Source organism: Pituophis catenifer, unplaced genomic scaffold, assembly GCF_029215685.1.
Source record: "Pituophis catenifer annectens isolate HBS135680 unplaced genomic scaffold, rPitCat1.0.hap2 SCAF_3, whole genome shotgun sequence".
NCBI lineage: Eukaryota > Metazoa > Chordata > Lepidosauria > Squamata > Colubridae > Pituophis > Pituophis catenifer.
Window position 1 is genome coordinate 202,830,522 of NW_027256883.1, and position 72,089 is coordinate 202,902,610.

At 40.4% G+C, this 72,089-nt stretch overlaps 1 protein-coding gene across 1 annotated transcript; it reads left to right on the plus strand.

The window, feature by feature from the left end:
- Nucleotides 1-3,605: 3,605 nt before the first annotated feature.
- Nucleotides 3,606-45,451, plus strand: CDH26 (cadherin 26). Its single transcript, XM_070940106.1, has 17 exons — nt 3,606-3,662; nt 16,395-16,475; nt 18,365-18,481; nt 18,918-19,079; nt 23,546-23,693; nt 25,361-25,527; nt 26,640-26,768; nt 28,023-28,208; nt 28,669-28,940; nt 30,634-30,776; nt 33,003-33,236; nt 36,007-36,237; nt 39,235-39,359; nt 39,982-40,065; nt 41,841-41,939; nt 43,501-43,590; nt 45,251-45,451. The coding sequence occupies exons 1-17, from the start codon at nt 3,606-3,608 to the stop codon at nt 45,449-45,451; spliced, it is 2,526 nt and encodes an 841-aa protein (XP_070796207.1).
- The last annotated feature ends 26,638 nt before the right edge of the window (nt 45,452-72,089 follow it).

Genomic DNA, 72,089 nt, shown 5'->3' on the forward strand with positions numbered 1-72,089 from the left:
TTAAAAAACCAACAGGCCATTTTATTTTCAACTTCAAAAGTTGGGGACATCTAATCAAACAATTTACCCTGAGTGAAAAAAAAAATACTTTCTAAATTGCTATCTTCAGCCATTGCTTTGAGAAGGCTGTGTTAGAATGACAAGTTTGAGAAGGGTGTTTATGATAAATCATGGGTGGACTATTGTTGGTGTGTGAAATAAGACCCAGAACTTGTATTGCCACATGTTGGCACCATTCTCCTTGGCAAGGCACTTAGTACTACAAAGTGGTGTGATATACCTTGCTTAGCAAATCAACACAAAATGCTTTAGGAGGAGCCACTAGGAAACAATGAGGTGAGGCAATTGTTCAAATAAAGGGTTTTTTCCCCATCTCTCAACTCCACCCTAGATACTGTGATTGGAGTGACAGTCTTTAAAATTTAAATGAGTAATTCATCTGTAATGATAAAATGTTCAACATAAACATCAAGAATGACCTATGTTATACACTGAAAACAACAGATATAAATTCCAGTAAAGAATACACAAACTATCTTTCCAACATATGGTGTTCAAAAGAGCCTTGGTGCTTAGTGTCTCTCTGATTTGGGAGCAAATATTCCCACTTTCTTTCTACTTAATGTCCTATCTGAAATTTCGACAAGGGTGCTAGCACACTGGAGAAAGAGGAAGAGATTGGGACCAGTCCAAGGGTGGGTTCTAAATTTTTTTTACTACTGGTTCTGTGGGCGTGGCTTATTTTGTGGGTGTGGCTTGGAGGTCATGTGACTAGGTGGGCGTGGCTAGCGGGTCAGAGTCATTTCTGGAAGGTCCTCGCACTTACGACTAGTCCTCGCACTTACGACCTGACTCATTTGTTTGCTTTTAACACTGATCAGTTGTAGGACGGCCCTTTGAAGCCCCGCGGCAAGAGTTTAAACAGTTTTTTTTCCCTCTAGTCATCAGCTGGGACTCAGGAGGTAGCAATAGATTGGGGGTGGGACCAAATAAAAGGTAAGAATAACGTGGGGGGGGCGGGAGGGCGCGGGGGGGAGAACCGGTTCGGTGACGTCATATCGTCACCGCTACCGGCTCGACCGAACCAGACCAAACGGGGAGGAACCCACCACTGGACCAGTCAGAATAATTTGAAGATACAGATTAGTAATGGATGAGTTCAGATGTGACTGTTTCACTTGCTGTTCCCAAACTTTCAATAATCTGTTCTGCTTTACCTACATTGGATAAAAATACTAAGATCTATGACTGAATCTGGTTTTCTCTTATGGCTGTTTAGAATCCACAATTGATCTTGCCTTTGATATATTTAGTGTGTGTGTGTGTGTGTGTGTGTGTGTGTGGTTTACTTCTATCAGCCTAACTGTGAAGGTTTTAGTTGGATTACATTTATTGCTTATTGCGGTCAAATAGCTGTATCCTCCTTATTTTGAGTAATCCAGATTTTATCCAAGCAATTGAATGAATTGATTGCATCTGTCTTACCTTAAATCTTCTGAATAGATTTATTCTTTTTTATAGAAGCAGTGAAGGCCATTTCCAAAAGAGAGGGGACCCTGTGTTATCTCCCTCATGGACAAAATCATTTTACTTAGTTCAATATATAAAATCATTCCCAGTTTTATCTAAAGAATGACACAAGGTATTTTAAAGAACATTCAAAACAAAGTGTTTTTCAATAGAATTATTTATTATGTGACATTACAGTAATGTGCATTGTAACTGTAATGAAATGTTATTGTTTATAATTAAGATCAACCACCAACAGTGAAGGAACAAGCAGTCAAGAAATACATTGCAGACTAGCACCTAATACAACAGCCATGAAGGCCTTGGAAAAGATATTCAAATGCCGTGACATATTTATGCTTACAAAGATCAGCAAACCATTTCTGTAACACTGTATGGAACCAAAAGTTAGACTATAGTACTGACACTTTGAACTTGGCATTGGAGAAGACCAGTGGTGAAATCCAAATTTTTTTTACTACCGGTTCTGTGGCATGGTGTGGCTTGGTGGGCGTGGCAGGGGAAGAATACTGCAAAATCTCCATTCCCACCCCACCCTGGGGCCAGCCAGAGGTGGTATTTGCCAGTTTTAAAATAAATTTCAAAAACAAACAGACAAACAAGCAAATAAATAAGTATTTTTTTCCCCCTGGCTATCTAACTTAATCTGAATTTGGTTGTCCAGGACACTGTGTCTAGGACACTGTCATGAAGATCTACCTAGCATACTTTATGCGGCATAATTCCCTTGAAATCTGTCAGGATTTTCTCAAAAATGGAACTGGAGTTCATAACCATCAACCATGTTCAATTGCCGGACAAAGCCAGACAAACAGGGTTTTAAACAAGGTTTAAAAACAATTTCTACCTATGGGCTGTCAGACTCCTAAACACAATCACAATCACTCCATGTACATATGGAAAAGTATGACTAGTTTTTTTCCCCTGCAATTACTTGTATAAGGATTATTCTATATACTATTCATGTTGTCTTGTGTTTTCTGTTATGGATTGCATCAGTAGAGGCTAAACCAATTTCGTTGTATACATGATGTACAATGACAATAAAGCAGTGGTGAAATCCAATTTTTTTTACTACCGGTTATGTGGGCGTGGTGGGCGTGGTGTGGTTTGGTGGGTGTGGCAGGGGAAGGATACTGCAAAATCCCCATTCTCTCCCCACTCCTGGGGGAAGGATATTGCAAAATCTCCATTCCCACCCCACTCTGGGGCCAGCCAGAGGTGGTATTTGCCAGTTCTCCGAATTGCTCAAAAGTTCCGCTACTGGTTCTCCAGAACCTGTCAGAACTTGCTGGATTTCACCCCTGGAGAAGACCCAACTTTCTGGAAAAGGCTGTAATGATGCCAAAGATGAAAGAAAGAGAAGATGATTGAAGTAATATGGATAAACTGTTAAGAGTGTCGATGAACACACCACTGGAAGACATGAGAAACCAGATTAGGAATAGAGCATATTGGGAGAAAATCGATTTAGCAAATAGCAAAATATAACTCGAAGCACATCATCAATCAACCAAAAAAAAAAAGTTTAGTCTTGCGTGGATAAGCACCAAAGAACTAAATTACTTCTGTTTAGTAATATGGAAGGACTGTCTGCACATTATGCTTTTTTTTTTCTGTAAAAAACACCAAAAAGCTGTTTCCAATGATTTGCTAATTTCTAAACAGGTTTTCCTTTTTGATTTGTTTTTTCCTTACTTTCAAATTGTTACTTTTATTCTTGCTTTAAACCAAAGCAAACAACAAGAAGAATCTGCCAAGTGGCTGTAGTGGATTCCTCAGTGGGAAGGCGGAGTAAAAAGAAGACGAGTAACTTAATATTTCCTTAAACCGTAGCTGATGTCAAGGCAATCCGACAAAAGGGACGGGGTGGGGTGGGGTTACGCACGATCCTTCAGCCCTGCGAGCAGCGTTTGCTCTCTCTCCCCTCTTTAGCAGGTGGCCAGTTGATAATCTCAGCGCACTTTCGTTGACTCTCCAGTCGAGCGCGCAACCCCGGAGTATCCGCCAGTCCTCCTCTGCCTCCCAGGACCGGCTGGAGCCTCAGCAGTTAGCCAAAGCCGAGCGGTACCACGATGCTGGCTTCACCCCGGCGCAAGTGGGGCTCTACCGCTGCGCGTTTCCTCCTGGCGGTATGGAAGGGGAAGGGGAGGGAGGGAATCGGGGACCAGATCCTGATGCTGGAGCCCCATGATTGACAGTTTGCCCGTCGCAGCCGGTTGTGTTCTGGGCAGCACCAGCGAGGGTGTCCCTTGTGGGACACGCGAGACTCTGGACCTCCTTTTCCAGGCAAAGTCTCATCTAGCTGCAGGTGGCTTCTCTTCTTTCACTCTGTGCGTCGTTGACCTTGGCAACCTGGGATGAGAGTCTGTAGAGATTCTCAGTCATCCAGGTCATGGTTGTCCCAAAGGTGCTTTTTTAGGAGGCAACTGGTCTTTCTTTTTCTTTCTTTCTTTTTTTTAAATTTGATTTATATGCCGCCCTTCTCCGAAGACTCAGGGCGGCTTACAATGCCTTAAGCACTTGTCAAAAGAAAATTTCTTTTCTTTTTTCTTTTGAAGACTTTTTAGCTATACAGTTTGGGATGAACAGCCTTTGAATGGTTGTGGGAGTAGGAATGGATTTCCAGAGAAAAAAAATTGCAGATTACAGGAATCAGGAGCATTACTCACGTAACCCCGAGGACACAAATAAACCTCCAAGTGCTTCAACGACCCTCTAAAAGGATGCAGATTACCAGCTGTCTGCAAGGAATCTAAATCTTTCCATTCCTCACTATCCTGTCAGAGCTGAAGAAGCTTCTTAGATGAGAAGCAAAACGTCTTAAAAAAAAAAAAACGAAGTCCAGTTGCCTCCTGAAAAAGCGCCTTTGGGACTGGGATGCTGTTTCAAGCTACATTTTTTTTTTCCTGGTTATCAAACTTAGTTTGCACTTTTTTTCACAGAGGCCAAAGCTGGCAAATTGGGGCGATGTGGTGATGCTCAAAATAGGATTTGGAGTCTTCTTAATACAGCAGAATCTTCTTGAAATATTAGGGCAATTCATGATGGTCAATCTTGCAAGATCAGCCAGATTAATAATTGTAAACTGATACTAGAGGTGGAAAAATGGATAAGAACGACTAGGTTCTTATGATATCAGAGTTCATAAATATTGAGCCCAATTTATACCGCTAGAGCTTTTGAAGTGGAACCAGAGTAGGAGTCTACCAATCTTTGTGTAGCCTGCTAAGTGATGCAAATCTTTTTTTTTCATGTTTATTGCATTTCCAGCAATTAGGTTTTAGGTTGGGGTACATTTTTGCGAGTCTTTTTGGGGCTAAATGCCACCGATAGAACATTTTATACTGGTTATATACGGCAGATTTTGTTAATGTATAGTTTTTCTCCCAATTTTTTCCCAAATCTTCTAACTCAATGTTGTGCCCAATATTTTTAGCCCATGCTATCATTGATTTCTTTACAATTTCTTCTTCTAAATCAAAATTTAATAAATAATTATATATTTTAGATAGTAATTTCTCTTCTAGGCCTGTTAATAATTTATCTAATTGTGTAAATTTCAGTTCAAATCCAAATTCCTCTAAATCTTTTTTGTATCTAGATTGCAATTGAAGATACAGCCACCAATCTATGATTATTCCCTGTTCCTTTAATTCTTGGTTAGATTTTAATCTTCTTCCATTGTCTAAAATTTCATTGTATTTTATCATTTTACCAATATCTAATGTGTTGGAGTAGATAAGAACCCTGGTGGCACAGCAGACTAAGGCACTGTTATTAACATCAGCTGCCTGCAATTACTGCAAGTTCAAATCTCACCAGACTCAAGGTTGACTCAGCCTTCCATCCTTTCTAAGGTAGGTAAAATGAGGACCCAGACTGTGGGGGCAATAAGCTGACTTTGTATAAATATACAAAAGTATGAAGGCTATTGCTTAACGCATTGTAAGCCGCCCTGAGTCTCCGGAGAAGGGTGGCATATAAATCAAACAAACAAACAAACAAACAAAAAAAAAAAAGAAAAGAAAAGAAAAGAAAAGAAAAGAAAAGAAAAGAAAAGAAAAGAAAAGAAAAGATCATTGCCTCCATAATGGATAACCAGCCTGGTATTTTGAGATAATGTTTCTTCCTAATTCCCTCCCAAGTCTGTATCAGTGAATCTCGCAGTGTATGTCTATAAAAATATGATTGTGAATGTTTCTTATTTCTGGTGTTCCATATGAAGGCATGCCACCCCATCTGAAGATCATGTCCTTCCAGTACTAAAATTCTCCTATTCTTTAAATTAATCCATCCCCTAACCCAAACCAAACTCGCTGCTTTGTAATAAGTTTCCCACGCAGGGAGTCCAAAACCACCTCTGCTTCTTCTATCTTGAAGTGAGATTAATTTTATCCTCACCTTTTTTCCTGCCCATATGAACTTCATAATCATTTTGTTTAACTCTTTAAAGAAATTCTTATCTAAAATTACTCTATTTATTTCAAACAATTCCTATAAAATTAGTAGGAATCGTTTGAAATAAATAGAGTAATTTTGGCAAAATATTCATTTTAATTGTTGCGATTTTCCCTAATAGTGACAACTGTAATTTCCCCCATCTTTCTAAATTTTTCCCTATTTGTTGTATTAATTTTGTATAATTATCCTTTTTTAATGTTCTTACTCCCTCTTCTCCTCGATGAGCTTTCTCCTCTTTGCTTTTATCCTCTTGGTCTTTCTCTTCTGTCGTTGTTCATCTTGGCTGACCGATTCCAATTCCTCCCTACTACTATATTCTTCCTCTGAACCAGCGAGCTGGTCATATAGTTCTTGAGCTTTCTCCATACTATCCACTTTACTTTTTTTATCGTTCCAGGAGACTAACATTCCCTCTGGAATAATCTATCAGAAGCATATATTCCTTTTATTTAATTGGGTTGCTAAAAAGCGGTAGTCTTTCCATTGTTTGTGGACCTTCCTAGGGATTTGTTTCAGAGTAATAATTTCCTTTGTACGTCATCGGTCCTCTCTTGTGATCTTGTATATCATATCTCTCACTTTCTTGTGAGTGAATCTTATGTGGACTTCCCTGGGGAGTTTGTGGCGTCTAGCATAACTCATATAGACCTTGAACACACTGTCCAATTCGTTTATAATCTCTCTCTTGTCCCTTTGCAGTGCATCTGCGATTAAGCCTGCCATCAGTATCCCTAGATCCTCTTCTTTTGTGTCCATGACGTTTTGACGTTTTTAACCTCAGAAAGAAGGAAGCCTGATCCATCTCCAAATGTACCAAAGATTCTCCTAATTCCTTATTCATCCCAGACATTTTCCAATTTACCGTTTCTAGATTTTTCTCAGTTTGCTCTGTTCTATTTTCAATAGTTTTTATTCTCTTTTCATTCTTCTTGGACACACAAGGAATTTGTCTTGGTGCATATGCTCTCAAGCGTACATAAAAAAAAAAGATACAGTCGTTAATAATCATAAAGTACAATACTTAATGATAGTCATAGGGAACAAATAAGCAATTAAATCATATTAGGAAACAATCAATATAAATCGTAAGGATACCAGCAACAAGATTACAGTCATACAGTCATAATTGGGAGGAGATGGGTGATGGAAATGATGAGAAGATTAATAGTGGTGCAGACTTAGTAAATAGTTTGACAGTGTTAAGGGAATTATTTATTTAGCAGAGTGATGGCGTTCAGGAAAAAACTGTTCTTGTGTTCTGTTCTAGTTGTTCTGGTGTGCAGTGCTCTATAGCGTCATTTTGAGGGTAGGAGTTGAAACAGTTTATGTCCAGAATGCGAGGGGTCTGTAAATATTTTCACAGCCCTCTTTTTGACTCATGCAATATACAGATCCTCAATGGAAGCAGGTTGGTAGTAATTGTTTTTTCTCCAGTTCTAATTATCCTCTGAAGTCTGTGTCTGTCTTGTTGGGTTGCAGAACCAAACCAGACAGTTATAAAGGTGCAGATGACAGACTCAATAATTCCTCTGTAGAACTGTATCAGCAGCTCCTTGGGCAGTTTGAGCTTCTTAAAGCACTCGGAGGCTCCAACTGGCGCAGAGTGCGGCCGCGCGGGTGGTTATGGGAGCAATGTGGAGCTCCCATGTAACACCTCTCCTGCGCGAGCTGCACTGGCTCCCGGTGGTCTTCCGAGTGCGCTTCAAGGTTCTCGTTACCACCTTTAAAGCGCTCCATGCCTTAGGACCTGGTTATCTACGGGACCGCCTGATACCACCAATAGCCTCCCACCGGCCAGTACGTTCCCATAAAGAGGGGCTCCTCAGGGTGCCGTCAGCCAAACAATGTCCACTGGCAGTCCCTAGGGGGAGAGCCTTTTCTGTGGGGGCACCTATGATCTGGAACGAGCTCCCGCCGGAGATACGGAGGATCCCGGATCTTCGCACCTTCTATCACGCACTTAAAACGTTTTTATTTCATCAAGCTGGCCTGGCCTAAATCTTCTCCTTTTTTAAATTTAAATTTTAAATACAAATTTTAATCTGTTTAATTATGGGGTATTTTAAAATTCAGCCAAATTATTTAATTCGTTTTAATCTATTTTAAATTTTGTATCTCTGTGTTTTATCTTCTGGCTGTTCACCGCCCTGAGTCCTTCAGGAGAAGGGCTGTATAGAAATTTAATAAAATAAAATAAACAGTGGCAAGAAAAGGCATAAAATAAGGCAAAACTCAATTAACAAATGTTTCACTTAGCAACATAAATTTTGGGCTCAATTATAGACATAAGTCGAGGATTATCTGTAAAGATGAATACAATGCTGAACTTCTCACTTTCTGTTTGATAGCAAGGCATATATTTAAGGTAGCACAGTGATTAGAATGCAGTATTGTAGGCTAATTCTGCTGACTGGTGATTGCCAGCAGTTTGACAGTTCAATTCCCACTGGCTCAAAGTTGACTCAGCCCTCCATCCTTCTGAGGTCCATAAAACGAGGACCCAGATTGCTGGGGGCAATAGGCTGACTCTGTAAACTGCTTAGAGAGAGCTGTAAAACACTATGAAGCGGTATATAAGTCAAAGAGCTATTGCTATTGCTATATATTTGATTTTCATAGTGGGGCCTATGACCTATGTATCAATAATTTGACTTACAGAATAACAGAGTTGGAAGGAATCTTGGAGGTGTTCTAATCCAACATCCTGCTCAAGCAGGAAACCCTATATCATTTCAGACAAATGGTTGTCTAATCTTTTCTTAAAAACCTCTAGTTTTAGAACATCCACAACTTCTGGAGGCAAGTCATTCCGTTGGTTGATTATTCTGACTGTTAGGAAATTTCTCCTAGGTTGCTTCTCTCCTTGATTAGCTTCCATCCACTGTTTCTTGTCTTGCCTTCTGGTGTTTTGGAAAATAGGTTGACTCCCTTCTTCTTTGTGGCAGCCCCTCAAACATTGGAACACTGTTATCAGGTCATCCTGAGTCCTTCTTATCATTAAACTAGAGTCTAATCATACTTCTTTAGAGCAGTATACATTTCTAAGTAGTTTTCCTCAGAAGGCCCCATTATGAATTCCTGAAATAAACAATGTCTTGACATGTCCTTGTATTCATAATCAGATAAAGTTTCACCTACATTTCCCACTTTTGAGTCACCAAGAATAGGTTAAGTATTCATTATATGCATGAGCAAATAACATTAGAAATGGTTTTGTTTCCTCCCTTTGAGTGATAAATAGCTGGATGAAATGGCTTATCTGGATCCGTTCCAGTCAGGCTTCAGGCCTGGGTACAGCACGGAAACGGCATTGGTCACGTTGGTTGATGATCTCTGGAGGGCTCGGGACAGGGGTTTCTCCTCTGTCCTGGTCCTGTTAGACCTCTCAGCGGCTTTTGATACCATCGACCATGGTATCATGCTGCACCGGTTGGAAGAGTTGGGGGTGGGGGGCACTGTGTTGCAGTGGTTCTCCTCCTTTCTCTCTGACCGGTCGCAGTCTGTGTTGGCAGGGGGGCAGAGGTCGACCCCGAGGTGCCTTATATGTGGGGTGCCACAGGGGTCGGTCCTCTCGCCCCTTCTGTTCAAAATTTATGTGAAGCCACTGGGTGAGATCATCCGTGGTTTCGGGGTGAAGTATCATCAGTACGCTGATGACACTCAGCTGTACATCTCCACCCTGGACCACCCCAATGATGCCCTTGAAGTGATGTCCCGGTGCCTGGAGGCCATGCGGATCTGGATGGGGAGAAACAGACTCAGGCTCAACCCATCCAAGACCGAGTGGCTGTGGTTTCCGGCGTCCCGATACAGTCAGTTGGTGCCATCATTGACTATTGGGGGCGATACATTAGCCCCCACAGAGAGGGCTCACAACTTGGGTGTCCTCCTGGATTCACGGCTGTCTTTAGAAGAGCACTTGACCGCTGTGACCAGGAGGACTTTTCATCAGGTTTGCCTGATCCACCAGTTGCGTCCCTTTCTAGATCGGGACTCCTTACGCACAGTCACTCATGCCCTCGTCACTTCCCACCTGGACTACTGCAATGCTCTCTACATGGGGCTCCCCTTGAGGAGCACCCGGAGGCTCCAACTGGTGCAGAGTGCGGCCGCGCGGGTGGTTATGGGAGCGACGTGGCGTTCCCATGTGACACCTCTCCTGCGCGAGCTGCACTGGCTCCCAGTGGTCTTCCGGGTGCACTTTAAGGTTTTGGTTACCATCTTTAGAGCGCTTCATGGCTTAGGACCTGGATATTTACGGGACCGCCTACTGCCACCAGTAGCCTCTCACCGGCCAGTACGCTCTCATAGAGAGGGGCTCCTCTGGGTGCCGTCGGCCAAACTGTCGACTGGCGGCCTCCAGGGGGAGAGCCCTCTCTGGGGGGGCACCTGCTATCTGGAATGAGCTCCCCCCGGAGATACGGAGGATCCCGGATCTACGAACCTTCCGCCGCGCCCTCAAGACTTTTTTATTTCAAGAGGCCGGCCTGGCCTAACTTTTCCCTTTTAACTTTTTAAATTGTAAACTTTAAATTTGTCTTAAGTATTGGGGGTGTTTTAATTTGTCCCGGGCCAAATTATCTAATGTGGTTTTATACTTTCTTTTAAATTTTGTAATCTATGTGTTTTATTTTTTGGCTGTTCACTGCCCTAAGTCCTTCGGGAGTAGGGCGGTATATAAATTTAATTAAAAAAAAAATAGCTCTCACGATCAATCTGTTATTTTTGCTTACATTTTTTTAATTAAAGTTTTTTTTTTTATTTTTTTACAAACATATGAAATCAATGTGTGAACAGAGTGGCATCTTGGTGTCATACATTCTAATACAAATAAAACTAGTAGAGGCTAAACCAATTTCGTTGTATACATGATGTACAATGACAATAAAGGCTATTATTATATGGAAAGCTGGAATGGAGATTTCCTTACAACTTAATAAAGCTAAGCATGGGTCTTCCTGAACTAGAAATTCCTTTTCAGCTTGAACTATTTTTTCTGTTGATAGAAGTAGGCATAATACTATGGTCAAAATATTATGGTATGCGTGTAAGGACATCCCCTTTGAGCCATTATATATTTAAAGCAATGAATGATAGTAAATCTTGCAAGTTTTCAGTCTCAGGATACTGATGTAAGGAAATATTTTCAATGGATTTTTTTCAACAGATTCAATGGGGTTTAGGTGTGGCTACCTAATATAGTGTTATACAACTTCTGCAATTTTTGCAGCTATAGTCAACTTACAACCACCAAGCCCCAAATATATGTTGTTGAGAAATATGTTAAGTGAATTTTGCCCCATTTTACGACTTCTCATGCCACATTTGTTAAGTGAATCACTGCACTGTTGTTAAATGAATAGTACCGTCGTTAAGTGAATCTGGTTTTCCCCATGGACTTTGCTTGTCATAAGGTTGCAAAAGGGGATCGCATGACCCAGGGACACTGTATCTGTCATAAATGTGAGTCCGTGATCAAGCATCCGAATGTAAATCGTGTGATCATAAGGATGCTGCATCGGTCGTAAGTCTGAAAATGGTCATAAATCACTTTTTTCAGTGCCGTTGTAACTTTGAACGGTCACTCAGCAAACTGTTGTAAGTCGAGGGCTACCTGTATGTACTTTGCATTTAGTAAAGTCTATATTTCCCCCATTAAATTATTTCAGAGTTTTTTGTCAGGAGTAAGATTTCTGTCATGCTCTTCTTATTTTTGGATTTATTATACAGCATAAAGGTAGTGTCTGAACTGAGCGATGATACAATTAGATATGACCATTATTGTATTATGTATCAGTCAGCTCAGTTTTTGCAAACTATATCAGGAAGTTGCCATTAAGTGATTTTACATTCTTTCTTGGGATAGGAGAGATGCTTGGATTAAGTTGCAGGAACTTTGTCATGCAGTTTTCTGTTCTGTTTCTGTTTGGCATGATGAAATCTTGCATTCCTAAGGTTTGAAATGCGCCATAGCAGTTCATTTCATCATTTGGTATCAGCCTAGGATTTCTCTCATATAAACAACCATTCCTTTCCAAAACCCAGAAAAAAAGAACATAGCAGAGTGTGTCTAAAGTAAATGGAACACTCCATGGCCTTAATGGATAGAGCTGTTTTTCCTTGACTGAGTTTGAAAATGCTGAGTAGGTCAGTACATGGATGAAAAATACCAGGAAAATAAAAAATAAAAATAAAAATGGGAGCCAGTTTAGTGCTGTGATTAAGGAAGCCTAGCCTAGAAACCAGAAGTATTCTAGTCCTGCCTTAGGCATGAAAGCCAGCTGGGTGATCGTGGGCCAGTCATTGTTTCTCAGCCAAGCCCACCTCACAGGATTGTTAGAGGGAAAATAGGAGGAATTAATATTAGGTGTGTTCACTAACTTGAGTTATTTATACAAATAATAAATCTAAAAAAATCTAAGGTTATACTAGGCCTAGTAGGAAGTTGACATATTGGAAGAAGGCTGTGGCAAACCACTTGCATACCATAGCCAAATGAATGAAGGAATGAATGGATGAATGAATGAATGAAATAGCATAGCATAACAGCAATAGCACTTAGACTTATATACTGAGCTGTGGTGGCGCAGTGGTTAGAATGCATTACTGCAGGCTACTTCTGCTGCCTGTCGACTGCCTGCAATTTGGCAGATCGAATCGCACCAGGCTCAAGGTTGACTCAGCATTCCATTTTACCGAGGTCGGTAAAATGTGGGCCCAGATTGTTGGGGGCAATATGCTGACTCTGTAAACCGCTGTAAAAACACTGTGAAGTGGTGTACAAGTCTAAGTGCTATTGCTATATTGCTTCATAGTGCTTTTACAGCTTCTCTTTAAGCAGTCTACAGAGTCAGCATTTTAGCCCCCAAAAATCTGGCTCCTCATTTTACTGACCTCGGAAGGATGGAAGGCTGAGTCAACCTTGAGCCTGGTGAGATTCGAACTGCCAAACTGCTGGTAATCGGCAGTCAGCAGAAGTAGCTAGCAATACTGCATTCTAACTACTGCCCCACCACAGCTCTTATACTTTATTTATTTATTTATTTATTTATTTATTTATTTATTTATTTATTTATTTATTTATTTATTTTGTCAAACATGTACAAGATAACAGGTATGAGTATAAACATGAATATGACACAGGAAATGGATACGAATAAATGGGGACAGTAGGACAGGGAGGGTAGGCACGTTGGTGCGCTTATGCACGCCCCTTACAGACCTCTTAGGAATGGGGTGAAGTCAACAGTAGACAGTCTAAGGTTAAAGTTTTGGGGGTTTGGGGAAGAAACTACAGAGTCAGGTAGTGCATTCCAGGCATTGACCACTCTGTTGCTGAAGTCGTATTGTCTGCAATCGAGTTTGGAGTGGTTTATCTTGAGTTGTATCTATTGTATGCTCATGTATTATTGTGGTTGAGGTGTATAATATATACTGTGTAACATGGACCAGAGGGGAACACTAAACCAAGAAAAATTTTACTTTTTCTGTTTCACAAAAAAGATCAGTGGTGAGAACTGAAATTTATTGCCATTAATTTTATGTTAAATGGCTAAGAATTGTTTATCCATGTCAGTGGTGGATTTCAAAATTTTTTACTATCAGTTCTGTGGATGTGGCTTGGTGGGCATAGCATGGCTTGGTGGGTGTGGCAGGGGAAGGATACTGTAAAATTTCCATTCCCACCCCACTCCAGGGGAAGGTTACTGAAAACCCCCCATTTCCTCCTGATCAGCTGGGACTTGGGAGGCAGAAAATAGATGGGGGCGGGGCCAGTCAGAATTTTTACTACTGGTTCTCCGAACTACTCAAAATTTCTACTACTGGTTCTCCAGAACTGGTCAGAACCTGCTGAAACCTACCTCTGATCCATGTTCTTTTTCAAAACTTTATTTTCCATCCAAGGAAATCTGAGCTGTATGCTTCAGCCTTCAGAAGAAAGTTAAGATAGACAATTAACCTTAGTGAGAAAGATGGGGCTGGTTTGGTACAAGACAGGGGGCATGTTCAAGGTCACACTGATGAACACAAGTCCTTTGTTAAATATGTAACCCCCAATTCATATCAGTTTTTAGCCATAAGCATAGAAACGTGGAGTGGTGTTTAGAAAGTCTGAGAGGGTACATAGAATCTCAGTTAAGTGCATTTCTGGAAATATTTCACCTAGGGGAAAATACTTTTGTTGAGAGATAAATGTAATTTCATAGAGTAAGTTATCACCACTGTTTTAGTTGGGGAACGGTCCCCTATTTTGTTTCTTGGACTTTCAGAAAACATAATGCATGGAATTGTGGCAGAACTCTTGTCTCCTTAAATTGTTAGATCTGGCAGGTGGTAGAGTACTTAAACGACTAAGCCACAATGACCACGTCTATTTATAAAAATGATTAAAATAATTTCCTTACTAGTGGCTTACAGCATATTTTAGAGTCCTCAGTAATGGTGATGGGCTTTATAAAATGTCAACAATGATTGGATATTATGTGAAGTTTCTATAAGTCACTAGTGGGAAAGTGACTGAAGGAGACTATACCCCAATTGGCAATTGGGAAAAACATTATATGGGAAGTAGAAATGTACCATACATTTTTCATAAAAAATATAACATAATATGTCTACCAAAATACATTAAATAACTATTCTTAGTCTTTTTTTCCATTGGAATGGGTGCCGCATAACCTCTTTCCTAAATTATGTATTAGTGTCTTTCTTTCTTTCTTAGTAATATTTTCGAAACAGGTAGATAAGTGGTTCAAGACCTGATTTAGAAGTACAAGGTCAACAGTGTAGTAATACAACAAGTTAAACAAGCTTATTGTGCTCAGTTAGACAGAGTTCGTTGCTAATTGACAATTACATTGTAGTTTATATAATCCTTTTAAGAAATGTACAGTCCTAACTAAGCCTTTCTTGCCAAGGGAGATTGTTGGGGGACTGACGCAGAACAGGAAAAGCTGGTAATGTGAACAGACCTGACGCTACTTGCTAAGATCATAGAAACACAATAAATGTCACAAATATTGAGAAGGAAGTAAATAAATGACTTTTGTTCTTATTCACGGTTGAGAAAACCAGGAGCCCAGTCCTTTAAACATCATTTCTACTTTGAGTTTTCAAACCAACAACTAAATAATAATTCAGGTTTGTTTTCTTTTTCTCAACAAGCAAGATACTATCTCTGTTGTGTCATGTTTTAAATCCTATTGGGTAATACAATAGTTAATTATAGGTTATTTCTAAAACAATTTCTTTTCCTGTGAAGTGCTGAAGGCATTACATTTACAAGGAAGTTGAATATCAATTTATACTGCATTTGAATTGAGGAAAATAGAATGAACCACTTTGTTTCTTCTATATTCTACCTCTTTTCCCTTCTCATCTCCTCCTATGCATTCATTTGCTGGTAGCATAACATTGAATCTTCAATAGTACAAATTAAAATCAATCCTATCCTTGTAATGAGGATTTTAAGCCAAAGCTTAAAAACATTCAAGCATGCATCATGGTTAGTAGACATGATGAAGGTCATTAAAGGTTAAAGATTTCCCCTCAAGTCAACCTTGAGTCCAACTCAAGGTTGACGCAGTCTTCCATCCTTCTGAGGTTGGTAAAATGAGGATCCAGAATGTTGGGGGTAATATGCTGATTCTATAAACTGCTTAGGGAGAGCTGTAAAGCACTATGAAGCAGTATATAAGTCTAAGAGCTATCGCTACTGCTATGTACCATATTTTCCAGAGTATAAGATGCTCTGGACTATAAGACTGTAAAGCACTGTGAAGTGGTATGTAAGTCTAAGTGCTATTGCTATTAGAGCTATAGGTTGGGCTGGGAATTCTGAAAGACATCCTGGCAATCAAACAAGCAATAATACAGCCAAGCATACTATATGGTCATATAATCTCTAGGAGTCCAATTTAACTCAAGACTGGTCTTTATATCTTTATTAAATGAATATTTAATCAAACATTTACAAGGAAGTTGGATATCAATTTATACTGCATTTGAGTTTAGGCAACTGTGGGTTACAGTTCAATTCAGAATTCAATTGTGGTTGAATTCTCATGTAATATTTTGCCAGGAGTTTTAGTCTTCGTTTAAACAGCATGGTGCTAAATGGTACTATAATTTGCACCTTTTTGTTTTACTATGCGTGAAAGCTGTATTATGTTAACTTTATATGGTGATGATGAGTTACTAGAACTTTTCCAACAAATTACAGTTAAAATATCCTGTGTTGGTTCAGTAAGGAGACTCAATTGAAGAGAGAAACAGACACACTTGTGGTGTGGTGTTATGTATGGACTTGGCTTGTTTATTTTCTTATAATAGGTCTTGATGTTAGACCCACTTTTGCAATAGTAGCATTTTAACCTTAGTTCTTTTTCCTGTCCATTAAGGTTCTTGCCATCCAGAACTTCCATTATACCCTGGGCAATGACATCATTGTGCATAAGGATCAACCCAAGAGAAGCAAACAGGTGGGTACACTATTAAATTCTTCAGTGAAGCACACTCATTTGAAAGGTAAAATGAAATTCATAGTAAAATTATGTTTCATTCTTGTTTCTTTGAATTGAAATACTCATTGTACTCTGAAGTGAAATATGGATTAGATTCACTCAAAGATGAACTTAATCTGAAACCTGGATCAATAAAGTTCTATTTTCTGAAACAGACATGATGGTTGGTTCACTAATCATAGTTGGTTTCTCATGACTCATGCACTACCAGTTTTAGCATGACAGTGACTACAGCCAGCAAATCTCTGGGAGTATGTTGATAAATTTAAGAAGATTTCAGTTCTGTGATCTATGATTTGCACCCAACCCTCTAATTTTTATTTCCAAAATTCAGGGTCAAAACCCACTGACTTGGAGAAGCTTGATTTTTTTTTTTGGTCCTCATTTCATCCCATCTGCTCCCTGACAAAAGATTAAAAAATTGGAGGCTTAGCTTATTTTGCATTTTTAAACTTCGCAGGTTTATTTTTGAAAATATAATGTTGCTAGCTCCATCCCTTAGTTATGTCATCTTGCTGAAGGACATGTTCTCTTACTCAGGGGTGGGCTTCAAAATTTTTAGCAAGGGGTTCTCTGCCCAGTTGATGGGTGGGCATGGCCATGGTGGGCGTGGCCTAGTTGGCCTACTGCACCATGGTGGGGGCGGGAGTTGCCTTCCCCGGTTCCGGAGGCTTTCCTCAAGTGTCTAGGAGGGCGAAAATGGCTTACCCAGGCTCCGGAGGCCCTCTGGAGGCGAGAAATGGGTCTGAACTTCTGGTAGGCCCATTTTGCACCATCCCCTAGCCTCCCTGCATGCCCTGTACTTACCTGCATCCAAAATGGGCTGCGTGGGGACTCCTGGGAGGGGCAGGGCCGGGTGGGTGGAGCCAGCCAGGAGTGGGATTTGGGAGTTCTCCGAACTGCACAGAATCTTAGCAGGTTTGAAGGCAGAATCTCTCCCATCCTTACCTGATGATGTTGAGGACATATCCTGCAACCTTCCTTCTGAGCAGCAGATAATAGAATAGAATAGAATAGAACAGAACAGAACAGAACAGAACAGAACAGAACAGAACAGAACAGAACAGAACAGAATATAATTCTTTATTGGCCAAGTGTGATTGGACACACAAGGAATTTGTCTCTGGTGCATAAGCTCTTCTAAGTGTACGTATAAGCAACAAGTGATAAATCACAATCACAATCATAATCATAAAATACAATAATCGTAAATCATAAGATACAACAGTCAGTGACAGTCATAGGATACTAAATAAAAGCAATCAACATAAATCATAAAATACAAACAAGAAAGTTATAGTCATAAGATGCTGAAGGAATAGGTAATAGGAAAGATGAGAAGGATAATTGTAATACATGGTTTAACATTTCAGAGTATAAGACAGTATTGTGGGAATTAGTTGTTTAGCAGAGTGGTGGCATGAGGAAAAAAACTGTCCTTGTGTATACTTGTTTTGGCATGCAATGCCCTATATAGTATCGTCTTGAGGGAAGAAGTTGAAACAGTTTATGTCCAGGATGTGAGCGGTCTGTAGATATTTTCACAGCCCTTTTTCTGGCTCGTGCAGTATGCAAATCCTTAATGGAAGTTAGGTTGGTTGCAATTGTTTTTCATCTGTAGTCCTAACTATCCATTGAAGTCTGTGTCTGTCTTGTTTGGTTGCTGTGCCAAACCAGACAGTTATAGAAGTACAAATGACAGACTCAATAATTCCTCTGTAGAACTGGATCACAGATGGCTTTCAGATGCTTCAGAACGTGATGTGAAGATCTCCTGCTCAGTATTTGTTTGTAGAGGACATGTCACAAGAGATGGGTATCATATAATTGAATCCTTTCATTCATAGGATTGGGATCCTTCCAGTAGTTTGCGTCCATTGCGTCGCACAAAACGGAGATGGGTGATTACTACTCTTGAACTTGAAGAAGAAGACAAAGGCCCCTTCCCCAAATTGATTGGAGAGGTAAAAACGAAAATGCTGACTTTTTAGCATTACCAACGTTTTTCTTCTCTACTATTGAACATTGAGGCCAAAGTAAATAAACAGCAAGTAAAGGCACATAGGAATGTCTGACTTGGTCCCACATGTGGGATCTATTATCTCCAGCATATTTGTGGACATTTTCTTCATGACCACTAGGCTCATCTGATTTATTCACTTATTTTACATGTTTTCAATTAAAAAATAAATAAACAAAAAGGTAACAAGCTGCAAAGCAAAAAGCCAGCTTGAAGTATAATCTCTATTGCCAAAAATATTTCTGTGTCCTATATGTGCCCGGAGGTGGTAGTAATAGTAGTAGTAGGTCATATTAATAATAACAATAATGATTTTTAACTAAAAGAGTTAAGAATACTTAGAAATCTTACCTAATATTTCCAATCTGTTTTGTTTGTAGCTCTTCAACAAAGCATCCCAAAATACATCCATAAAATATTCAATTAGTGGACCTGGTGTGGATGAATTTCCAGAATATGGATTGTTTTCTATCGAGGATGATGCCAACGGCCATGTATATGTGCATCATTCTATAGATCGAGAGAGGACGCCATCTTTTCCAGTACTTACGTATTTTATAGCGTTTTTCATCTGCTTCAATCTTGAAGAACTCTGTCTTCGGTTAATTGGGGAAAAAAACCATTCCAAAGAAAACCAATCCCAATTAGTGCAACGTTCTCTTCAACCCATCCCAACATACCCAATAAAGTTTGATGAAAGGTGTAATAGAGGATCTGCTTCTGAAAAGCAAGGAGGGGAAAGGAGTCACACATACCTCTGGTTTAATGATGAGTCTATAGAATGGGAATTATTATTGGGAAGTCTTGCTAGCTTGCTCATAGCTTTCTATATGTTGTTCCATATATGTGGCATAGAGGGGGTATTCTCAGGAAGCCTTCGTATGATGACTGTTCAGGGTAGGCAGATTCTGTTTTGTCAGTATGTTGCCTGATGTAACCCAGCATTGCATTATCTGTGGTTTTAAAGGTAGGGATCAACATGATTTCAGCCTAAAAATCTGTGCAGCAACTTTAAGAGTTAATCTTCTGCATTGAAATGGATGGCCAGCACTTTAGCCACTGTGTAGCAGCGCTTGTACCAATTGTGTTAGAATAGTCCAATTCAGTAATAACTATGGCATGAGTTAGTGTTGCCAGATCAATTTGGATTAAGTAGGGCCATAATGAAGTATAGGTAGTCCTTGAGTTATGACAGTTCATTTAGTTGTTTTGCCGGTTTCGGATATGGGATATTGGGTGTTTCCTGATGTAATTTCCATGACCCTGAAGGCCTGCTGAGGGAATAGAATAGAATAGAATAGAATAGAATAGAATAGAATAGAATAGAATAGAATAGAATAGAATAGAATAGAATAGAATAGAATAGAATGGAATAGAATAGAATCCTTTATTGGCCAAATGTGATTGGACACACAAGGAATTTGTCTTTGGTGCGTATGCTCTCAGTGTACATAAAAAGACAAGATACCTTCATCAAGAATCATAAGGTACAACACTTAATGATAGTCATAGGCAGTGGTGAAAGCTGAACCAGTTTGCTACCGGTTCGCTGGCCACGCATGCAGAAGATCCTGCTTTTTAGCAAAGCTAAATTGCACGGCACAGGTGATCGTCGGATCATAGCTTTTTTTTACTACCTGTTCGAACAAACCAATAGTTTTTATCACTACAGGTTCTACTGAACAGGAGTGAACTAGTAGCATTTCACCCCTGGTCATAGGGTACAAATAAGCAATCAGGAAACAATATCAATATAAATCGTAAGGATAAAAGCAACAAAGTTACAGTCATGCCATCATAAGTGGGAGGAGTTGGGTGATAGGAACGGTGAGAAGACTAATAGTAATAGTAATGCAGCCTTAGTGAATAATTTGACAGTTTGAGGGAATTATTTGTTTAGCAGAGTGATGGTGTTCAGGAAAAAACTAGTTGTGTCTAGTTGTCTTGGTGTGCAGTGCTCTATAGCATCGTTTTTAGGGTAGGAGTTGAAACAATTTATGTCCAGGATGCGAGGGGTCTGTAATGGTGCCACCTGCACATAGGTTCCCTCAAGGCTGTCATTAGAAAGACTGTTTTTCACAGTTATGATCTCTCCAGCATCCCCATGATCATGTGATCAAAATTCAGATGCTTGGCAGCTGGTTCATACTTATGACTATTGCTGTGTCCCAAGGTCATGTGATCCCCCTTTGCGACCCTCTGACGAACAAAGTCAATGGGGAAGCCAGATTCACTTAACAACTGGGTTTTTAACTTATCAACTGCAGTGATTCAGTTAACAACTGAGGCAAGAAAGGTTATAAAATGAAGCAAAATTCGATTAACAAATGTCTCACGTAGCAAGAGAAATTTGGGGCTCAATTGTGGTCGAGGACTACCTGTAACAGCCAAAGCTGAGGGAAGCCCTCCCTACCCTTGGGATTCATTTGCTGCCTAGGCATGAACTGAAAATCCTAGGGATTTGATTCTTTAGAAGGAGTGTGACTTCCATTCAGAACAACTAAAAGTGTTGCTGGGTACTGTGTTTGTTCTGGGGAACAGCAGTTTTATCTTGCAGAGATTTTATCTGAATTTGTTTTACCCTATCCAAATCCTCAAAATTTCCAACCATCAGTTTAGGACTTTCCTGACATCTACGGATTGGCCTGGGTGGAGATATAAAGGTGGATATCATCAGCATAATGAGGATCCCTCACCCTGAACTGAGAAATGGTTGAACAGTTTCCGAACTTCTCTCCTAATGGAAATATTTTCTATTATTTCATCTTGGGTTGGTTGATAATTCCTAGGAATTAATTTTCAAAAGCTCTTTTAGTGGTGATTTTGTAGTAGTTATGCAGTAGGGTATGCCTGTTGACCAGTGTCAAAAATTTGCCTTCTGGCAAACCTTTAAATCTTAACAAATGTTGGTTTTGACCTTTTGCTCAGCAAACATGTGACAAATAGAAAAAAAATTCAAAAATGGGTTTGCTTAATTATCCTTAAACGTCAAATACGGTTGTTTCTAACCTCAAAAATAAACAGGAGCAACAATACATTTCCCTGTTCCTGTTTCAAACAAACAAAAATTCTCTTATTTCCATTCAAATCACTGTAGTGCTAAGTGTTCAATTATGGTGACAACATTACCTCATTCTGGTTTCTAGCACACTTATTATTGATTGTAAGTGAGATTAAAATTTTAAAAGAGAAATGTTTGTGAACTTCTAGAGAATCATTTTCTATCTAAATTACTAATTGATCATGGGAAAAAAGGAAATAGTTTTCCATAGTTCATTTCATAATTATATAACAAGACTATATCTTAGTACATAATCAATTTTAGTACATAATAATCAATGTTTGCACATCCTACAGTCCAGCTGCTAAGTCACGAATGAAATATTCCTGGTCTGTACTTTTCTTCATTTCATTTGTACCCATTATTTTGTGGGTAACCTCTTAAACTAGATTTTTAAGGATAGCATAGTTCATAAGGATAGTTGAAAAAACAGCCAATGCTTTGCTATTTGTACAGACCAGACAACCCTCCTCAGTGGTGGGTTTCAAAATTTTTTACTACCGGTTCTGTGGGTGTGGCTTGGTGGATGTGGCATTGCTTGGTGGGCATGGCTTGGTGGGCGTGGCAGGGGAAGGATACTGTAAAATCCCCATTTCCTCCCGATTAGCTGGGATTTGGGAGGCAGAGAATAGATGGAGGCGGGCCAGTCAGAATTTTTATTACCAGTTCTCCGAACTACTCAAAATTTCCGCTACCGGTTCTCCAGAACTGGTCAGAATCTGCTGAAACCCACCTCTAATCCTCCTTTCAGAAATATTTCCTTACCAGATTCCTCAGTGCCTTCTACAGTGGCAGAGATTTTAAAGTATTTGAAAGCTTCTTAAAAATTCAGGGAGACATTTAGACATATATCTGCCGTGAAAGTAGTCCATGGTTAATTGGATAGCACAATCGAACATCAGGAGTTGACCACAGGAAATGTTTGATTACGGTTTGTATTATGTCATAAAATGCATTATAGTCAGGGTGGATTTGATTTAAACCGAGTTGATTTAAATCACAATTTAAATCATGATTTAAATCACTAGTAAAAAGGCTTGATTTAAATCAACTCGATTTAAATCATAATTTTTAAAGAGCAACTGTCATCTCTGCTACTCCTTTGACCCACTGTTGACTCACCGATAGTCCCAGTGTTGCAGAATATACAGCCTCATGCGACATAACTAAGCTCCATTTCATGCTGAATAAACTAAATTATTTATGTATCTTAAATAGAAAACTATCTTACGATAGATTTTTACCCCAAAAGTTTTTTATTAAAATAAATTTGATAAAAATAAAAAAAATCATTGATTTTTATCCACCCTGATTATAGTAATGTGTATGTCATAAAATGTTTTATTAAATTTGCCAAATTTCAATTCCACTCGAGTTGTGGTTCAAAAAGATTTGCTCTGTGATGCATTGTTTCACCCAGTTGAAAGTTACAGACATGAGTTTACATAGTATGAAGATTATGGTGAGCCTTGGGAGGCTAAAGTGAAGAGGCTAGATTTTATATATAACAAAAAGGATGATAATTCTCATCTGATTTCATCTAAACCTAAGCCCTTGTTTGCTGAACTTTTAAACTCATTATAGTTTTCCCCAAGCTAATGGCTTTAAGGTATTTGAGATTGGAAACCTAATCATGAGGCCAAAGACTCGTTAGTTCAATTAATTTATTGATTATATTTTAAAGTACAATTCCCTGATATACTTGGAGGCTTAACACAGATTTTTAAAAGCCTCAAGGGGAAAAACACCCCATAAAATCTCTCCTCTGGATTCAACAACATCTGACAAATCGAGGCCATACCCACATATATGGCTCCCCTTCATTTGAACTATTTAGTATGGCTCCCAGTGATCAAAAGCTTGTCTGTCTTTATTATCAAGAAAAATATCTTTTGCTTTGTCTTATCCCTTTTAACCTTGTTTTTTAATTGACTATCTACTATTTAGATACGTTTTGATGTTCACGATAGAATGACTGGAGCAATTCTAGACAATTCCTTGTTCTTCAACATTCAGATTAAGGATATAAATGACAATGCTCCTGAATTTCTCCAAAAGGAATTTAACATTAATATAAAAGAAAATCACAACAAAAGTGAGTATCCTTGAAAATCTGGGCAGTATCAGGCAAAACTGGATCCATTGTTTTTCACTTTTATATAGATTTTACACATTTTTCTTTTCTTGGCTATGTTGGGATCTAAATACACAAAATCTGAGGAGATGTCTCACAATATACATAAATAAATACATTCACCCTCACATACATTACATATACTTTCCTGTTTCACTATTTTTTTTTTTAGACTAAACCCAGCCCTGTATTATGCCATGAAAGAAGGTTGAACAAAGTTTTTCCATTTAGAACCAAAATATGTTATTTTTTTTCACCTTAGTTCATCTCACCTCACTTCATCTCACCTGACCTTATCTCAATTTGAACCTCTCCTCTCCTCTCCTCTCCTCTCCTCTCCTCTCCTCTCCTCTCCTCTCCTCTCCTCTCTTGCACTCCCATCACTTCCCCTCTCCTCCTCACTCCACTCTACTCCACTTTGGAAGGAGACCTTGGAAGAGGAATTCTACTGTCCTGTATTATCCATTGCACAAACCATATGCTTTCTTGAACCTTTCTTGCTGTTTCAATCATTATTCTTTTTTTAATTTTCAAGGATTGTTTTACTGTCATGATGAAATCTATATTTCTCCTTTTTCATTTCCACTTACAAATGCAACAACAATATATGATCAGTAGTGACAGTCCCACAGGGAATATGCAGTTGAATGCATCATTTAGGTACATGCTTCAAGATAATATCTAATTTATTTCCTGGTTTAACAAGGGGACATAACCAAGTTCCTTTCCACAATCAACTACATATCTGTTTTAGTACTAAATCGGAGATAGTTACTCATATATGTCCAGCTTGTCCAATCTATCATCCATGGAGAGCAGAATTGAATAACCTCTTTGATAGCAAAATATTTATATTGCCACCAACAAACAACAATGTACTTTTTAGTAAGTGTTCAGTACACTTAATGTTTCCAGGAAAATAGCTGAAATGGCTAACCCTGTTTCTGTTGGTATCAATTCAGGGGTGAAATGCTATCGGTCCGGGCCAGTTTGCCGAACTGATAGTAAAAAAAAAAGTTCCGAAGATCAGCCGAGTGACGCATGATCGTCGGAACTTTTTTTTTTACTTTTTAAGCATTTTTTACTACCAGTTCTCTGCATTTGGTGCGCACTGTGCATGCACGGCCAGCAAACCAGTAGCAAACTGGTTCAGATTTCACCATTGTTTCAAATGTCACTAGAATTAGTTGGAATTTTCATACGCTAAATTTACCATCTTCAATTATTGTACCTTACTCCCATCCTTTTTTTCCTTTAAGATATTAATTAAATAAATAGATTATAATTAATTTTATTGTACATTGTATATGGACCCTTCGTCCATATATTTTAAGCTGTTGGGCTTTTGCTATAATAAAGTCCACCTATTTGTCCTTGCAGCCGTCTCTGAAGGTGGGAAAAAGGAGATTAATGTTTTATTTTCCTCACATCATATCCTTGTCTAGTAAGATCTAAGACTAGATGATTGTATAGTTGGCATATATGGGTAGAGAAGGACCTTTTCTGGACAGAAACACTAGGTAGGGGTAATGTCCTTGTGATGTACACTTGAAAATACATATTCTGTCCATAGATCTCAGTGAAATACACAACATTGTTGTAATGTGCTTCAATTTTCCCTGTTGTAGAGGAACCTGTTTTCAAAGTCACAGCAATGGATAAGGACCAAGAAGGTCTTGAAAATTCTCAAGTGGTATTTTGCCTGGTCTCCCAAACCCCTGACCTAAAGCCTTCTCTCTTCACCATTGATTCCACTAGTGGCTTAATACACATTACACAATGCTTGGATTATGAGGTACAACTTACAAACAAACCTACAATGATGCTTACTTGAGATCTATATCTTGGCATGCATACTTTCCGGTAAAGCCATCCAATAAAATTTGTATGTCGCCAGTGCTTGTTGATTCTGTCTTCTAGTCTTGTAGGTGAATTGCTAACCTTAATCCATCACCTTAAACTAAATGCTCATCTTAGCTTTTCGGAGTATGAACAGTTTAGTGAAATTGAAGGAATGTGGATAGAGCTGGTATGTGGAGCCTTGGAATTGACTAAATTTAACTGCACGTTAGCAGATCACAGAGCTATATTGATCTATTTTCTTCTAGCTGGCCCAACTTGTGAGTTGGTAGATGATAAAATAAGAAGTAAACACCCATGTCTGGCACACAAATCTCCTTGCAAGATAAGAGACTAAAATGCATATTATTTGTACAGATGTTACAAGATAACATTTCAATTTGCCTAACACAGGGGTCTGCAACCTTAAACACTCAAAGAGCCATTTGGACCCGTTTCCCACAGAAAAGAAAACACCGGGAGCCACAAAACCCTTCCCGTGCCTGACTATTTTTTGAGTGGCCACAAAACTAGCATATGTTGTTGAATTAAATGTTCTGTTTTCTTTTGAAACTTTTCTTTTCTTGGATTTATCCATGTTTGGCCTAACAGGGGTTGAAAAGCTCAATAAATCATGTGCCGGCTGTGTCGCACATTTTGAGTGACAGGGAGCCACAGCAGAGGGGTGAAAGAGTCACATGTGGCTCCAGAGCTGCAGATTGCTGACCCCTGGCTTAACACAACGGTTCTTTACCAGAGTTTTAACTTATGGCTATAGAATATCATGCAAATACAAAATATGTTTCAGAGTGAATGCGTGAAATGGATATTTTGATAGATGAATCAAAGTGATTCTTATCTATTTGACAGAACTTTGTGTATTAAACTCCTGCATCTCATATAGTCTACTTAATCACAATCTTATATTTTGCCACTCGTTATTATTTGGAGGACTGCATTTTTAGGGAGGAATTACGCAAACCACCCTTACTTTACAATTTTTCCAAAGGATAACGTCAAATTTCTTTTGATAAAAAGATCCTTTTCTTAAATTTTACTATCATTTAGGCCAACAGGAATTTCAAACTTGTGATCAGGGCTTCAGACCGTGGATCTCCATCCTTGTCGTCAACTGCAACAATCAATATTGCCGTGGAAGATTCTAACAACAATTTGCCTGTGTTCACTCAAGAAAATGTAAGATGCTTAAGATTACTACTGACAATGTGAAAAACTACTTGGCCCAGCCATAGAAAATAAAAACATCTTCCTTTAACTCATATTTGCAGCCCAGAAAACAAGATTTTTTAAAAAAGTAATAAAGCATACTTTCTTTTTGAAGTCCTTCTTTTTGTGATGGTTAGGGGCACTTGCATTCTTTGAAATGTTGCTGAAGTGCAATTTCCATCAATTCAGCCAATATAGCGTATGGGGAAAGATCTCGGGATCTATAATTCAGCAACATTTTTAGGCTATATATTGCCCACGTTGGTAAACTACTGTATTTTTCGGAGTATAAGACGCACTGGAGTATAAGGCGTACCTTAGTTTTTGGGGAGGAAAATAAGAAAAGAGCTGATTGGCAGGTGGATCGGCCTCCCGGAATACCCCCAATCAGCTGTTCCCAGAGGTGAATTTTAGCAACAGGTTCCGTGGTTGTGTGCTCTGTGCCTTCCTTTTTTTTTTTTTTTGGCTTTTTTTTTCTGCCTCTGAAACTTCTGAAACTCCATTTTAGAAAAAACTTTTTCCTGCCTCTGAAAGCCTCCAAAACAGAGCTTCAGAAAAAAAAGCCTCTGAAGCTCTGTTTGGGGGCTTTTTTTTCTGAAGCTTCGTGTCTGATGCTTTTTTCAGCCTCTGAAACCTCTGTTTGAGAAGCTGGGTGGGGCTACATTCGGAGTATAAGATGCACCCAAATTTTCACCCTCTTTTTTAGGGGAAAAAGGTGCGTCTTATACTCCAAAAAATATGGTATGTAAGTAGCGAGCATAGAATCAGGTTTGATTGGGAAGTACAAATTAAGAATGGTAACCCTATTGTTGCTTCCTTAAGCAGAATAAGAATTCTGCCGTGACAACTTTATGGGACATCATTATTTATTAACGTATTGGTCCAAATATTAAGGTTTATAGCAAGGAGGTCCTTTGGATTTCTCTCCCTAGGGACAGGCCAATGGTAAAATTATTTTCTTCTATGTGGTTTTCCTGAGTTGGAAGAATACATTGTAACCGTTTCATTCAGAAAGGAAAGCTGCCATTTGTCCATGCCAGAAAAGAAAAGTGGTAAATGTTATTGGAATAGAGGGGATCTTACTTTTGGCTTCTTACCATTTTAGAGAAGCTCCATGTATCTTCTGCCTGCATAACCCAACTTAGGCTTTTGTCTCTTGGTCATGCAAGACAATGTCAGAAATTATATTTTAGATGTCAGATAATTCTTTCTTTGTTTTCCAAGTATCGTGCAGACGTCCCAGAAGGTAAAACCAAAGATAATATCCTTCGCCTCAAGGTGGAAGACAAAGATAGTCCTAATACACCTGCTTGGAGAGCCAAGTATACCATAAAGAAAGGAAATGAAAGAGGAAACTTTGCCATTGTGACAGATCCTAAAACTAATGAAGGTGTTTTAAGTGTTATCAAGGTAAGGCAGGCTGACAAACATAGAGATAAGATTTCTCGAGTCACTTCACTGGCTATATTGACTGTGGGACATGCAGTGCCACTTCTTTGGATCAGAGGTGGGTTTCAGCAGGTTCTGACAGTTCTGGAGGACCGGTAGCAAAAATTTTGAGTAGTTTGAAGAACCTCTGACTGGCCCCAACCCCATCTATTCTCTGCCACCCGAGTCCCAGCTAATTGGGAGGAAATGGGGATTTTACAGTAACCTTCCCCTGGAGTGGGGTGGGAATGGAGATTTTACAGTATCCTTCCCCTGCCACTCCCACCAAGCCACCCCCACCAAGCCATGCCACTCCCACCAAGCCACACCCACAGAACCGGTAGTAAAATTTTTTGAAACCCACCACTGCTTTGGATAGTATCTGCAAAGATGCAAGAGAAGTCAGAATGTATTAATGGAACCTTCTGTGTGTGTTTTTCAGCCTTTGGTTTATAGTACACCTTCTGAGAGAAGACTTCTCATTGTTGTGAAGAATGAAGAGTCCTTCTTTATATGCCAGAGAGGCTTTGTGAGCACAATTGCTTCTCCACAATTGTCTGAAGTGTCAGTGAGCATTAATGTCACTGATGAAAACGATGCCCCTCAGTTCAATCCTCCAATTCTTAAGCTTTTTGAAGAAGAAGGGGTGATGCCAGGAACCAGACTTGTACAATACGAAGCTCAGGATCCAGACATAGGACAACACAAGATGAAGTAAGCTTGTGTCATGGCTGGTGTTCCCCTGTGAACGTTGCTGGAGATCTCTTGAAGTAGCTTTCTTACATTTACTCCTTAGCACAAACACCTTCTAGATCAGGGGTGTCAAACTCGATTTCATTGAGGGCCACATCAGAATTGTGTTTGACTTCTGGGGGCTGGGATGCGCATGGCCAGGGTGCACATGGCCAGCTCGACGTCACTTGTGTCGAGGGCACCTGTGGTGGTCCAAGTGCTCTGCCAGTGAAAATGGGCTTCTGGGCTCTGTTTTTGGCTGCCACGGCCTCCTGCAACCTTCTGCCAGTGAAAATGGAGCTTGAGAGGGCTACACACGGCCCACCCAAGCTCCATTTTTGATAGCAGAAGCACCATGGGCCAGTCCTTTGCTGTTTCCAGGGTGGCCCCACTGGCCAGATCTAAGTACCTCGCAGGCCAGATCCGGCCCCCAGGCCTTGAGTTTGACACCCCTGTTCCAGGGGTGGGTTCTACTTACCTTTACTACCAGTTCGTAGTGGGGCCACGCGCGCGCTTGCTTCACTCATGCACACTCTTCTGCGCATGTGCAGAAGCTTCTGCGCATGCACAGAAGTGTTTTGGTGACATTGGGGTCGGTGGGCGGAGCCTCCCGCTGGTTTTACTACCGGTTCTATAGAACTGGTGTGAGCCGGGGGCAACCCACCACTGGCCTGTTCTAGATCATAGCTTTTTCAATGGACGTATCCAAGCACAGAATACATTTTTCACATAGTTTTGCCAAACTTATTTTTGTTACTTTTTGACAGAAGGAACATCCATCATTACCACCACCATCACTTTTTAAATAAAACATCAAAACAACATGCATTTTTTTGGGGGGGGTCGGAATACTCAAGTTTTCAAAGCAATAAGAGCCTGGTTTAGCTCAACAGACAGAAGCACTGTAATTTAACACCATCTGTCTGCAATTAAAGTAAGATCGAATCTCGCCAGGCTCAAGGTTGACTCAGCCTTTCATCCTTTCTAAGGTAGGTAAATTGAGGACCCAGTTTGTGGGGGCAATAAGCTGACTTTGTATAAATATACAAAACTATGAAGGCTATTGCTTAACGCATTGTAAGCCGCCCTGAGTCTCTGGAGAAGGGCGGCATATAAATCAAATTAAAAAAAATAATAATCATGTAGACCTAATGATTTAAAAGTGGGATGAATTTGGCCAATTCCACCTTGTTAGGCTTATCAGTTTTATATTTGGGTAAAATGTAACGATATAATCTCACTAAAAACTTCAGATTTGACTAGGTCGGGAAACATTATAATCTAGTCTAGAAATGCTCATGCTATTGCTATTGCTAGAATCCACTCCCCTATGTCTCATCTACAGAGATTCTCAGTCGCTAAAAGAATGCAAACGATCAGCTGTCTGCAAAGAGTATAAGTCCTTCCATTCCCCACCATCCAGTCAGAGCCGAAGAAGCTTCTTGGATGAGAAGCGAAACGTCTTTAAAGAAAAACCAAAAAGTCCAGACACCTCTTAAAAAAAAGCACCTTGGGGCTCCCCTAATTCTTGTCTGGGAAATTAACTCTCATAATTACACAGTAGACTTGGTCAGAGGAACTTTCATCTGTTCTTTTTTAAGATTAAAAGTTTATTGATCTGTTCTTTATATTCTTTGTTTGTCACTCATGTTTAAAACATTTGTTTTTTTTAAAGATATAAAGTAGTGTCAGATCCAGCTGGTTGGGTGACGATCGATGAAAATTCTGGAATTGTGACAGCTGCAAAAACTCTTGACAGAGAATCCCCATTTGTGAACAACAACATGTACACCATTGTGATTCATGCCACTGATGATGGTAAGTTTATTCTCTTTGTTTATTTGTGAGTTCTTGAGTTTAGGCGAGGTAAAGGCTCAGCAGGAATTCAAAGTCATCTCGAAGTCATCCTAATACAGTTTCGGAACTGGTTTTCTCTATGTGTGTTGTAAAAGTTGTAATGCTAGTATCTTTCTCAAAGGTAGCCTTTTCTAGGTATTGTACAAGTGTTGACACAATTCCCTAGCCCATAGGAAACATCACTATATTTGTGATGTTTGTGTTCCCATTTGTAGGATTTTATTTATTTATTTATTGGTTCGATTTATATGCCGCCCTTCTCCGGAGACTCAGGGTGGCTTACAATGCGTTAAGCAATAGCCTTCATACTTTTGTATATACCTGCTTAGTAGGGCTTTCGGCCCCCCCTAATCGGTGTTCTTTTTTATACAAAGTCAGCTAATTGCTCCCACAATCCGGGTCCTCATTTTACCTACCTCGAAAGGATGGAAGGCTGAGTCAACCTTGAGCCTGGTGAGATTTGAACTTGCAGTAATTGCAGGCAGCTGGTGCTATTTAACAGCACTTTAGTCTGCTGTGCCACCAAGGCCCAAGGATGTATGTTTCACTATGTCATGCATGTAAATAGATCAAGAAATTTAAAATTTAGCCTGTTATTTGGATCTGAATCATTTAATCAAATTCGACTTTTTTATGATTGATGGAGGATTTTTATTGCTGTTGTTAAAAATAATAGGATGCTTTAAATGCCTACAAAGGAAAATATGAACAAAATGATAAGGGTTTCTTCCATTTATTTTTAAGATGAGAATCTTAAAATGCTTTTCTGTCATAAACCATCTCTTGAAACTAGTTCAACTCTGGCCCACTGATCTGTCCATTTATTTTGAAAGATGCCCAGTTGGAATGATGGATGAGGACTTTAAGTTTAGAACATATAGGATTTCTATATTGATAATAGAGGTGGCCTCTCAAAGACAGTGATGTGGAAAGTTTGCTGAGGAGGTCAGATGTCTACCGTAAAAGTTAAAATCCATCATCACATTCAGTGGTGCATTACATTTTTTTCAGAACTATTCTTACCATTCAGGTTTTGTGGTGGGTTGTGCCTTAAAAGACAGATAAGACCAAAAGACTGGGGGGAAAGTGAGGGTGGGGGGAGAGGAAAAAAATCTGTATTTGACATAGTTGGATTTGCACTAATAAAATTAATAAAAATGTAAATAATATCTCCATTAAGAAGAACTGATGATATTATCATATGTGGTGGACATATGTAGAAGCAAAAAAAATATTGGGCAAGAATTCGTATGTGATTGGAGAAGATGACGCAGCAGCATATTGATCTAAAACCTGAGATATTCCTGTTGGGGATTTTACCAGAAAATTATAGTAAAGAAAATGTATATTTAATTATTCATGTAATAACTGCAGCTAGAATTGTAGTTACACGAAATTGGAAGGGTGAAGAGATCCCTACAGATGAAAATGGGATTAAGAAAATATTAGAATGTGCAGAAATGAATAGATTAACACTTGCAATTAAAGGAAAGGAAGAATCTGATTACTGTAATATATGGGATTTATTTTATCAATGGTTAGAGAATAAATATGAAAGCAATGTATTATAAAGTTAAATGAGTTAAGAAGAGAAATGTTACAATAATAGATATGTTAAATATTAAGTATTAGTATTAAAATGAGAGTAGATATAAATAATGAATATGGTGGTAGGCTTTAACTGTTACGACAATAAAAAATTGTACCCAGACGACACACTGTTTAATGAATGATGAAATGTTTGTATTAAAAGAAAATAAAACTTTACATTTAAAAAAAGAACTGATGACAGGTGGACCAAGGCAGTCATACAATGGATCCCACTTGATAAAAAGCATCCATGAAAGAGACCTCGATGACAACAGCAAATATTGTGGATCCAATTGGCAAAAGAAAACTCAGGGCCATATTGGTTGGTAACCTGCGGAAGAGGCCTTCATCCTGCAGCAGATAGACAATGGCTAGAATGATGATGATGATGAATGTCTCCATATATTTGATTTTTTTCTTCTTTTACTATATTGTAACAAGGGGGAAGCTTACAGCTTCTTCTAGAATTTTTGAGAACTGCATGCAAACCAAATTATGTAGTCTCAATTAAGTAGTTCTGTCTCAATTTGAAGATTCTGTCCTGCTTCTGTATTTATTTATTTTTTTTTAAAATCTAAATATTGTTTTCTCTCCCAGGCGTTCCACCATTAACTGGTACGGGTACCATCCAACTTTTCCTTTCTGACCTGAATGACAATGCTCCAATGCTAGTTACAACATCCTTGACCATCTGTGAGGGAAATGGAATGGGTCCTTTTCATATAGAAGCTGAGGACAAAGACTCCTCTCCGTATGCAGAACCTTTTACGTTCCAATTGGAAGATGCCTCAGAGGGTACCGAAAAGCTCTGGAGACTGGGAGAGAGCTCTGGTAAATGACTGCTAATTGGGGATTGTCATATCCTTTGATTTCACTTCTTGGCAAGGCTTCTTCTGGGAATGGAGAAGAAGCATTGACGTCTCGAGGATCGTCACTCCTTCAAGGAAGGCCAGGTTAAAAAACTCAAGTCACATTCCATAATTGATACTTTATTGTTTAAGGCAGTGCCCCCTAAATTTTTGGGTGCCAGGGATTGGTTCTGTTGAGGGTGGTTTTTCCACGGACCTGGGGGGGTGGGGGGGAGTGTGGTTTCGCATGCTGCCTGGATCCCGTGTGTACATGGATGAGGCTTTGCTTGCTTGCATGGCCCAGTTCCTGGCAGGCCACAGACTGGTGCTGGTTCTTGGCCTGTGGATTGTGGACCCCTGGTTTAAGCTATAATAACAGAACCTTGAAAGCCTGTTTTGAGTTTCTCTGTCTGCCATTTTAGAATAAAACCAAGGTGGGATTATTTTGAGTTTCTTTCTTCTGTTTAGTTCAATTTCTGGACTGTGTAATCATTTCTCCACAACTCCTCTAACAGAACTTGCATATTTCTCCAAGGTGATCTTTAAATTGCTTTAATTAACTAATTGATTGATTATGTGCCTTCAATCATTTGCAGCTCCTAATGACCATATAGATAGATTTTCACTAAGGCGATCTCTTCCTTACCTGTTCTTTGAAGTCTCCCAAAAGTACACTCATCACCACTATTACTGAGTCCCTTCCCCTTTCTGATGGCCATGCTCTTCTACTTTTTGTCTCCATCTTTTCCAGGATTAGAACCTTCTCAGGGGTGTGCTTCAAAAATTTTAGCAAGGGGTTCTCTGCCCGGTTGTTGGGTGGGCATGGCCATGGTGGGTGTGGCCAAGTTGGACTCCTGCAGCATGGGGGGAGAGGCGTTTTTGCCCTCCACGGGCTCCGAAGGCTTTTGTTGAGCCTCCAGGAGGGCAAAAACGGCCTCCCCAGGCTCCAGAGGCTCTCTGGAGGCCGGAAACAGGCCCGTTTCCAGCTTTCCTGAACTTCCGGTAGGCCTGTTTTTCACCCTCCCCGAGCCTTGCACTTACCTGCATCCAAAATGGGCTGTGTGGGGACTCCTGGGAGGGGTGGGGCAGGGTGGGTGGGGCCAGCTAGGAGTGGGATTTGGGGGTTCTCCAAACTGCACAGAATCTTAGCTAGAGGTTCTCCCAAAGCCCTGCGAAACCCCAGCAGCCCACCGCTGAACCAGTGGTGGGTTGCCCCCGGTTCGGAACGGTTCTATAGAACTAGTAGTAAAACTGGAGGGAGGCTCTGCCCACCGACCCCAATGTCATCAGAATGCTTGGCCCCATTGTGAACCGGTAGTAAAGGTAAGTAGAACCCACCCATGTGCTGAACCTTCTCCAGAGAGCTCGCTCTTCACATCATATGTTTATAGTTAGTTTATTTGAGCCTGATCATTTGGGCCTTGAGTGAGAACTCTGGGTTGATTTTTTTTGGTAAACCATTTGTTTATTTTCAAGGTCATCCATGGCATTCTCAGGATTTTCTAAGACATGACTGCATTTTTAACTCCTTTCACATAACATGTTAAATAATGAATTTATCTTCTTGGTTCGTAGACTACATTGAACAGTAAATAAATCCAACGTTGGGACTACCCAACATATTTCATTTAAAAAAAAAATCCAGAACAGGAGCCTTGGTGCTGAAGCACTTCAAAAATAAGTAATTAATGCTGAGTATACTTTTTAATAACGTTCCTTCTTTTTCTTGCTATTGTCAGCAGTTCTTTTGAAAGCTTCTAAGCAGTGAGTGTTAAATTTCATTTCTTCAGAAGTATTCAAGGCAGGTGGGCAGCTAGCCCAAGTTGTAGGATTCTTTCCTGGAGCTTTTATTAAAAACCTAGCCAGCTGCAAACCTTTAAAGGGCTCTTACTCCAGTGGGTAGCATTAGCATAAACCCGCTAGTCTTTACTGAAGTTAGTTCTTGGCTTACAACCATTCATTTAATGACTATTCAAAGTAACGATGACACAGAAAAAAGTGACTTACGACCACTTACAACCATTGTGGCATCTCCATGGTCATATGATCAAAATTCGGCAACTAGTTCATATTTATGAGAGTGTCCTGTAGTGTATATTGGAGGTGGTCACCCTTTGAGAGCTGTATGCAATGAAATTTCATGTTAATGAATGCCGATTAGTGTTCATTCAAAGTGACAATAGTTATTATTGTATTGTATTGTATTGTATTGTATTGTATTGTATTGTATTGTATTGCATTGCATTGCATTGCATTGCATTGCATTGCATTGCATTGTATTCTACTCTACTCTACTATTCTATTCTATTCTATTCTATTCTATTCTATTCTATTCTATTCTATTCTATTCTATTCTATTCTATTCTATTCTATTCTATCCCTATCCCTATCCCTATCCCTATCCCTATCCCTATCCCTATCCCTATCCCTATCCCTATCCCTATCCCTATCCCTATCCGTATCCCATGGTCATGTGATCACCTTTTGCAACCTTCTGACAAGCAAAGTAAACGAGGAAGCCAGGTTCATTTAACTGTGTTGCTTACTTAATAGCTGCAATGATTTACTTAACAACTGAAGCAAGAAATGTCGCAAAATGGGACAAAACTCCTTAACTATTTCACTTAGCAACAGAAATTTTGGGTCAATTGAGGTTGTAAGTCAAGGACTACCTACAGTAGCGCAATGATCTTAGCAAGGATGTAATAGTTGAAGTTTGGTGCCCATTTCTCTTCCTTCTCTCTGTTTTGCAGATAATTCTGTTGAACTTTTTCTCCTGAAAAGTCTCCCTCCTGGTGAATACTTTGTGCCTCTCCTTATACGAGATTTACAAGGGTTTTCCCGGCAACAGACTCTGGATCTCCAGGTCTGCTCTTGTCCTGATGGGATCACTTGTGAGCAACGCACTTCATTGAAAACTGCATCACTGGGTCTCAGCGGTGGAGCAATTGGCATAATTGTGGTTACATTTCTATTACTGTTATGTGAGTAATGTACTTATCTTGTTATTTTGACTTGTGGAAGAGCAATAAGCCAAGGATTGCAGTTTGTGTGAAGTCTAGATAAGTATTCCCTACTTTATTTAGCCATTCCCAATGTTAAGAGTTACCAGTTGGGAATGATCAGTCATCATCTGCCATTAAATTTAATCTTATTAAGCCAGGTTTCAGAAGAATTGTAATTGGTTACAATGTGTAAAGTAGACCACATCTTTTATTTAATTATAATTTAGTTTCACACTCTAATTGTATATACCAACTTTTGTATTCTATATTGTTCTTAAAATCACTTTATAGTCTGCTTTTGGGTTGTTGAAGAGCTTTATAAAGGTGGTATGAATGTTGTGGTATATAAAATAAATCTTGGCTAAGTTCACATTATGGTAAACTGGGAATTTAAAACCCGGGCTTTTGAGCAAACAGTAATGACATTGATTAAAGTTTACACAATTCTAGTATAATGGATAAACAGAGTGGTTTGATACCCATGCAAACCAACCTATTATGACTTCACTCAGGCCTGTATATGGATTGTCATGTGACATAGGGATGAAATTGTGAAGTAAGCCAGTATGAGAAAATGAGTTGCTTCCAGAAGTTGACTTATTGATTCTAAGATCAAGATCATTTAGAACCTTGGTGGCGCAGTGGTTAGAATGCAGTACTGCAGGCTACTTCTGCTGATCACTGGCTGCCAGCAGTTTGGCAGTTCAAATCTCACCAGCTCAAGGTTGACTCAGCCTTCTCTCCTTCTGGGGTGGGTAAAATGAGGACCCAGATTGTGGGGGCAATATGCTGACTCTGTAAACCGCTTAAAGAAGGCTGTAAAGCACTGGGAAGCGGTATATAAGTCTAAATGCTATTGCTATTTACTATATAACTAGGCAAGATTGTTATATACCCCCTCTTTATTATTCTCCTTAACCTATGTTTCTTAAGGATTCTTTTTTAGTTGTGAGTATATATAGAATTTTGTAGAATATTCTTCTTTCTAGACTGGGTATAAATTCCACAATTGAGTAAAGACAGATGACCTTTCCACTTGATTCTCACAATTTTAATGAGACCATCAGTTCATAGGAAATACTAGCAAGTCATGGTTAATACAGTCACTGTAGTTCCAATATTTTTTCCCACAATACAGCAGGTATTTTTTTCTTGCTGAAGTGTTTGGCCTTCACTTAATTGAGTGTCTGGGTTTAACTGGATACATGAAACACATTAAATCAATTTGTTTAATTGGTTTACTGGATAAACCATATGTGGCTGGATCCAACCCTTCCACTGGGCCTTAACCTATGGTTTAGAAATCATCATGTTTTGGATCCACCATACCTGTTAATCCAAAATCAAATAAACCATATGATAGGGAAGCAAGTTGTATATTTTTAGTCCAAATAGATGAAGAATACAGTCAAATGGCTCTTCAACCCTCTTTTTTGTTGCAATTTTACCTTTCAGTGGGCCAGACTGTTGCTTTACGTACTTGGACTGAAATTTTTGAATTTAGATGTCTGTTATTGTTGTTAGTTGCGAAGCCATGTCCGACCCATTGCAATCCCATGGACAGCGTTCCTCCAGGCCTTCCTGTCCTCTACCATCCTCTGGAGTCCATTGAAGCTCACACCTACTGCTTCAGTGACTCTATCCAGCCACCACGTTCTCTGTCGTCCCCTTCTTCTTTTGCCCTCAATTGTTCCCAGCATTAGGTTCTTCTCCAGTGAGTCCTTCCTTCTCATTAGGTGGCCAAAGTATTTGAGTTTCATCTTCAGGATCTGGCCTTCTAAAGAGCAGTCAGGGTTGATCTCCTCTAGGACTGACCGGTTTGATCACCTTGCAGTCCAAGGGACTCGCAGGAGTCTTCTCCAGCACCATAGTTCAAAGGCCTCAAGTCTTTGGTGCTCAGCCTTTCATATGGTCCAACATTCACAGCCATACATTGCAACTGGGAAAACCATAGCCTTGACTATACACACTTTTGTTGGCAGTATATGTCTGAGAATCATTAATTTTGGTTATGCTGTTGGATGCTTGGGTCAAGCATATGTTATGAGTCAGCTGTGTCCTCACTCTGTGCCATGTGAAAGCAGCTATTCCCTTCTTTCTTAGTGCAACTATTGGCAAAGACCCTCATCCTGAATTAAAAAGTATCCTGTCCCATCTCCGTATGAAATAATTTGGTCTCCCATTCTTCTGTGGTTCCAAGAATTCTTAGAATTAGCAATCAAAACACTTTAGGCTGCTGTTCTGTTTTCTCCTCCTCTATTCCCATAATGCATATTTGATTGTAAGAAAAGAAGTTGGGGGGAAAAGGCAGAAAAACAAAAGGGATGTGATGGCTCAAGAAAAAAAAAACTTTCATTGAAACAGTTCTATTGGGCAGAGCTCCAACTAAAATGTGAGCAACTAATACAATGCTTGAGAAGGGTGCTGAAGAGATGAGGGGTCTTTAGTGCTCTCTGAGCTGGCATGTTTTTTCAAACAGTGGTGTGGTGGCCTAGAGGTAGAGCTCTCGCCTTACAGTCAGGAGGCTGCGAGGACGATCCTAGGTAGAAGAAGATATTTCTCTCTCTGGGCATATATCTCTCTGAGAATATATCAGCTGAAAAAAAACCTCCGCATTGGTGACAGGAAGGGCATCCGGCCAGTAAACACTCAGCTCCAATCAATTGCTCAGACTCCACCCTGCAAGGGATTATGGGGTTGTTAAAAGAGGATGATGTTTCGTTACTCAAACTAGGTAACATCATTGGTGCTAGTAAGGAGTACGGTTTGCTGTCCGTTTATATTGACAGCAAAGCACACTCCTTACTAACGCTGATGATGCTACCTAGCTAGGGTAAATGAAATGTCTGCAAGAAAACAAGCAAGCTCAGAGAGCACCAAGGACTCCTCATTTCAATCCTCAGCTACCAATGTTCTCCTTTACTGGTGTTGAGAAGAGTTGTTGACATTGCCTGTTTCCCCTTTCCTTTTATGTAGTGGGCCTGGCTTTCCTAGTGTTGTGTTCCTGCACCTCTAACGTGGAGAAAACACCTGCATTCATTCCATACGAAGCAGGCAACCAATCCCTGATCCACTACAATGAAGAGAGTGAACATGTTTTGGTGAGAATTAATATCATTGGCTACTTTCCTTGGCATTTTAGGGACTGATCCTAGACGTCTAGCATAAGCCTGTGCATTATACTCTAAAGGAGATTTCACTGAGTTCATTGGAACATATGTGAAAACAAGTATTAGTATGCCGATGTCAGGGTTCCAACCGATGCCCTAATAAAAGCAGGAGCCTCAAGCCATTTAGCAAGAAAAATCCAGCTGTTTATTAGGAGCGCCATGTCGGCACAATCTAAATGAAGCCAGCTCTGACTTCACCCAGTTTGTGCCTTGCCTATGACTCTGTTGCCTCCTCCCCCCCCCAAGGTGTGTCACCAGTCACATTCCCCAACAAAGCAATTTCGCGGGTCGTAGAAGTCACTCCCTCCCGCCGTTGCAGGTCTCTGTGGAGATGGCCTTGACTTTGGGTGGCTAGGATGTGTTTTGTTTTAACTGAGGTGTGAATTCCTCAGCACAGCTGTGAGATGTGATCCCCACCCCCCAGCTTATGGGAACTCGGGAGCAGGTCAGGAAAGCTTTGTGAGTTGACAGCCAGATTTTAAAGTTTTGTCCATTGCAGCTATCCCAAAAGACTTTCTTTTACCTTATCCATCTGCCTTGTTGTCACTTTTAGAATGACTCACCTGACTCAGGGAACCAAGCAACACCATCCTCAGTGCATGCAAAAAATGTGAAGGAAAAACAACAAGTTCTTGAGGTAACTGGGATAAAGTGTCACCCTTTCTGCAGGCGATCCAATGCTTACAGAAATTATCCAATAAGGAGTGATATGCACCAGCCAGAATGAAAATGAGTAAGATGATTTTCACTCCAACATTAGTGTCTCCTTTCCACCCTTTTCCGAGGCATCCCTAATCTTGACTTTAAAAATGGATTGATGTGGTTTAGGGTAGAAAACATGACTGTGAGCATTTGATTACCCAGGATACATCTGACTTTTTTTCAACATGTCTTGAACTGTTCTACAAGCGTTGAATATCAGTACTATTTTACTAATTAAAATGATTTATGGTCCCAGACGTGGGTAGTTCTAATCTTTTTGAAAGACATAGTAGATGCTTTGAATTGAGTCAGATGCTTCAATTCATATATCATTGGGCACAATTATACCAGAATTAGGATTATTTTGTGTAGAATAATTCCTTTAATCCTGCAGTTGTATCTAACAATGGTTTATCCACCAGAACTCCTTCTAATATCCCCCCCTTTTTAACTACCAAGTAGAGGTAGGACAGTTCAATGTCAAGCACACTTTCTTTGGCATTTACTGTAGCAGTAACAACCACAGAAGTGGTCAGAGAGGGGCGAAAAGACAAAACTAGGATTGTGCCATCATGATGCAAGATACACCCTTTGGTATATGTGTTCGGACATCACTTGTATGCCTCCAAGTGGTGGAGTTTGTGATGTTGTGGTGTGTCACTGCTTCTAACATTTGGTATGATTAAGAGGTATCATCTGCAGATATCCATGTCCTTTTCTCTGACTGGTCATGACTGAGGAGGTCATGACCTATAGGAGGTGGACTTCAGGAAGATGAATAGAAATCATAAACTTACAATGTCAACAGCATACAAAGAAAACCTATATAAAATGTTTTACAGATGGCATTACTCACTTCCAAGATTAGCAAACATGTATAAAAACAAATCAGTTAAATGTTGGAAATGCAATCAGATACCAGGCTCATACTATCATATGTGGTGGACATGCCCCAAAGCTAAAAAATACTGGAAGAAAATACACACATGGCTGGAAAATATGATAGGATAACTAATGGATCTGAAACCTGAGACATTTTTGTTGGGCATGGTTCCAGGAAATTATAATAAGGGTAACACATATTTGGTTCTACACATTCTAACAGCAGCTAGGATCGCATATGCACAATGTTGGAAAAACCCAGAAACCCCTGCAGATGATATTATAATCAAAAAAGTTCTGGAATGTGCAGAGATGGATAGATTAACCTTAAGGAAAAGAAGATTCAGACTATTTCATAACATGGGAACTATTCTGTAAATGATTAAATGAAAGATATTGAGGTTAGAGGAGTGGAATTAGGTGAAACATGCGTTATAGGAGAAAGAAAAACAGATGAATAAATATTTATGACGGTTATATAATTGATACTATAATGGAAGATAATATATGTTATAATATGATGTTATCACATATTTGTTTATATATTACCACGTATTTGTTTATGATCATTATATGATCATAATGATGATGATGATGTTTGTATGCTTGTATGTTAACCCCTTGGACACCTAGAGAGCACACTGCTCAACATAGAAAGGAAATGCATGATATAAAACAATAAAAAAATATTTCAAAAAAAGAAAAGGAAAATGAATATTTTATTGAGAATTTTTCTAGAGATTCTAGATCCTAAAATTTCCAAAACATAAAAAGTGAGGTGTAACTTGATTATTTTATAAATTCTATATTCCCTTTTGTTCTCTAAAGAATGTTTCTGCAGTGATGCAAATGAAACCCATAGAAAACCACCAACATCTTAATGGAAGTGTAACTTCACCCTTCAACACTATCAAAGCTTGGAATCAGGTTAGATAAATCATGTGAATTGGGATTAGAAATTTATTGGTAGAAGGGGAGGCAACTGATGATTTTCTGAGCCTTTCTGAACCGCAAACAGGGGTGAAATGTAAAATTTGTTACTACCGGTTCTGTGGGCATGGCTTGGGGGGGGGGTGTAATGTGACTGAGTGGGCGTGGCCAACTTTTTTTTAAAACTTTTCAAAGCATTTTTTCTAATGCTTTCAAAAGCCTCTGACGATCAGGCAACTGAGCTGGGATCGTCAGAGACTTTTCAAAGCATGTTTTTACCACCTCTTCGGCCAAGAGGTTGCAGAAAAAAAATGCTTTGAAAAGCCTCTGATGATCCCAGCTGAGCCGCGTGATCATCAGAGGTTTTTTTTTTTTACTTTTAAAAGCATTTTTTCGTCGGAAGAGGTTGTAGAAAAAATGCTTTGAAAAGTTAAAAAAAAAAGCCTCTGATGATCACGCGGCTCAGCTGGGCTTGGGGGGAGGGTTGCAGGGATTTTTGCTACCAGTTCTCCGAATCACCCGCCGTCAGGCGATCCAGTCCGAACCGGGAGCATTTCACCCCTGACCGCAAAGTAGGTGGGAGTGTATTACAAACAGGAATCAGGGCCGGCAGTACCTCTTTGTGCAATGATGGAGTAGATTCTTTAATAACAGAATACAGCGTAACAGAGTTGGAAGGGACCTTGGAGGTCTTCTAATCTCAACACCCTGCTCAAGCAGGAGACCCTATACCACTGATAGCTAACCTTTTTGCCATTGTGTGCCAGGAGCGGGGTGGGTGGGTGTGTGCACGTGCATGTCCACTCCCATAATTCTATGCACCCTGCCCCTGGGCATGCGTGCACGACCCCCCCCCACTCCCCTGCTCCTGGCATGCCATGGCACAGTAAGCCTGTTTTTTTGCTCTCCCCAGCCTCCAGAGTCTTTCTAGGAGTCTGAGGAGGGCAAAAATGGCCTTCTCCACCCCCTGGAGGCCCTCCGGAGGCTGAAAACGGCCTGTTTGCCAACTTCCGGTGGGACCAGAAGTCCCATTTTTTGCTCTCCCCAGCCTCCAGAGCCTTTCTATGAGTCTGGGGAGGGCAAAAATGGCCTTCCCCACCCCCTGGAGGCCTTCTGGAGGGCGGAAATGGCCCATTTGGAGCTGAGCTCATGTGCCCACCGATATGGCTATGCGTGCCACAGGTTCGCCATCATGGCCCTATACCATTTCAGACAAATGGTTGCCCAATCTCTTCTTAAAAACCTATCTCTTTTAAAATGGCTGCAAGCCTTTGCTACAAATTCAAGTATTTTCTGCCTCAAAATGGTCCATAATTGAGGAATTTGGAATTTGGCTGCCAAGTTGGAGCAGATTCCGGAGGTGTTGGTTAAGTAACCAAGAAATTGCCCAGTTCTATATTACACAATTAATGAAATCCTTCCTCTCACTGTTTCTAATAGCATCAGTTTAGAACAGGTGGCTAGACAAAGATGTGTTTGAAAGCAAAGTAATAAAATGGACAGATGGATTTTAAGTTGGAGTTGACTGTGAAGCTCCCTTTTTTCCTTCTTTACATAGCTGGAGCCTTTGAATCATCAGAACAGTAAAATATACCAGGAAAATCCACACGAGAAGATTTCAGAAATAGTAGCTGTTGCCTTGAAACAAGTAAGCAACTACAGGACAAACAGAAGCTTCCTTTTTCCAAATACTTAGAATGACAAAACATAGTATATGTTTTGAGCATGGGCTCAACCACCAGATTTAAGGTTTCGTAGTGGTTTCCCTATTCAGTCAAATTACCAGCGATTTCTTTCAGGTTGCGAAAGATAAAAATAGATACCTATTTTGGAAGTGAAGTGCTTATTTGTCATATGAAGAAATTTGAGGCTTGGAGGTTAGGATTGCAGCTGCTAGATAGAAAAATTTCTGTACAGCCCTATAGAGCTCACTCCTTTCCATCTGCCATTCTCCATATGAAATGCCACTCAGCACCGTCCCTGATCCCACTCTTAAAAGCATTTTTTTTCTTTTTATGACCCTTTGTTTCGGGGTGATGGGCAGTTCAGAAATGTGAAGAATAAATAAATAAATGCAGTTCAAATGTCACGTGGCTGGCGCCATTTTTGCCAATATTAGCAATAGAATTGGGGCTAGTCAGGATTTTTTTCACTTCGCAGTGGAAAAAAGTAATTTTTTTCATACTTGCCACCAATGATGTTTTTAAAACTAAAATTACATTCCTGAGCTCTATACAGGTAGTCCTCAATTTATGACCACAAATGTCCCCAAACTTTGTTACTAAGCGAGACAGTTAAGTGAGTTTTGCCCCATTTTACAACCTTTCTTGTCACGGTTGTTAAGTGAATTACAGCCATTGTTAAGTTAGTAACATGGTGGTAAAGTGAATCTGGCTTCCCCATTGACTTTGCTTATCAGAAAGGGATCACCTGACCCTGGGACACTGCAACCGTCATAAATACCTGCCAGTGGCCAAGCATTTGAATTTTTATCATGTGACCATGGGGATACTGCAATGGTGGTAAGTGTAAAAAACAGTCATAAGTCCCTTTTTTCCTGTGCTGTTGTAACTTCAAACGGTCACTAGTGGATGTCTCTAAGTCGAGGACTACCTGTTGTGGCCCTCCAGCAACCAGCAGAGCTGGCAGCAGATTCAGACAGTGAGGAGGTTGGGGAGGAACATGGGCCAGTCCTGAAGTCTGGGGAAGGCTCGGACGATGGCTCTGAGTCTGAGGCAGAGAGGGGGCCAAGGCCATCTGGTAGTTATTTGCTGCTTCCTGAACCTCCAGAGCCTGACATCAGCGAGGCAGAATAACAGCTGGAGCCTGTTCCCAGTGTGTGCATGCGCAGAGCTGCCAGAAGACAAGAACAATTAAGAAAACAGGGTCGACTTGGGAGTAAGGCTTGGAGATGATTGGCTCCTCCCATAAAACATAAAAGAGGAGCGAACGAGATGTGAGCTTTTGCAGGAAACAATTAGTTCACCTGGTCGATTCAAACTTTGGAAAGTTCTATTTGACTCTGTGCTAAGTTTGGCCTTGCCCTGTGTTTGGCAATTAGTTATCTGGCAGCATTCCAAGGGAGATAAGGTCGGTGTTTATAAATATTCCCCTGAAAGACTGTTTGTGAAGCCTTTCGGTATGTGAATGACAATAATTCACAGCCCAGCCGAATAAATAAAAGAGGTTTGCCGGGACTAAGATTGTGCTTTATGCTTTCTAAGAAAGCCTAGGTCAGAACACTACCTGTAGTGCACAGCTTTGGGATTAGGTTCAACAGTCTAAATGCTTTCATTCTTTCTTTGCAGAAATGTGAAGACATGGCCAACCTGGAGGATAATAGAGTTTCTTATGTGCCATGTGTTTATGCAAGGGAAGGAGTATTGGAACCAAATGAATCTTCATGGTCCCTTTCCATCCTAGAAGATGACAAAAACAGCCTCCCTGAAGATTTCCTGGGTGTCTTGGAACCTGGATTTATTCCTCTTGCAAAAATATGCAGAAAATGATTGTTGTTTTTGGCCTCTACTTAGCAAGAGTTTTCTAAATTAATTTAGAAAACAGGACTTCTTTTATATGATAAAAAGTGCTCTAGAACCGGGGTTCCCAACCTGTGGGCTACCGGGCCGCAGGCTAATTGCCACTGGGCCACATGAATGCACAGCCCCACTCACTCGAGCCTCATTCTGGGGGCCCAAGGCCCCACTCATGCTATCCTTGTTGCGGGCATCCATGGCACCACTCATGCTATCCTCATCATGGGAGCTTGCGGCCCCATTCACACAAGCATCGGCATGGACGTTGTAGGTGCACATGTACACACACACACACACACACACACACACACACACGCATGCACTTGCCCCAGTGGTGGAATTCAATTTTTTTTACTACCGGTTCTGTGGGCGTGGCTTGGTGGGCGTGGCAGGGGAAGGATACTGCAAAATCTCCATTCCCTCCCCACTCCTGGGGGAAGGATATTGCAAAATCTCCATTCCCACCCACTCTGGGGCTAGCCAGAGGTGGTATTTGCCGGTTGTCCGAACTACTCAAAATTTCCGCTACCGGTTCTCCAGAACCTGTCAAAACCTGCTGAATTTCACCCCTGACTTGCCTCTCCCACAGAGCCATCCCCTCTCCCCTGCTCCGGGCCGCCAACCCAGAAAGGTTGGGGACCCCTTCTCTAGAAAGCTTCATATTGTATGCCTATTGCTCCTTCTGTGAGAAAATAAGCACATTCTGAAATCTCATATTCAGGTCATTAGAAAACTTTTTCCTTTGAGACCAGATAAAGTCCGTGGACAGAGAGAAGATGAGTTCCAGTTTTGACTACTCAGTGTCTGCATCATTCATTTCTCCTCCATGATTGACCACTTCCCCATAGCCATCTGGTGTCATTATTTATGTGCGGTGAGAATCTTGTCTGCAAAAAGATGGAAACACGCTAATTCCCACAATGGAAGAATGGATGGTAAAGATGATGGAGTTAGCAGAGGTAGCAAAACTGATTGTTTTTTATATTTTTTAAATATTTTGTTTTCAAATACAAATAATACAAACATAGTACATATGCATCTAAATACAAAAAAAGAAAGAAAAAAGAAAAAGGAAATAAAAAACAAATGTTGCAGTGCACCCCCAACCCCCCAGAGACCATTCCCCCCCCTTATATTTCTTCCTCTATAACAACTAAAAGATATACAATATATTCCAATTGTGCCCTTATCCTCTCCAAAACAACATATATTCTTGAGTAGGTTTATTCCTTTTGCCTACCACCAACACCGATTTTATAAAATCCTCCCATATTTTATTATAATTATTTGCTTTGATCATCCCTTTTTAAAATTTAATTTCTGTTGTTAATTTATCATTTGTTGCCATACTCCACATTTCATTATACCACTCATTTCTTTGAATATCCCAATTTCATCCCCAATATTTAGCCACCACTAATCTAGCTGCCATTATCAAATTTACAATCAATTCCTTTTTTGTTTCATTTATATCTCGTTTTTCCACCAGCAACAGTAATGCAATTCTCGGTGACATGTCAAAATTTACATTCAAAAGTGCTCTAGTCAGTAGCAAAACTGATTGTTTTAATTAGAGAGAATTTATCTACTTTCATTCTACTTGGAAAGCGTTTCTGGATTTCTTTTTCTCCAATTCTGAAAAAAAAGGTTACTTTGATTTTAGATTTTCAGGGTTAGAATGACTTTGTTGTGATAAAAATGGCTTGAAATGTTGAGAAATGTAAAGCAAAAGGTTGAGGTTGTAATTCTTTTTTTCCCTGTATTTTATTGCCCGAAAACTTCAGAAATTACTATTTTTTTTCTTCCTTTCTCTCAGCACCCTTCTTCCTTCTCCTAGCTTTCTAACGTTTTGTGATCTATTCTTTCTTTTTGTACTTTTGTCTTATAATAAACTTTTAATATTTTTTTAAAAAAGAGTATGTGATGTCAAAACATAAATAATTCTGGATTTTAAAACATAAAGGGCAAATGTAGCTTAATTCTTGAGAAGAGGGGTCATGTCCATTCCGTGATTTGTTCTAATTTATGCAGAAGACTTCCTTTTTAAAATAAAATTTTTTATTTTATAGACAAACAAACATACAATACATAATCAATCAATCAGTATATCATCTGAGTACATATTTTGTGTCTTCTTCCTACTCCTCCACTATTTATCATATCTTAATATTATCATTTCATTTATTATAACATTTCTCCCACATTTCTTGGTTTTCTATTAATACATTTATCTATCTTCTTTCTCTTTCTTCTTCACTCATTTCATTACATTATCATATATATGTGTGTGTGTGTGTGTGTGTGTGTGTGTGTGTGTGTGTGTGTAATTGTCCCCGTACCTTAAAATATTCCAATTCCTCTCTTTCTTTTATTGTCAAAGTCAATCTATTCATTTCTGCACAATCCAATATTTTCTTAATTACTTCTCCAGAAGACTTCCTTGATGAGAAGTTTCTTTAGAAAACTGTCTGGATGTCTTTGAGCCAGTCATATACTCACTCTCAGCCCAATCCACCTCACAGGGTTGTTGTAGTAGGGAAAATAGAAGGCGTAAGAAGTATTAGGGATGTTTGCTGCCTTGAGTTACTTATAAAGTAATAAAGGCAAAATAAAAATTGAATGAATGAATGAATGAATGAATGAATGAATGAATGATCGATCTTATTCTAGCATGCATGCAGAAAATCATGGATTGATGTTACAGGAAGACAGAACTCAATTGAACAACAAGAGCAGATTGGACAAGGCGAAACAAACCAGAGAATTGGAAGGCTTCTGCGTTTTATATTCAGGCTGGAGCTAAACAGCCATCTGTTTGGAATGCCTCGATTTGGATTTAACATTGAGCAGGGATTGGATCCAATCACTTAATTGACCCTTCCAATGTTACGCTTTCCATGATTTGGGTTGTTGCATATTATGAGTTATTTCACTTATTTTGGCCATGCGATGTGGGTGAATTCGCTGGAGAAAGCAATTATGTTTGTAAGAATTAATGGTAAAAGGAAACCAGGATGCCAAAGAACACACCATCAAGCTGGACACCATCAAAGTTGACACCAACCAGAGCATAGAACAACTCAAAGAAGTAGTGCGAGATTGGAAGATGTGGAGAGACCTGCCTAGTGGTGGGATTCAGCCGGTTCACACTGGTTTGGGCAAACCGGTTGTTAAATTATCACACATACCCCCGCTATCAAAGTGGATTCTGGGTGCTGCGCTGCAATGGAGAAAAGGGCAATGGAGCGGCTGGCGCAAGGGGAAGAGAAGGCCGCTTTCTCTCTTTCTTCTCCCTGCTCCTCCTCCTTCCCTCATGCTGGCAGCTCCATTGTCCATTTCTCCACTGCAGCACAGTGCAGTGCCCAGGATCAAGTGGTGGGTTGCTACCAGTTTGCCCCGAATCAAGCGAACTGGTAGCAGCGGCGGCGGGAGGCTCTGCCCACATTGTGCACAAGGGTGAGTGTGAGCACATGCACGAGCGAACAAGTAGCAAACAATTAAAACCCACTACTGACAGGATCCACTTTGATAGCGGTGTGTGTGTGTGTGTGTGTGTGGTCATTTAACAATCGATTCGCCCAGGGATGGGTTGGTCGTTGTGGGAGGCTCATCCTGCATGTGCAGTGGAGCTGGAGGACGGGGATGGACCATGCCTCCCATGACAGCCAACCTGACCCTGGACGAACCGATTGTTACATTATTTGAATCTCGCCACTGGACCTGGCCCACAGAATTGCCAAGAGTCGGACGTGACTGACTGAATAATATCATCATGGGTTGTTCCTAATTTTATGTCGTTGCGGAAAAGTGTGAAAGCGCACCTGGTTTTATTGCAAGCGAGTAGTCTTTTCCGTAGCACTGTTCTCAAGTTTCACTGTCTACTTTCTTATTATGAGCAGCTGCCTGTACCAGATTTTAAGCAGCAGAATGTGTTTGCAAAATAAGCAAATGTGTTACTGGTGTGGATTAGTATAATTTACACAAAAGATAAATGTTCTGAAACTCAGCTGTCATCCTTTCAAGAAGAATAAACAAAACAACAATAAAAATAAAACCACTCCAACAAATCATTTTAAAAATGATTTAATGTTGGATGAATCATTCATTCACGTAGTTTATTTGAAAAACATACTCCCACAACTGTAAGGATGGCAAGCTAGCAGTGTGTTATGCTGCCTCCGTGTGGAACATTTAGCTAGTCCACTTTTTAAAAAATTAATATTCTGTTGCTTTTAAATAGTAACAGAAAAACAAAAAGGAACAAACACGGATACATACATTATCAAAAAACGCACACCTGCTTAAAAGGTGAAAAATACAAAAGAAAAATAAAAAATGTATAATGCAAGTCATTCAACAGTAAACAGTTACAATTCTATATCTAATTATATAATGCGCTGTTCTTCCTGTGCCAACTCAGAAAGCTCAAACTGCCCAAAGAGCTGCTGATTCAGTTCTACAGGGGAATTATTGAGTCTGTCATCTGCACCTCTAGAACTGTCTGGCTTGGCTCTGCAACCCAACAAGACAGACACCGACTTCAGAGGATAATTAGAACTGCAGAAAAAACAATGGCTACCAACCTGCCTTCCATTGAGGACCTGTATACTGCACGAGTCAAAAAGAGGGCTGTGAAAATATCTACAGACCCCTCACATCCTGGACATAAATTATTTCAACTTCTACCCTCAAAACGACGCTACAGAGCACTGCACACCAGAACAACTAGACCCAAGAACAGCTTTTCCCCCGAATGCCATCATTCTGCTAAACAAATAATTCCCACAACACTGTCAAATTAACTACTAAGACTGCATTACTATTCTTCTTCTCATCCTTACTAGTACCTATCTCTTCCCACTTGTGGCTATATCCATGTTGCTTGTATCTTTACAACTTACATTGTTTTCATTGTTTCCTAATATCATTTGATTGCTTATTAGTATCCTATGACTATCATTAAGTGTTGCATCTTATGATTCTTGACGAATATATTTTATTTTTTCTTTATGTACACTGAGAGCATATGCACCAAAGACAAATTCCTTGGGTGTCCAATCTCACTTGGCCAATAAAGAATTCTATTCTATTCTATTCTATTCTATTCTATTCTATTCTATTCTATTCTATTCTATTCTATTCTATTCTATTCTATTCCATTCCAAACTACCTATCTGTCTGTCTGTCTGTCTGTCCATCCGTCCATCCATCTGTCCGTCCATCCATCCATCCATCCATCCATCCATCCATCCATCCATCCATCCATCCATCATCTTTATATCACTTATATAACAATCAAAAACTGTGCTTCAGAAACCATTTGAGCTTCATTTTGAAATGCAGACAACATAGACTCATTCCCAAGAAGCCTGCACCTGTCTTCAACAAGTGAAGGTACACAGGGCAGAAAATATCCTGCAGCCAAGAAGCTCCACACCCATTTGCATTACTCAGGTGACCCTGAGGACACAGATAAATCTCCAAGTGGCCTCAACGACTCTCTAAAAGAATGCAAACAACCAGCTGTCTGCAAGGAATGTAAATCCTTCCATTCCCACCATCCAAGTCAGAGCTGAAGAAGCTTCTTGGATGAGAAGCAAAATGTCTTCTAAGAAAAACCAGAAAGTTCAGTTGCCTCTTGAAAAGCTCCCTTGGGACAACCATGACCTGGATGACAGAGGATCTTCATAAATATGGTGTCTGGAGCAGGGGTGGGTTCTACTTACCTTTACTACCGGTTTGCAATGGGATCGTAGGGTCTCCTGCTTGGGCAGGGAGTTGGACTAAAAGACCTACAAGGTCCCTTCCAACTCTATTAATCTGTTAGGGAAGAAATAATCAGCCTCAGTTTGATTATTTTATGTTTTATATACAGTAGTGGCCAAAATTATGGAAATCTTTTGGGAAAAGTGTATTTTCTTAAACTAGGTAATAACACCACTTTTTTTTGGAGTAGTACCATAAAATTATATATCAGTGGAAAGATAATTTAATCAAGAATGTAATGCAATAACTTTTATGAAGGATTTGCTATTAGAATAGCAGTTATAGTATAAAGAAGAAAAGTGAAACACATAGAAAAAACGAAATATACACAAATTATCATGTCAGTTAATACTTAGTTGGGTAACTTTTAGCATGAATTATGGCCTTACAACGTCTTCCCATGGAGTGAACCAAGTCTTTCAGTTCTGGAGCTGTTATAATGTGAAACCAAGATTGAATGATTGCTTCTATTAACTGGGTTTTATTGCTGGGGTCGCTTTTGACTAGCAAGTTTCTTTAGTCGGCTCCATAGATTTTCAATTGGGTTAAGGTCTGGGCTATTTCCAGGACATTCCAGCAGTGGAATATGATTATCTTGAAACTCCAAAAAAAAAAAAAAAAAAAAAAGTGGTATTATTAGCCATCAAACCTCAAAAATACACTTTTCCAAAAAGGTTTCCACAATTTTGGCCACTTCTGTAAAATATATGTTTATATTTATCCCATGTTATGTGATAAATGGGATAGATTCATAGGCAAGCAATTCAGGTTATCATACAAATCTACCTTGAAAATTCAGACTCAGCAGTACTAGGAGGAATATCTGAACTGGTTGGTGGAGAAGGGTGGCAGGGCATCTAGCAGACAGATATTTAGAGAAAACCCTGCCATGTTATTTATAATGTGCCTTCACTTGGAGCATGTAGTGAGAAAACACAGGATAGACTTAGAGAATGAATTTCCTTGAATTTAGACAATGCTACCATTAGACCAGAAGATGGCAGCCATTAGTTTACTAAAGATGGAAGGGAAGAGAAAGGAGCTACAGCTACGAGGAAATTCAACTATTTTTTCTCTCTTTGCTTTTCTAAATGACAGTCTTTTTCAAAGAGCTCCTCTAATGATTGTCCCATTCACTGTCAACCGCCTTGTTACACCTGGTGAGAAATGAACAGGTACACTGTTGCCTCTGCAGGCAGAGGATCTTCGCAGGGAAACGTGGCTGAGAAGAGGAGCTTCAGGAGAAGATGGATTTAAATCAAGACACACAATCTGCTATCTTACAGCAATTCTCCACCCGTTCCACCTTCAGGAGTTCTGCTAAAGTTGCCTCCAAAGAGTCATTTGCTACACGATAGAAAGAAGGGCTTATTAAATGCATGGGATTTTAATTGTGTTATCGGCATTTAATGACTGTAACTTGATTTTAAATAATTTAAGATTAAATTCAGCAGGGATACTTTAGGAACTGAAGTTCTGCATAGCTAAGAGTGGAACTAGAGAGTGATGCAAATGGCTGATCTTCAGTAAACTCACAATGAATTCTCAGCAAGTTGTGACTGGGGTTGTATCTCAGGGGTAGGTTTGGGCTGGCTACTTCAAACAAAAGTATTTTTCGGAGTATAAGATGCACTTTAGTTTTTTGGGGGGAAAATAGGGGAAAAAAATTCTGCCTACCAGGTATTCATCTGGCTAGTGTCCTTAGCTTGGTCAGCTTCAGCACATTAGTTTGCTTGCTAGTTTTGAGGTTGGGGTTGGTTGGGGCTAAAAAACAGCTTCTAAAGCACAGCTGATTGTTGGAGGGAGCAGCACTTAGAAAAGCAGGCAAAGCAGGGAAGATTGCTTCACTCGCGTTGGAGCTGAAAAACAGTTTCAAAAGCACAGCTGATCATCAGAGGGAGCTCCAGTGACTAAAGCAGGTGAAGCGCAGAAGGGGTAAGAGAAGGCAGTAGCTGTTCCGGGTAGCCATTTTGGACACTGCGCATCGTGTTTTCAGCCTCCAAATGAGTTGTGTTTTTGGGCGGCGATTGGTGGTGATGTGCTTTGGCGATCCCCACAGCCTTGAAGGGCTCTCAAACAAAGCATTTGGAGGCTGAAAACACAATGCGCGGAGCCCCAAAACACAAGCCATTGTCGGTGGCAATCTCTGCAGCCAGGAAGAGGATAGGTGGAGGCCGAAGGGTGGGGGCAGGTGGGTGGGAGGGGCTACATTCGGAGTATAAGACACACCCAAATTTTCAGCCTCTTTTAGGAGGGAAAAAAGGTGTGTCTTATACTCCAAAAAATACGATAATATTTGCAAAAGGAGCCCCATGCTGGGCCAGATAATTTCCAGTGAGAATTGGTCTCCGTGGTTCCTTCTGTTAGCAAGCCCCTTGATGGATTAATTTGATTTTTGAAAGAAACAGTTATGTGAGCATGTTCTCAGGGAGGTTTGATAGGTTACAGTTCCCTTGACAGTTTCAAGGCTGGACATTGGTTGTGTCCAGTGGTGGGATTCAGCCAGTTCGCACCACTTCGGGAGAACCGGTTGTTAACTTTCTGAGCAGTTTGGCAAACTGGTTGTTGGAAGAAATCATTAGGGCACAGAACCGGTTGTTAAATTACTTGAATCCCACCACTGGTTGTGTCTGAACAGATAAATACTGTCTTTCTCCTCTTCAGAATATAGCTGCGGTGCTCCAAAGTAGACGGTGCGACATATTGTGGAACAGAGCCCTCTGACTCCATATCAGGGAAACCCAGAGTCTTTCTGTATGCAACTCCATCATGTATTGATTATATAAATCAGGGGTGTCAAACTTGATTTCATTGAGGGCTGCATCAGGGTTGTGTTTGATTTCGGAAGGCCAGGATGGATGTCAGGTTTCGGTGTTATCTCAAATAAACTTCATTCTCAAATGCAAAGTCTTTGATGAATCTTTTCTTTATTTGAGAATAAACTACGTCATTCCTGAACTCTTAGTGCAGCCAGAACTGGCATCTCCTTCCAAACCCCTCCCTTTCCGTTCTTTATTCCCCAATGTCTCATTGGCCATCGTGCAGATCCATCTCTCCGTCCCAAGCACTTTCCATTCACAGGAATTCCCCCCTCCCTCTATCACCTAAGTAACGTTATCTACCAAGGAGCAGGAAACTAAGTGAAAGTTCATCTCAGCATTAAAGCAAGGCTTCTCTCTCTCTCTCATTCATGTCAGTGCTGGGGAAAATCATAAATTGTAACGCTGACATCGGACATGGCCAGGGTGGGTGTGGCCAGGTCGACGTCATTCGTGTTGGGGGTGCCTGTGGTGGCCTGAGCACTCTGCCAGTGATAACAGGCTCCCGAGCTCCGTTTTTGGCTGTGACGGCTTCCTGCAACCCTTTGCCAGCAAAAATGGAGCTCAGGAGGGCTGCCTGCAGTCCTCCTAAGCTCCATTTTTGCTGACAGAGTCACCGCGGGCTGGTCCTTTGCTGTTTCTAGGGCAGCCCTGTGGGCCAGATCTAAGTACCCCATGGGCTGGATCCGTCCCCCGGGCCTTGAGTTTGGCACCCCTGATATAAATAGTCTCCCTTTGAATTTGTAAATAGTTTCATATCTGCTGATTGAGAATGTAATTGTGATTGTGCTTTTTAACATTTTTGCCACACGCTAAATAAACATAGCTTTAAAAATCCAGAGAAGCATAAAAGAAAAAGGAGTGAAAAGAAAGAAAGTACAAAAAGAGAACTAAAAGGGGAAAAAAAAGTATCTAAAGAAAATGTCTCCCGATCTTTGCAGCAGTTACAAACACAGTAATTGCCATCTTCACCCTCTCAAATTGCTCATCATGGTTCCCTTCTTCTCATAAACAAACCTTTTTAACCCATGAAGCCTGAAATTACCAGATGATTTTTATCCTTTTCCAGCAAAAAACTCCATAAAGAGTTTCCAGTCTTTAATAAAATGTTGCGAAATTTTAAGGATCAGACTCAATAATTGATTCTTGAATAAAGTATTCAAACATAACACTGTTTATTTACAGTAGGCATTCTATATTCACTGAGTGATCACAGATAGAAGCAAGGAGGAGGTGCATACAGCTCCTTTTATATTCACAAGGCGGAGTAAAGTATGGGAGTGGTTACATATGAATATATTAAGGGAGGAAGAATAAATTAACCCCTAATACCCCTGAGTATATACAGTTTCCATATTGGAGAATAAGACATTTACTTGTGACATAAAAAGTTATTATAGTTCCTTAATCAAATGATCAATCAATTAATTTAGGCATTTCTGCAAAGTTAACCATCTTCACAAGCCATTCCTCACAACGTTCCCCAGAACAAATATTTGTATTTCCCTGTTCTAAAACCTGCACTTCACTTGTGAAACCTGTTTTCTCAGAACCTAGTTGACAGGCATTTGTTTTTTCTGATCTTGTTAGGGTAAAAACATCAATAAAAAGCCAAAAACAATAATTTTGCTACTTCTGAAAATAGCCTGCTTACATTCTGCATGTTGTTTTGTTCTGTAGCTAACCATATGCTTAGAGACTCTGTGGCAAAAATGAGGCTCCCTCAATCTGTTCTTCCTGGTGGGATGCTTGCTCTCAAAACAAGGCCAGAGCCTTACTCTGGGGTTCAAAGAGAAGTCTACTAGTCTCCTGGCAACCGTATACACCTTCTCAAGAAGTTTCTCCACACACACACACTGCCTTGCTGGGAGCATCTCAGTTCAAAGTACGGATTCTGCATGTTCTTGGAATATTAATGCTTATGAATCAAATAAAATCATATACCCAGTTTTCTCTTGCTTCCAAATACTGAATACATATTGCAGAAAGTTAGCACACACACCCTCCTAGAAGAATAAAATATTTTTTGAGGAATATTAAAAAAGGCAGGATAAAATATTTCCCTTAAAAGAGAAATAAAAAAAAACTTAAGAGAGACAGAAACTCAGAACCCCAGCTCCCTTCCTCCAGCAGATATTTTGTGCCCATTGAGAAAGATTGGGCCAGCCTAGCTACAAAACAAAAGACTTTCAGCTCCAGGATGATGGAATTAAGACATGACCCTTCAGGACATAATAGAACTAACCCACTAAGACACAGAGCTCACTAGATTGCACAATCTCCTAAGGACATTGCATCAGCAGTCCAAAGTTCAACCAAACTTAGCTCAGACAAACATGGCCATTACATGGCCCCATGGGAACCTGACAACAGCCAATAGAATACATGTTCTTGCATAGGAACAGGAAGCTCAAGTTCAAAGCCTAAAAGAAGATATAAAAACCCCTCACTCTCAACCAGTGGTTCAGCCAGTTTGCACCATTTCGGGAGAACCGGTTGTTAACTTTCTGAGCAGTTTGGTGAATTGGTTGTTAGAAGAAATCATTAGGGCACAGAACCAGTTGTTAAATTTGAATCCCACCACTGCTCTCAACTCTATGTGGTCAGCTGCCCAGAATCACAAATCCATGTGTTTCTGCTTCATCATTAAACCATCTTTCCAATCAGCCTCCAGCCTCCATTTTGTCTCCAGTGCCTTTTCCTAGCTAGCAACTGAACCAGATGGATATTTCTTTCAACAATATTATGGATGTTGGCTGTTTTCACACTGAAAAGATATGTGATTTTTTTTTAACACAGGAAAGACAAGGAAGCAGGCTGCTGCTGCTATGTTATAAGGCAGAGAGGAAAACTCATAAAGAGGAACAGCTGGATTGCAGTTCAAAATCCCACTCGCTCAATTCCCTTTGAATTCTTTTAAACCACATGCTGGAGGCCTTCTCCCCAGCTGCAGGAGAAAAGATGCACAAGTCAATATTTGCAGTGCTCAGCTAGTTGGAAAACTCCCAATCAAATTTCTCCTCTAACCCACCGGCTCCCCCTGGGAAACATGATGGATCACCTAAGTGCTGGATTACAATGGATCTGGTTCCATTGACTTCAGTGATCTTTGGCTTCAGGTTTCTCAGGATGGAATTGAGTCCATTGTGAATTGCCTCTGCAGGCAGCTCCATGAGTTCAAAGACAGTTCACCTGCCTTACATATCGTGAAATAGTTACCAGGCTATTAACTTGAAGCTTCAACTTCAAACAAACCATTTTGTATCATTTGGGAACAAGATGACCTTAGGGAAAGAAAAGAAGAAATGGGATGCGTTTCTCTGTTGCTAAGGAGATCAGCTTGGGGAAGAGAGAAAAAGATGCAATTGTATGTTGAATTGGTGAGCTGATGCTGTTTCAGCCCCTTTTCTGCTATTATTTTAATTGCCCAAACCCTAACATTTAAATGGTTATTTATATAGACTTCTTGCTTTCAGCCATTATAAGCATCCCGTTGCTAAATCTTCAACCAAACCCCCTATGGATCCACAGGATGCCACTAATTTATTTGACTTCCAGATGAGTCCAGAATTTCATGTACTCCAGAGGGAACATCTGCCCTCCTGGTAACCTTTTGTGATTCTCCAGAATGCTTTATAAAATCTCTCTCTCCCTCTCCCCCCCACCATCTCTAGTCCCTGGTTGTTTGGAAGCCTTTGCAAATGAAATTGCGGATGAGGATATTTTGGGGATGAGACCAGGGAGACGAGGCTGGAGAAAGACAGGATGCAGGAGAACTTCATGTGAAATCCTAGAGCAGATAACCTACCCACTCACCCTTCGGCCTCTTGCCAGAAGCAAATCATTTAACTGGAAGACAAAATACTTTCCACCTATGAATAACATTCAAGTTGAAAGCTGAAAACTAAAATGAGAATGTAATTACAGGAATGCTTATTTTAATTTTATCTATCCACAGAGAGAGAGAGAGAGAGAAAGGGAGGGGAGGGAGGGAGGGAGGGAGAGAGAGAGAGAGAGAGAGAGAGAAAGAGAAAGAGAAAGAGAAAGAAAAGAAATATTTCAATGCACATTCACAGGTTTATTTAAAAAATGAATACCATTAAATCAACTCGGGACACTTCTATCACTATGCGCGCAATAGCAATAACATTTAGGTTTATATGCTACCCCATAGTGCTTTACAGCACTCTGGGCAGTTTACAATGTCAGCATATTGCCCCCAACAATCTGGGTCCTCATTTTACTGACCTCTGGCAGGAGGGAAGGCTGAGTCAATCTTGAATCCCATCAGGATTGAACTCCAGGCTGTGGGCAGAGTTTGCCTGCAATACTGCAATTCTTTAATTTCACAAAACATAGACAGCTTTAACCATAGTTTCGATTGGGAAAATGTGACAATCCTAGACCAGGCCAAATAAAAAAATGCCAGAGAATTTCTAGAAGCCTGGCACTCTGACAAATCAGCCATCAACAGACACATAGACATTAACAACATCTACAGACTATGCAAAAGAGACAATCAACTAGCCCAAAATAGAAAGACTCTTCACCAGCACCTCTTCACCAATAATCAGCACTCAGATCAGCATAGATTAACTCCAAGGTTAACTTCAGACCAACAATCAAGTAAGCAATACCCCAATCAAGAAACTGCCAAGGAGCCACCAATAAACAGCCCAATCAAAGAATCTCTACGACCACTCCCACCCACACAGACAGGCAAGACACCAGAATATAAACTGACAGCAAGCAGCACTCTCAGAATCCTCAGGCGCAACAAGGACAAACCACCAAGAACAACGTTGGAATGTAATGCTGGTTTAATCTTGTCCGTCCCGAAAACGCTGCAGTCGTAACGATGTAAAATTGGCGCTCCATACATACGGCATGTAGCGCTTAAATCCACCCCGCGCCCGCCAGCTGTGAGACGGAGCCCGGAACAACGCCCCGCCAGTGGCGAATCAGCAGGCTGGAAACAGGCGGGGCGGTGATAGGAGCCAGCTGCTGCATGTCAGAAACTTCCCGAGCAAAAGCTACCCGACCCTGTGAAACCCTAGCCCCGACGCTTCCACCCCCCCACCGAAGCGCCTCTGTGCATCCCCCCCCACGTGTAAATGTGCGCGTGTCCCGGCCGAAACTAGGAAGCATGTCGGAGGGGCAGGCGCAACCCCATGCTATCCCACGCCCGTGTTGCCGCGCGGGCGAGCGGAGCCAGGTGAGTTGTCGAGCGGTTCGGCGCCCAGCGGGAGGATAGGGCTCGACAGCACTCCTTACTAGCACTGATGATGTTACCTCATTTGGTTAATGAAACGTCTGCAAGAAAACAAGCAAGCTCAGAGAGCACCAAGGACCCCTCGTTTCCGCCCTGAGCTACAAATATTCTCCTTTATTGGTACTGCAGTTTAACCACTGTGCCACTGGGGCTCTTCTGAGTGTCCTTAGGTTCACCCATATTGCACCACTGTTGCACAAACTTCACTGGCTCCCAGTTTTCTTCCAACTACAATTCAAGGTGCTGGTTATCATCTTTAAAGCCTTGCATGGCACAGCCCCAATTTATTTGTGGTATTGCCTCTCCTAGAGGATATCTCTCATGGATTATGAATGCTAACATGCTTGTGAAGAAGGCACAGAAGAGGCTGTACTTCCTGAGAACACTCAGGAAGATAAATCTATCTCAGCATCTACTTCTGTCCTAATATCGCAGCACCATTGAGAGTGTCCTGACATACGGCATTCTTGCATGGTATAGGAGCAGCTCTGTAGCGGACAAAAAAGTTCTACAGAGAATCATTAAAACTGCCCAGAATATCATCGGGCTCTAGATACAAGCCCTGGATGACATCTTCGAATCTCGCTGTTTGAGGAAGTTGCATAACATTCTCAGAGACTCTTCCCATCCTGCTTACAATCTTTTTAGACAGTTGCCTTCTGGCAGAAGATACAGAACAATTAAATTTCGGACCACACGTTTTCTGAATAGTTTTTATCCTAGAGCTATCAACAATGAACTACCTTGAATTGTAGAGGGTGAAAAGTACTGTGGGTGTAGGCCCCATCACTTTCAAGATGGAGGGGGCGCACAATATAAACTCATTATTAGATGGGCCTGTTCTCACACTTGAGTTACACATTATGCATAGTGTATGAACAACACTGGGAAACCCATTATTTTAATTTTGATATTACACTCTTCCTTCCTTCCTTCTATAGGAAGTTAGCACCCACCCTCTCCTAGAAAGATGAAATATTCTAGGAAATATTAAAAAGGCAGAATATTTCCCCTAAAAGAGAAATAGAAATCTTAAGTCAGAAACTCAGCCCCGGCTCCCTACCCCCAGCAGATACTTAGTTATTTACAAAACAAAAGACCTTCACCCTTAGGATAATAATAGGATTAGCCCTCTACTCATCTCACCACATGGCACCTGGGAAGATTACATCACCCAGCAAGATTCAACCAAGCATGGGAGTCTGACAACCAATCAGGATACATTTCTTGCCACAGGAACAGGAAGCAAGTTTAAAGCCCAACAGAGGGTATAAATCTCTCTCCCTCTCTCAACCATGTGCTCTTTCTGCCCAGGATCTCAAACCATGTGGTCCTGTCCACCATTAAACCATCTTTCCAAGCAGTTTCCATGTTTCCAGTGTCTTTCTTTCCACTTGGAACTGAACCTAGGTGGGCATTTCTTTAATCCTTCCTCCCTCCCTCCCTCCCTTTCTTTCTTTCTTTCTTTCTTTCTTTCTTTCTTTCTTTCTTTCTTTCTTTCTTTCTTTCTTTCTTTCTTTCTTTCTTCTTCTCTATCATCTGGATTCTGGGAAATCTGAGCTAAATCATCTTTGCTGAAATATTTTCTGTGTGAGTTGACATTTTCAATATATAATGTTCACAGTAATTGATGGGAGGTCATTGCACTCCGATTGGGAACATGGCCTTGCAATACATTGTAGGGCTCCTCACTATATTTATTTATTTATTTATTTATTTATTTATTTATTTATTTATTTATTTATTTATTTATTTATTTATTAAATTTTTATACCGCCCCCTCTCCCGAAGGACTCGGGGCGATGAACAGCCAAAATTAAAAACACATATAAACATATAATCTGGAACTAGTAAAAGGAACTAGAAACATGAGCAGCTGATGAAGGAAACATAAGATCTAGAGAATGGGGAACCCAGGTGACAGAAAAATACATCCCAAAATTCATACCATTGATTATTCAGTGCAGTTAAGCATGAAATAGTATATTTCCAGTTCTGGGAGATTCTATTTGATCATAGAGTTCATTCCCCAGTTTATTAAGTTATTTCCCTACTAGTGATTTTTGGTGTCTTTTGACTCATCTGGCCACCATTGTGCCAAAATAATTTAGTGAAGACAGGTTTTACAGCACTTCAGTAATGGCTGGCTGATGTCACTTCTTCTGAGATAGACAAGATCAGGCAACAGAAGTTGCCAGAAGTTTTGGAAAGTAATTTAAAGTGGTTAAGATAGTGCAGCAGAATCTTGAAAGCTTGTCAAAGTCCTTTCTATTTCATCTTATTTCTAGAGGAAGTTGCTTTCAGTTTCTCATATTTTCTACTTTTCCAAGGCTGAAATTTCTTTTTGTAGTTCAACATTCTTTTTTAGTTCAACATTCTCTTGACATTCCGTTAAAAGGTAAAGGTTCCCCTGGCACATATGTGCTAGTCATTCCTGACCCTAGGGGGTGGTACTCATCTCCATTTCAAAGCCAAAGAGCCAGGGCTGTCCGAAGATGTCTCCATGGTCATGTGGCTGGCATGACTAAATGCCAAAGGCACATGGAACGCTGTTACCTTCCCACCAAAGGTGGTCCCTATTTTTTTACTTGCATTTTTTACATGCTTTCAAACTGCTAGGTTGGCAGAAGCTGGGACAAGTAGCGGGAGCTCACTCTGTTTCGTGGCACTAGGGATTCGAACTGCTGAACTGCCAACCTTCCAATCGACAAGCTCAGCATCTTAGCCACTGAGCCACCAGGTCCCAACATTCCGTTAAGATACTCTAAATCACCGATGGAAAACTTCCGTTTCAGCTGCAGCACTGAACAAATCTCTAGATCCAGGAATCTGAACTTACTCCCACTGGTATCTTAATTCTATTTATCTATCATCCATCTATCCATCCATCCATCCATCCATCCATCCATCCATCCATCCATCCGGCCAGCCAGCCAGCCAGCCAGCCAGCCATCAATCCATATCTATATAAAAATATTCAAATCATTATAGTAAACTCACTCTGATTTACATAGGACAGGGTACTAGTGTAAAAAAGCCAGTGAGTACTTGTCATATTCAATTTGATTATTCAATTCAATTCAATTCAATTCAATTCAATTCAATTCAATTCAATTCAATTCATTTGGCTGCCCATTTTGCAAATGCGATTCTGGGAGGCCATCAACATGTTTAAACAATAAAAAGCCAATATTAGCAAGAATTTAAAAAAACAACAATGGTCACTAAGGATAAATTCAAGAGAGTCTATCCTTAGGTTCTGGAGTATCTTGCAGGTCCAAATGTTTTGCAAAAGGCCAGCAGAGGCAGCAGCAATCTGATCTTGGGGTGGGGGGGGGTGGGGGTGTGTCCATGATGTTCCACAAGGGAGATGCTATAAGAGAAAGGCACGCTTCCAAATTCACATAAAGCAACATTCTTTAATTGAAGAGATCTGGAGCATGCCCATTTGGTTGGACCTTCTCAGATGGGTAGAAACAACTGGGGAGATGAAGAGTTGTCATGAAGGGTTTTATAGGTGACAACCAGCACTAAATGAATAGATTTTCCATTGTTGCTTGCATTTTTTTTTTAAAGCAAGAAACAGCTTAGATATGAAAAGTCCCATATGTTTCAGAGTTCCTCCCTAATTATCCCTTTTGGGGTTATTATATTTTTCTATTGCATTGCCCAATTTGCAAACACATTTTTTTGTATTTTGTTTTCAGGAACACAGGCATTTTTGTCAGCCTTTCTTAATAATGCAGGCATTTGTCATAGTTTCCCCCTCCCCCACCCACCAAAAATGGGGAATGACAATTGTACAATTTAGAAAATGGCAACTATTGAAGCATCACTCTAGATCCACTTCGAAAGCGTCAATTGGGCAAGTCTGCATTAAAATGCAAAGAAAAGACACATCTCTGTTATTCCTAATATTTTGTGTTTCTGCTATATGAGCCCCTGAAAAATCCATTTAGAAGCAGCAGCCAGACTTTCTATAGCCTCTAAGAGTAAAATTATTAGTGACAGCCAAATGATACCGTCTTCCTTCTACATTCTGGTGTCTTCTTTCTACCCTCCCCAGCTAATTTCTATGCTAACTGGGAATTATGGGTTTCGCAACTCCACATTTTATTTATTTATTTATATTTATTTATCATTTTTGTCAAACACGTAAGATAACAGATATAAGTATAAACATGATTACATACAGCAGTGGCTGCTAGAAATAACAGGTGTGAGATTTCCCCTTCACCCAGACCTCTACTTACTAGGAATAAGACTGGACCACATTGACAACAAGGATTGGTACATATTTGTCCATGTCTCAACAGCGGCGAGAATGGCATTTGCCCAACTGTGGAAAGATGCAGATACACCCCCTGACTATCTGATAATAAATAAGATTCTTCGATGTGCTGAGATGGACAGGTTAACATATATATTAAAAGATAAGAAAGACTCAATATATAATAAAAGTTGGGCCAGATGCTTTGTCTGGCTTAAAAAAAGGTTAAACCTAGGAGATAGGTGATAAGATCGTCTTATTAGATTAAATAGATACTTAATAGGCTATATAATTCTTTATAATTTTGAAAAAAACAGGCCAATTGTTTTGTAGATAATTAAAAGAACTTGATTGTATTGAAATGTTTGGTTAGGATGATATTAGTTAATATTAATTGGAGAGTGAGTTTAACTCTCGGTTAGTCATGTTTGTTGTTTCGTTTTAGTCTTGTGTTTATGTGTTCCTACATTTCATTTCTTATATTGTTTTCCAATCATTATTATGTGTTAATTTTACTGTAAATATTTAATAAAGATATTTTTTTTAAAAAAAGTATAAACATGATTACAAACACAAGATAAGGATACGAATAAACAGGGACAGTAGGACGGGGACGGTAGGCACGCTGGTGCGCTTATGCACGCCCCTTACAGACCTCTTAGGAATGGGGCAAGTCTAGACAGTCTAAGGTTAAAGTTTTGGGGGTTTGGGGAAGAAACTACAGAGTCAGGTAGTGCATTCCAGTCAGGGGTGGGATTCAGCCTATTCAGTCCGGTTCGGGTGAATTGGTTACTCCGATGGTGAGCTGAAAGTGAGCCGGTTCGCTCTGACCGTCAGCTGAGCCCTCCCACCCCCCCTTCACTATACTTACTTATATTTGTTCGTTTTTAGCCCAGCCAATAGGCCCGGCAGAGCATATTGCCACGCCTCAGCTGCTTTTAAACAAAATACGCTTGCACGGAGCGAACCGGTTGTTACATCTGTTGAAACCCACCACTGATTCCAGGCATCGACCACTCTGTTGCTGAAATCATATTTTCTGCAATCGAGTTTGGAGCGGTTTACTTTAAGTTTGTATCTATTGTGTATATTGTGTATCTGGGAAAGGAGGTTGGAGAAGGCATATGTGAGCCCATTTAAGTCCTGATGACTGTGCATTTTTCCCAAGATTGTCTCTGAATGGTTAAACATTGGAATTATTGTCCCAAAGAAGTTGTTCAAAAGGCCATTGGACTTCCTTGGTTTCTTCCTTGTAAATGTTAGCTTCTCATCCAAGAAGCTTCTTCAGATTTGTTTGATTGATGGGGAATGGAGAGATTTATATTCTTAGCAGTCTTTTGGTCATTAGCACCCAAAAGGTTCATTGTTAGCTCTCTTGAGAATCATTGAGGCCACATTGGTGGTTTATCTTCATCCTCTGGTTCATCTGAATCAGAGTGCAAATTGGTGTGGCACCTTCTTCAGTGGTGGGTTCTACTTACCTTTACTACCAATTTGCAATGGGAATGCGTGCTTCTGCACATGCAAAGATCATCCATGATGACGTCTGGGTGGGTGGGCAGAGCCTCGCACTGCTTTTACTACCGGTTCGCAAGAACTGGACCGAACAGGGAGCAACCCACCACTGACCTTCTTGGTACTGTTGAAAGATCTGTGTCAATAGTGGGTTCCGTTTACCTTCGCTACCAATTTGGAACTGGGAGCGTGTGTGCTTGCTTCACTTGTGCACAGCACTTCTGCGCATGTGCAGAACATTCGTGCATGCGCAGAGTGTCCATGATGATGTCTGGGTGGGTGGGCAGAGCCTCCCACCGCCGCCACTACCGGTTCACCCGAACCGGGGTGAACGGGTAGAAAACCATCACTGGTCTGTGTTGTAGATAAGAGATAAGTGGTGTCATATCCAGAGGTGGTATTCAGAAGGTTCTGACCAGTTTTGTAGAACCGGTAGTGGGAATTTTGAGTAGTTCGGAGAACCGGTAAATACCACCTCTGATTGGTCCCACCCCCATCTATTCTCTGCCTCCCGAGTCCCAGATGATCAGGAGGAAATGGGGATTTTACAGTATCCTTACCCTGGAGTGAGGTGGGAATGGAGATTTTACAGTATCCTTTCCACGCCCACCAAGCCACACCCACCAAGCCACGCCATGCCTACCATGCCACACCCACAGAACCGGTAGTAAATTTTTTTGAATCCCACCACTGGTCGTATCCCACCCCCTCATTTGAGAGAAGACTGTTTAATTTTAATATAGATGGCCTCTTTGACCCCTCTTTTAAACCTGTGGTCCTCTCTGTCCACAATGTGGATTTTGCTGTCTTCAAAAGAATGACCTTTGTCTTTCAGATACAGATGGACTGCTGAATCCTGTCCTGGTGGGTTCGTTGTTTGAAGGGTTTGTTTTGAATGGTGCCTTTGGAATCTCCATAGACATTGGAATGATTCTATCAACATGACTTTAGCATCTTACACATAGACCATGACTTAGAATAACTTAGAATGAAACATTTGCAAGGAAATGTCTACAAAGATTCTCAGTCATCCAGGTCATGGTTGTCCCAAATGTGCTTTTTCAAGAGGCAACTGGACTTTCTGGTTTTTCTTAGAAGACATTTTGCTTCTCATCCAAGAAGCTAGATCGGGACTCGCTACGCACAGTCACTCATGCCCTCGTCACCTCTCGTCTGGACTATTGTAACGCTCTCTACAAGGGGCTCCCCTTGAGGTGCACCCGGAGGCTCCAACTGGCGCAGAGTGTGGCCGCGCGGGTGGTTATGGGAGCGGCGTGGAGCTCCCATGTAACACCTCTCCTGCGTGAGCTGCACTGGCTCCCGGTGGTCTTCCGGGTGTGCTTCAAGGTTCTGGTTACCACCTTTAAAGCGCTCCATGGCTTAGGACCTGGTTACTTACGGGACCGTCTACTACCATCAATAGCCTCCCACCGACCAGTACGCTCCCACAGAGAGGGGCTCCTCCAGGTGCCATCGGCCAAACAATGTCGGTTGTCGGCCCCTAGGGGGAGAGCCTTCTCTGTGGGGGCACTGACGATCTGGAACGAGCTCCCCCCAGAGATACAGAGGATTCCGGATCTGCGCACCTTCCGCTGCAAGCTGAAGACTCTTTTATTTCATCAAGCTGGCCTCGCCTAAATCTTCTCCCTTTTAAGTGCAAATTTTAAATTTTAATGTGTTTTAAGATATGGGTATTTTAAATTTTGGGTATTAATTCAGCCAAATTTATTTAATTCATTTTATTTGATTTTAAATTTTGTATATGTATGTGTTTTATTTCATGGCTGTTCACCGCCCTGAGTCCTTCGGGAGTAGGGCGGTATAGAAATTCAATAAAATAAATAAATAAATAAATAAAGCTTCTTCAGCTCTGACTGGATGGTGAGGAATGGAAGGATTTATACCCCTTGTAGACAGCTGGTCATTTGCATTCTTTTAGCGAGTCATTAAGGTCACCTGGAGGTTTATTTGTATCCTCAACTTAGAACCTTGAAGAGGAGGGGGAGGAGCTGCCTGCCATGGTGGATCACATAGGCCAGAGAACTACCTATATTTCACTCCTTGACTCAGTTTTCTTTTGTTACAGTATAGTATATTTCATGGCTCAGATGGGAACTTGGAGCATTTTTTGGCACCATGTGTCCAAAGGACAGGAGGAGAATGAAAAGTGCAGGATTCCTAACTCTCTGCTATTTGCTAATGGGAATTTCACAGATAATGCTCTACTGAAAATTTACTCCTAGAGTGTGGTTTCAATTTAGCAGGTAGACCGAAGGAACAATAAGTAGGAACCGAGTTACTCTTCTCCAGGAACATCTGGAGGTCACTACTCAAGTCCTTGCTACTGAATATGCAAATCGAATGATGCTTCCCAACCACAACAAACATATGAAAACAGGATAGGAAATTGCAGGGTAAAAAGAGCGAAGGCCTCATTGGTTATAACACTCGGCTGTTGTGTAGCGGAATCATCATCTTCTTTTAATGACCACATAATCCCTTGCGGGGTGGAGTCTGGGTAACTGAATGGAGCTAGCAGAGTGTTTACTGGCCGAATGCCCTTTTTGTCGCCAATGCGGAGTTTTGTTCAGCAGATACATTCTCATTGTTCCCAGAAAGACAAATATCTGCCTCTACCTAGGATCGAACTCACAGCCTTCTGGTTGTGAGGCAAGAGCTTCACCTCTAGGCCAACGCACCACTCCTGTTGTGTAGCGGAATGCCTCCTGTTTAATTACGAGGTGGGGAAACCTACACAGAGCAGTGACATTAATCACTGAAGCACCGTTACTTGGAAGAAATTCTTCCTGTCTTAACCTTCATTCCTGGCCCTGTCCAATTTGAAGCAATCATCTATGAATTTATAGAGGAAGAAAAAAGGGCTGAGCTTGAACTCCGGTTTCCACTCAGCTGCTGACTAGGAATATGGAAGAAATTCATTTAATTTACATTTGAATATGAGCTTATTGCATTTGATATTTTGAACTACAGGTAGTCCGCAACCTATAACCAGTTGCTTAGCAACTGGTCAAAGTTATGAGGGATCCCTCCAAAGGTACTTACGGCCCAGTTTTGAAATTGTGATGCTGGCCCTCACCTCATGGTCTTGTGAACACATTTTGGGCACTTGCAAGTGATTAGCATTTATGGCCATTTACAGTGCTCTGCAGTCACATGAACGTGATTTAAAGCATTTTTTTTTTTGCCAGAAAATGGTATTTAATTACAGTTTCTCGCCAAAACTGACTTACAGCCAACAATGGATTTGTTTAATGACTTAACAACTGTGGCATTCACTTAACGACTGCAGCATTTGCTTTAGGGTTGTTGTATTTGCCTAATGACTGCCACAAAAAAAGTAATAAAACAGGTCTAGTCATGCGGTAACCTGTTTTATGACTGTCACAACTTACGACCATAATGGCCAGGCTCAATTAGAGTTATAATTTGAGGACCATCTATGCAATTCATCTTCAGAGTTCTCCCTTCTCTGACTTTCACTGTACAATTCACAAAATAGAAGAAAAAGTGATGTAGGAAAGTGTGTATATTCAAGAAAATAATATATGGGACACATCACATGCTTTGTCTTCTTGCTTTTCTGATAATTTAGATTTTTATTGGGACAAAATCTTATTTATTATTTAAATGTTCCAAAGATTAGACTTAGATTTAGAACCGAGAATAACTTTATTGTCACTTTATATGTACACTAACAGGCATACATTAAAATTAAATTTCGTTGCATACAGCTCTCAATATACACTACATAAACATGACAATAAATAAATAAATAAATAAATAAATAAATAAATAAATAAATAAATATTCATATACCCACATATATTATATGACACAGAGGAACAACACAGTCTAGTTCGGATGTATACTTGTACAGGGTGGGAGAAAAAAAAGAATCCTGTGAGTTTACAAGATGGATGCCATAAGGAACAAAGCTGTTACAGGATCTGGTAGTCCTGCTAGAAATACTTCGAAACCTCCTCCCAGAGGGGAGCAACAGAAACAGACCGTAAAGTGGGTGTGTGGGGTCTCTAACAATGCTTTGAGCTCTAAGCACATAGCGCTTATAAGCAGTATCCAGAATAATGGGAAGTGGGCTTCCTATAATCTTCTCGGCTGTCCTTACCACTCTCTGTATGGACTTTCTATCTGAGGCACTGCTGCCACCAAACCAAACAGTGATGCAGTTTGTTAAAATGCTCTCAATCGTGCCTCTGTAAAAAATGGCCGTGACAGAAGGAGTAAGATGCGCTCTCCTCATCTGACGTAGGAAATGCAAACTAAGGATGACGTGTGGAGGAACCCATTCAGATATCAGGGATCATACAATAAGGTAAGCCGTAAAACAAGCGACAAGATTAAAACTAATCAAGCTGGGTAGGATGGGTGCTTGATTTTCACGGACCCCATTGTAGGGATCATTACCTTCCCATCAAATTTTTCTTTGTTTGCCAGATGCCTTTCTTAAGCTCCTTTTAGTCCAATATCCAGTTTTCTTGATTTGTTGCCTGTTAACAAAACAGATTCTGTAACCTCCTTGCTTTTGTTTGGTTGACTCTATTTACTGCTTTTAATTGATTTGCTTAAATCTTAGAGCAGTGTTTCTCAACCTTGGAAGCTTGAAGATGGGTGGACTTCAACTCCCAGAATCCCCCAGCCAGCGCTGCTGGCTGGGGGATTCTGGGAGTTGCAGTCCACCCATCTTCAAGCTACCAAGATTGAGAAACACTGTCTTAGAGTATGAAGTCCAAAATCCCCATTTTGCTAAGGGTGGGAGAGCCGGATGGGAGGCATGATCCAATTTAATATGAATTAATGCGGGGTCCTTAGTGCTGCCTGATTGTTTACTTGCAGACTTTTCATTTCGCACATTCAGAAAGCACTCAGGACCCCTCATTTCAAACCCCGAGCTACAAATATTCTCCTTTTTTAAAAAATTTGATTTATATGCCGCCCTTCTCCGGAGACTCAGGGCGGCTTACAATGCGCTAAGCAATAGCCTTCATCCTTTTATATATTTATACAAAGTCAGCTTATTGCCCCCACAACTGGGTCCTCAATTTACCTACCTTAGAAAGGATGGAAGGCTGAGTCAACCTTGAGCCTGGCGAGATTCGAACCTGCAGTAATTGCAGGCAGCTGGTCTTAATAACAGGGTACTTTAGACCACTGTACTACCAAGGCTCTTTATCCATAACAAATAAATGCACTATGTTACTGTCCAATTTGCATAGGAAGTTCCTAATTTTTTCCGAGCAGGGAGAGAAAAGATTTGTTATTATCCCAAACAGAAATGTCATGTTGTGTGTATGTGTCCAAAAAAAAAAAAAAAAAGGAGTCAAGAGGGATATTTTACCAGATTACAGATTACAGATTAACAGAGTTAGAAGGGATCTTGTAGGTCATCTAGTCCAACCCCCCACCCAACCAGGAGATCCTACACCATTTCTGACAAATGGCAGTCTAGTCTTTTCTTGAAAGTCTCAAGTGATGAAGCTCCCACAACTTCCAAAGACAAAGCTGTTCCATTGGTTGACTGTTCTGACTGTCAGAAAATTTCTTCTTATTTCCAGGTTGAATCTCTCCTTGTTCAGTTTCCATCCATTATTCCAAGGGTGGGTTCTAAATTTTTTTACTACCGGTTCTGTGGGCGTGGCTTATTTTGTGGGCGTGGTTTGATGGTCATGTGACAATTCTTTAGGATTTAGCAGAGGTACTGATCTACCAGGCTTTTAACTGCTTGCAGAGCTGTACCAGTCTACCCATTTGTTCTTGGAATGTTCCGGTCTACCCATTTGTTTTTGGCGGCACCGGTCTACTGATTTGTTTTTTGAGTGCTGTGGTCTACCACCACACTGCTTTTTAACACTGATCAGCTGTAGGGCCGCCCTTTGAAGCCCCGTGGCAAGAGTTTAAATAGCTTTTTTCCTTCTAGCAGATCAGCTGGGACTTGGAAGGCAGCGAATAGATGGGGGTGGGCAAATAAAAGGTAAGAATAATGTGGGGAGTGGGGGGGGAGGCCCCAGCTCCTGAACAAAGAGAACCGGTTCGGTGACGTCATATCGTCACCGCTACCAGTTCGGCCGAACCGTGCTGAACCGGGAGGAACCCACCACTGCATTATTCCTTGTCTGGCCTACAGGTGCTTTGAAAAATAGCTTGACCCCTTCCTCTCTGTGACAGCCCCTCAAATATTGGAAGACTGCTATCATGTCTCCCCTGGTCCTTCTCTTTACTAGACCAGGCATACCGAGTACTTGCAACCGTATTTCATATGTTTTAGTCTCCAGTCCCCTAATCATCCTGGCTGCTCTCCTCTGCACTTTTTCTAGAGTCTCAACATCTTTTTTATAGTGTGGTGACCAAAACTGGATGCAGTACTGTAGGTGTGGTCTTACTAAGGCTTTATAGAGTTGTATTAGTACCTCACTTGATCTTGATTGTGTTCTCTTTAATGCAACGTAGTTAATGAACTAAGTTGCATTAACAGAGTGATACAATGAACTGTTAATGAACAAAGATCGATCAGCTTTTCTTTGGCGTGGTCATCTCATTTTGCAAAATTTATTTAGTTTACTAAATTGACGAATATTTGCTTCCCAGTAGATGGCACTCATTCCTTGCAGATTCACAAGGCTTTCCCGAGTGCTTTTTTTTTTTTTTTTTTTTTTTAATACAACCACCTTATCAACTCTTGCAAAATTAGCCATTCCAAACTGGTAATCACAAAGTGTGGATGCATTTAATTAGTGTCCTGTCAACATATGCAGGCGCCCTTTCTGACCAGTGTCCATATGCCGGGATCCGACATGCTTTAGCCGTGTGTAAAGATTGAAATCAGCTGGCTCTGCAGGAACGCGAGGAACTGACTTGTATTCAAGCTTTCTCCCTGCTGCGAATGGTTCAAAGTCTAGTTGCACATTTTTTTTTTTTAATTTGATTTATATG

Excerpts from the sequence above, each read along its gene's own strand:
- CDH26 (XM_070940106.1), top strand. The coding sequence starts at position 3,606 with ATGCTGGCTTCACCCCGGCGCAAGTGGGGCTCTACCGCTGCGCGTTTC. Across the intron at positions 16,476-18,364 it reads AACCCAAGAGAAGCAAACAG|GATTGGGATCCTTCCAGTAG; the intron begins GTGGGTACACTA and ends TTTCATTCATAG. Across the intron at positions 18,482-18,917 it reads TCCCCAAATTGATTGGAGAG|CTCTTCAACAAAGCATCCCA; the intron begins GTAAAAACGAAA and ends TTTTGTTTGTAG.